Consider the following 72,089-nt stretch of genomic DNA (forward strand, 5'->3'; position numbering starts at 1 on the left):
AACATTAAAATGTAAAGCTTAAATAATAATTTACCTATTCGTATTATTAAAGATATTTCCACGAATCATCATGTATATTTGTATTCATGTTTGTGTATACAATTTCCAAACACAATACGAGTATGGGCGCTAAACATAATGCTATTTGCGTACATATATAGAACATTTTGAGTAGCTTTGTATTATTATAATTCTATTTATTTTAATACTTTTTTTTTGTGGCCGTGACAATGGCAGACAAAATTTGAATTTTAAACATTGTTGTATTATTGGGTCGGTGGAATGTAAACGAGAAAAAAGTGTAAGGTGGACAAACGCAGTTGAACGAGTGACGAGGTCACATTTGCCGATTTATTTACCTCTCATCAGTTTCTTTCAGCGCAGGACGATTGGGCGTTTTACTTGTTCGGTAATTAAAATCCACACAGTGTTTGAGAACTCATTATGTATAGCAATAAAGGTACATATACCACATTTGGGCATTACAACAAAATAAGTATAGGTATTTTTTAAGAGTGTACATTATAAGCGATATACATATTATACTATATAATAGGTACTACCTAATACTATTTATGATGATTCAAATACATGTAAAACATGTTATATCAAAATGTTTGCAGTAATCAATAAAATAATAATAAAACTAACACTAACTATCATAATAATTAAAATATTCGAGTAACTTGTTTATTCTCCATAGTCGTTATTGCGTTTCCAAATAATTAAAATATTCTCTAAGTATGTAGATTCTTCATGTTTTTTTATAAATCCCGTATTGATGTTTTTAATGATTGTATAAAATGTAATATATTAATTCTTGATGAAATGCTATTTATATTATACATTTTAAACATAAATTGCATCAAATTATCGTGGGCTCAGAATCAAAAATAACAGTCCCATAATATCAAATTTTTCATGAACGCAATTTTAAACTTCAATATGTACCTAATATTTTTTGTTTATAATGAATGATTTTCAACTATTGTCAAATCTAAATAATTTATAACTTGATTTTAAATTAAAAAACTAGTAACGTAAAAAACCATTTGGTTCTGGGTATTTATTATTTTTTGACTTAGTTGGAACTTTTTCGTTATTATACGTACGACGTACCCAACTATGGTTTCCGAGAAACATAATTTGGCCAAACTAAAAAGCATGTGCCATATTGTTGAAAATAATAAATAAAATGATGGAACTCATATTTTTTATAGAATTATACATTCTTTTTAATACACGTATTTACAATAATTCATAATATCATACTATCTTCTGATTATTATGTAATTGACACATTGAATATAAATATCTAGTACATTTTGGTTATGAGTAATAAATTATCACTAATTAATATTATCTACCGTGTGAATAGAACCTAATGGTGTTAACATTATTGTTGAGAACTAAAAGCTTTTATTTAGAATTTAGATCACTACTGATTATTATTCTTCATTTTAAAGGTTCATTAGATGTTCCTGGCGAAGTATGGCAGTCTCAACCACCGCATCAGATATTTCAAATCAAAAAGTAGATATTCAAAAAAAAAATTCAGTTCTAGAATTTTTTTCTAAAATTCAAGTTTTATTGAGTAGATATTTTATAATAACCTACCATTCATATTACCGACCAAATTACTGAACTTAACTGAATTTGACTTATACGTAATACGATTTATTTTTTTTAACATCCACTTAATTATATTGAACCATTTTAAAAATAATTCAATATCTATCACATTAACTCCAAGGTATATTATACTATTCAACTCATAACTATACTTATAAAACTTCAGTTATTACTTATTAACTATTAAAAGGTTTTAAAAATATCGAAAAAGGCTTTTATTAAAGAAAAAAATCATTTTGAAAAAGCTAAAACAAGTAAAAATTATTCAGTCGAAACAATTCCCTTAAAAATTAAAATAAACAATATTAGCTTTGTAAGTACAATAATTATGTTAGTTCCTGGTATACCTATATTTATTATAATATAAAAACAACAGCTTCACTTAAAAGCTATATTTTTAACATTTTTTTAGTATAATTCTTTAGATACATAATACATGTGTTTCCAAGCAATGTACCACCAACAAACAAATATAATACAAAACTGATATAGATATACAAAATAATTTAAAATAATACAATAATGTTTTTTGTTCTTTGTAAATATATCTTAATAAAGAGTAAAAGAAATTATTTATGCACTTATTTGTTGTAGTGTTTAAGTCTTAAACTCAAAAATATCCTAGTTCCAAAATGGATGCAAAATGAACACAATAAACATCTCACTAAAATACAAATAAGTCCCTTTTCCTGCTACCGACCAGTCTGTTATTATAAATCTCACAAAGGTTTCCATTGAGGATTTGTTCGAAATACAAAATAAGTTGAAAACAACTCAAAAAGTAGATATGTACTTACTCGTACATACAGAAAATGAATTACAAAAAGAAAAAATAAGACGATCAATTGAACTATTATTAAGAATTTCATACTTTTTACCAGAGAACTAACTAGATAACATTTTTTACCAGAAACAGGCCCAAATGTTGAACATTGAAGCACTGTTCGTGGTCCAAAATGTAATGAAAACTTTACTGACAAACACACACACACATACACGCATAACATAGTACATCGCTCCGCTCTGCAGGATTTGATTTGTAATAATTAGTAAAAATAAAACAATTTTAAATAGGTAGTTATAAATTATAATAACTAAAAATATAGCAGCAGTTGAAGCTTATACGATAATATAAAAAAAACAAATATTTTATCGAGTTATATACGTTTTTATTTAAACCCACGAGTAAGATAACTTCCACCTCACAAAATTAGTTTTCTTTTTTAATTTATTGCTTATACTTAAAAATAAAAAACAACTTTGGGTTCGTTTTAGAAAGTATTTTATAATGTTGTTTATGTGTACAGGACACACAGAGAGAATTTTTAACCTTTCCAAACATTTTTAAGCCCCTTAATCCATAATAATTTAGATCAGGTATTCGTATGAACGTATTGCGTATTGCGTTGAACATGCGTTGGTTCACATTTTTTTCAATTTAATAAAAATTAATATTATCAAATACTGAAAAGTAAAATAATACGTTATTATTTCAGCATGATATTTTATAAGTAATTAGGCAATATCGTAATAGTATTAAAACTGTATACATTTTAATGGTTGACAACAATAATGATGGATTCCAATACACAGTGTTTGGGCATGTGTTATTACAAATTATACGAAATAACCTAAAAAACCACATTAAGTGGGTACAGTGAAATGTACACTAACTAATACTATAGTTTAATACATAAAATATATTTCGTACATAATAAAAATAATAATTCTAATCATTATACATTATTTAAATTTAATATATAATTTCTCACTAGTATCTGATACAACTAAAGTTATACTAATTTATTCAAAAATCGAAACACAACGTTTTAATAAATAAATAGTAAGAAATTATTTAATTCATTACAACAAATATTAACATAATATAATTAAGCAACTTAGTGTTAGTTTTCTCAAGATATCAATATTAATCAGTATTAAATCAATATTAATTTGATATTATTGTTATTATAGTGTTGATTTATATAATAATAATATATTGATTTATTTTTGTATCTATTTAATGTTTGAATTGTTTTCAAATAACAACAATATTAATACAACAGTTAAAACATTCACTATCTTTCAACTATTTTCTAAGTTCTTACCAGGTATTTGTATAGTAAAAGATTTAATAATATCTCAATATTGTTCTACCAAATGTGTCTTCTATTGTAATATTGTCAATTGTACTTAAGACATTTATTTTAAGAACGTCATACCATTAAACTTATAAATGAATATTGACTGCATCTAGCTAATATCCACACATTTTGATTATAAAAACTATTGATCACAAGTTTAAATATAATTTTTGTTCGTGTGTAACATTTAGCTAGTGTGCAATTATTTTTCGTTTATCAGTGTTTATGTTTTATATTTAATTCTCTGTAATAAGTAACCTGTATTAGAAAAATTGATTGATCGTGCTAAATTATTGGTGACTGTAATCTATAATCTATACATAATCGATGTGTCAAGATAAATTTTAACAAATTATAATTTGTCTGTGTTACATTGAATAAGAAGGGAAACAAACTAGATACTTTTTATAAAGTTCTTTATTTACTAAAGCAGTAAATACATCTGAACAACAATAAGTGACAAACAAAGCTGTCATATATAGTAATAATACATTTTATAGTAGATGTACCATATAAAAAATAAAATTAAAAAATGTAATTAGTTTAATGCAAATAAAACAATACCTTGAAGGCTTGAACACAAGGATATACATGTACATATACATCTGTGTATTATAGAAGTGTAGAACAAAAAGTGTATAGCTTACCTACATAAAATCAACCATGGTTGGTACAGTCGTTTCGTTTACATGAAAACAGTAGTCGGAACGGACAAACAGGCACAATATATTAGTAAAATATAGTACATTGATACCTATTGGATATTTAATAGAAAATATAATATGGATACTTAAAACTGACTAATTCAGATCACCATAATACCAAAATATAAACCTTTGATCTGACATTTAACTAATTCAGTAATGCCATCAAACAACGTGTTGATAAATATTTTCAATTCATCCCAAGTTTCAAGAATAATAATTAATCAAACCAAATATGTTCATAGTATTTATAGTAAAAATAAGGTAAATTCTATTAAAATTGTTTAGTATGTAAAAATATAGTCAACATTGTTTGATGTATTAGTGTTATTGTTAAAAACAATAACGGCTACATACTTGAACAATATTGATTAACGTATTATCACAGAATTACGTGAAATAACATTATTTTAACAAAATGTGGGCAATACAAAAGGTCATATAGTAATAATAATTATAAAGTATTATATACTATTGCAGATATTTAAGTAATATATGAAATCGTATTGCATAAAATTAAATAGGGTTATACATAGGGTATTTATCCCTTTCTTTGCTACAACTTTTTTCCTAATTATGTAATATATATTATATATAGTGTGTCTAAGTACATTATACATCGTACTTAGCTATACACTTTTTTTCATTTAAGAATGGAAGGTAAAAGTGAAATTTAAAAAGCATGTACCAAGTTTGTATTTCATGAAAATAAAATAAAACTGAAAATATTACCAATCATGAAGCTAAATATTTTAACTGACAAAGTTTGGACACAAATCTTACAATATAAATGCCTGTCATAAGTTGTACTGTCAATTAATAACACTCATTCATACTTGAAATAAGTGTTTTATTTGTTATTGATTTGTAAAAAGTCCTTTGAAAATACATGGGCAACTAACAATACAATTTATCATATTTAACAATACATGCAATAGGTACCTTCACTTCATGTAGGTACTACATTCGAATAGATGTCCAATACTTAGAGAAATTAATAAGGACACTCCCACTGCGAGTAAATTAAACGGTTGCTGTAGTACAGCCTGTTATAGGTAATACAATATTAATCATATCAAATAAACTATCAAGAAAGTTGTAATTTGACCACGTTAAAAATTGAAACAATGAAGATATAATTCACCTACAGTTTGATATATTACGTTTACAGTTAGTTAGTTTGGTCCTAGAGCTGCAATAGTTTTGTTAGAATCCAGTTATTGACTGAACAACAAAACCTTATACAACTTTACTTAGAATGACATTTTTTTGTGTCGTTAATAAACAGAAGAATTTTAAATAAGATTGGTATACAATTTATCCTAACATTCACTTAGCTTATTAGAAAAATTAATTGGTTAACATCTTGTAAAATGAAAATTATCTTGCAAGACCTGGAATATTACAATAGAAATAATGAAACTGACCATTAAATGTACACATGGTACACCCCCCCCCCCTTCCCTCACTCTTCTACACAATTTTGATGAATTAAAAAATCTGAAAATAATTGCAAATTTCTTTTTAGAATTTAAAAATATGTCATTTAATTATTATTATCTAAAACCATTTAGAAGAATAACTTCAAGCAGCCATCTGATTATGTCCGATCAAATCGAAAAATGTGAAAATATTTTTTCAATTAGTCATAAATTAGACAATGGAATGGTTTTTAATTCTTATCTAGAACTCATGGTAGGTATGTATTTTATTTTATAATCTATGAAAGTAGCTAATATTAATATTATAGCATTTAACATACTCAGTCATAGGTTCATAACAAAAATTATGGTATGTTATGAATATTTATATTAAAATATGAAACTAAATTCTGCATGAAGAACTGAACAGACCATTTAATTTAGTAAGTAACCAAACATTAATTGATTAATTCAATAAACTACTTTGCTCATTAACTATAGAATAGGTACCAATAAATTAAATAATTAACTAGGTGTTACAAGTACAACGATGAAAATTATAATTTTTTTCTTGAAATAACAATATATTACGTGATACGTCATAAGTTTTTAGATTCTGAGTATAGCGAATGAATGTATTGGAATTGTAATGTGTGATTTTTTCTGTCATCAACTTGGGATTTGTAAAAATAATTGGACTTTTTTGTGCTATTTATAAATTATAGCGATAAGAAATTTTTTTAGTTTTGTAAATTATTTTTTAGTAAGAAATTCATAAAAGTTTTTTTTTTCATAGCTAACATTATAAATTTTAATATAGAATTCCTAACAAGTTAGTTATTCTATCTTTATCAAAAAAAAAAGTTCACCGGCAAATTATGCTATTATTATAGCCATGTGATATTTTCGATTTTTATTATTTTTTTTAAAGTCAAGTTAGCTTTTTAAAACTACCTGAGTAGCTTAAAGATCAAACCATTCAAACCTAAATACAATACCAAAAACTTGTACATGTGATCTAGATTCTGAATGGAGATAATACATAACATGTGTTTTCTGGTATCTTAACTCTGAGATTAAAATACAAAAAACCATACCAATTGCTAATTTATATTTTATCAAAACACGGACATTTGATGTAATGGTCTACTAATTGGTCAGTTACAAAAAAAAAAAATAGAATAAATCTTGTTACTGTGTAGTTATTATAACATTAGATTAAATATCGAATGTTTGTTAAGTTAGGTTAGGTTTTCGTGTGAATTCGTTCACCTCGTCCTCTGCTCAACCCAGTATCATATTCCTTTTCCTTTTAAGGTATAATAATTTAACAATTTAATATAGTTTACACATAATTGATTGGCTTAGTATTAAACAAATATTATGTTTTGCAAAATATTATGATTAATATTACATTGAGTAGGTTAATACAAATATTAAAAATTATTTGTTTACATGTTTTGTGAACCTGTGATAAAGTATTAATTAAAAATACATATTAAATTTTGTATTTAAATAATTAAAAGTCTTAAGATATCACTGACTAAACTGGAATAGATTTGGTTAAAGAAGGATATTATTAACATTTTCTCAAAGTTCTTCATTATTTTCTGTATATTTAAGAAAGTAACTTATACATTTTATATAATATAGGTACAATACTTTAACACATTTGCTTAAAAATCTTAAACACATAATCTATGTTATTAAAATATTGTTGCATGCATAATTATTGATTGAATCAGATATAATTATAAGTTTAAAAAATAATAATATTTTACGTTTTTCTAAATAAGATAAATAATATTGTAATGTAGCTGGTAGATATAAAATGTATTCATTCAGCTGCACTTTAATATTATACATAATAATGTTTATAGATAGGTATTCCATAATATATTATTATTATTTAATTATTCACCGTACTATAACTGTTTGGCGAATGCTTCAATCTTGATTATATTATTTATATTCTACACGTGCCTCGTTCACTACAACATAATTTCCAATTCAATTGTTTATTCGACGTAAAATAATAAATTATCAAATAATTTTTCTATTTAATAATTTTACTTCGTGAGGTATGTTTATCTTATTTGTGTGGGCTACGGTATATTAAATGCAATACTAATTCTCGTAAAAATCTTGCATTAAATCAACGATACGTGCACCGGGTATCTATCAAAAAAATTAAATTAAAATACTATTATTAATGCTTAGAGCAGTCACATAACTTTGTGTAAGCAACATCAACTTTAATGGCTATATTATTTTAGTACCTAATGAAATATTTTCAAAATCTGTTGTTTTATAATAGCAGCTATTAAAGTATATACCTACCTAACACCTAAGTACTACCTATTATTTTAACATAATACGTTATTGCACAGACATAATATTATATTAAGTACCTATTGGTTAATTATTTACAGCATATTTACGGTATGATGATCAGAAACCACAACAAATACAGTTGTAAGTACCCTAAAACTATTTATATGGTAATCGTCACAGACATAGCAATATTAGATCGTGTCATTAACCTGTTTGAAAAATAAAACTAAAAGTGTTGCTGGAATTAAATTGCTCACACGTACTAACTTGCGCATACCTACGTCTACGTATGCAGATGCGCGTGCTGGCTTGCTTATCGAGTTACACCCAAGTATATTAATATTGTAAGAGTGTGTTTACTAAAAAATTCCATTTCGGGGGCCAACGTTGGACGAGTGCAATGACTGCTGACCAAAAACATTATTAAAATATGTCGTAACTACGCGCAGTCCGATAATTTTGACTGGACCCGGTGACGACAATATTTATGGGAGTAAAAAAATGAATCTACAGTATGGGTAGTATTATTCGAACATTAACCAATACACCAATAACATTTCAAGTCAAAATTTTGACATTTACCATAAATCATCTATATTTAAACATTATACATGGTAAAAACAAGCGTTCAATTCTAAATATATTATGACTTATCTACATATTTAGCTTACCTATGAGAATTTATAAAAATTCAAAAAAAACTCAAAAAAATTATATTTTTATTTCCATTGGTTATAACTTATAGCTTATAAGTTACATAACTAGTGGCCAAATATAAAAAAATATTGAAAAATAAAACTTTGGGTTTTTAGCATTATTAACACTCTATCTTAAGTAAGCAAAGAATAATACAAAAACTAAAGACCAAACTTACAACAATAAATTATCAATATAATGGAAATAAATCAGATAGTTATGTATCTTTAACTGGCTTTAAACTGAATTAGTTGTTGTTTCATATATGTTTGAGTCCCGATAAAACACCACATCCGATATTCGTTGAAGATAGATAAAAATTTTATCGCTCTCATAATATACATAACGACAGACATTTAGTACGCATTAAAAATACCTAAGACATATTAATGCAAATATTATGAATATAATAATATAATATTATGGTAGGTACATGTGATATTATAATTCTAGATCTAATATTTTAAATTTCCTGATTTACACTAAAATCGCTTACATGTGTTAATACATTATATGCACTAAACATTAATAAAACTAACAGAAAATTAGAAGAAAAAAAATGTTCGAAAATTAGAAAAACATCGGAAAATGAAAGTTCCCCCTTTGAAGCATTTGTAACTACTTTTATAGTTTCGTGAACTCACAAGAACCGATAAGTGGCGTCAAGGTTTCCGTCCTAGACCTCGACACTTGCTGGTGATCGTGGTCCGGAGATGGCTGACAAGATGTACGCCGACGATGTTCATAATAATACCAAAATCTCCGGAACGTTATAACATATTATAAGTGTTATTATACGCCAGTTTAGACGGTTACGTTCACAGTAATGTTATTAAGTACAACATTATTATAATATTAAGTTATGCATGATATTATTTTATTCGGGTTTTAAATAATCAAGTCGATTCGTCTAATCCTACCGACCGTGGTTAGTCACGTTTAGGCGAAATACATAGGTACACACGTCCAGGCAAAGAGGTATAATATATTATTACGCATGTATGCTGTATAATGTTAATGTGTGTCGGTGAACGCCGCCTGCCCACCCGCCAGTTCCGGCGGCACGCCGCGCAAAGGACGCGCGCACAGGTGGTGGCCATCGGAAATAAAGATAAATACTCGTCGTCGCCACTGAGGTCAGACGTGAACGCTACTGCTGCCGTGAACTTGCCACCGCCGTCGTGCCCGCGGCTATTTTAATAGGACGACTACGACGACGAAGAGGGCGGCGACGGAAACAGCAAAATTATAGCAATATAATAGTATTTTATCATTAGGTGGGTAATGGGTATGTATAATATTGTTATTATTATTGTAAGAAACGCGGTTGGCGCTAGACGGAACAAGCGCGTACTTAGATTTAATAGAATGTATAACTATATTTTACCGTTTTCGTACATCATTCAAACACCAGTTTATATATTTACAATATTTTATTGCCGATTGTAGTTAAGTGATAGTCGCTGCAGCAAGTCGATATCGAAGTCGCTGTCGTGGTCCGAAAATACAAAAATCACACGTGCCGTTCAAAACGAAACGAACGCGATGAGACGATTTTTTGAAAAAGGTGAGTGCTTTTATTATTACATATTTATTATTTTTTTACTTTCTCATACGTTTTATTAATAGTGGTTTATTACAAAAAAAAATTCCATGAGCCTTACACGATTTTTACAGTTTTTTTTTATCAACATTCATAATGTGGTATTATTGGCGATCACAATATTATAGCTATATATAGTAGCAACGGTTATCAAAATTTCAAATTAAAAAATGGTATTCACGTGTTTAACGGATATCAGTAATAACTTGCAATGCTATTATAATAGTATCATTTCGTTTTTATCATTATGTATTCTGTCGTTGTAAAAACCGGTGCTTATTTTTATGATTTATTTTAAAGTAATTATTACTTTTACAATCAATGTTTGATTTTAATACAAATATTCAACTATCAGCTGCGAGTTTTTACTATAATTTTTTATATCTATAATAATATCTTTTTTCCACAAGTTTAGTGTAATATATTTGAAATTAATAAAAAAAATATTTAATATAATATATTTGAAAACATTATATTTTTTATGTATATTAAATTTTTATTTTTATTGGTATTGTCCGACATTTACATACGAGTACTTACTTTATTTTAAATTAATTTAGAAGCTCGTGATGAATTTTTAACATTGATAGTAATCAGTAACGAGTGATTGTAAAAAAAAATATCTTAAAACAAGAGGCAACAATTAAAAAAATCATTTCGGAGCTCTATTTTATAAGATAAGTGTACCTCCTCGATAGGCTGTCAGACAACATGTTTATAAAATAATTCACAGTTTTGACGAATTTCTTCAATGTTTTTAAATTGTTTACTAATTTCGCTAAAAAAACAAATATTGTAAAAATACAAATACAAATATTTGGTGAAATTTTTAAGTCTCTACAGTAATAGTTATCAATTTTTGATTTACAAAACAAAAACAAAATTTTAAATTCAAACCTTAGGTAGGTATAACAATAAAAATTGTACAGAATTTTAATTACAAAATAAGTATTGAATCTTGGATATTTTGACGAGTTTCCTCAACATTTTGAATTCAAACAGTTTTTAACCCTGTAATAATTTACAATTTAATTTTTTTTGTCACACGTTATTCTATAGTTTGTTACGAGCATCATATTTTTTTTTAATGAACCTTTAAAGAAACCAAACACAGTATGTACAAAGTTACCAATATGTTTGGATTTACGGTAGTTTCAATTGAATAGACACGTATTACGAACAATTTAACATAAAATAATAATAAAGTGGCTTTAATATTATATCACAATGACTTCAATTAATTGTGACTTGTGAATATGTATGTATTTTCGATATTTTTCAATTGATATACCAAAAACTTGTGAAGAACAAATGAACCATGTTACAAATTGTCAAGATATCTTAATCTCAAACAAAAATTGTACTAAACATACGTAACTAAGTTGAATAAAATCTAAAAAATGCCAAACAATTTTCTATTAATAGCTCAGATGATCTAAAATATATATTTTTATTTTATCATACCCATCTTGAAAATGTCAAGTTTACGGTTATTCATTTTTAAGTTACAACAAGAAACAAAATTATTTACTTGGAGACTGATTTTTCGTAAAAATGCCAGCTTTTTCTTTAATTTTGTTTTCATTTTGTAAAATACTAGGGAGTTTCTAATTTTTAACACTCGGCTCAGAATCTAAAAAAATATTCTGAAATTATTTATTGAAAACTGTTTAAAATTGTAATAAAATTATTTTTCTTTGAACTTGTTTGTATATGTAAATGTTTAAAGTATGAACACTGTATAAACACTGTATAAGAGTCAACTAAGAAAACATATTGAGGATTTAAATAATTAATTTTTAAAAAAAAAACAGCTGATTTATTCTATGAAAATTAAGTTTTAAATAATTTACTTTACAATCAGATATAATAGCAATTAGCGTGTGCTTTTTGTGGTGTTGTACCGTCACATTAACATGGAGACCAAACTTTCAATCAACGAAATGGATGCATCAGATATCTAATGATAATTTAACGGATATACCAAAATCTGTTATACAGCTTCAAGACAAATATTTGTATCCTGCAAGGCTTTTTTTGCAAAACATGTTCAGCTCACAGCATCATATAGACAAATCTCGGATGCTACAGGTTCGGATAAAGTTAATTTCATTCGGGATACGAACACATCACCCATGGTGTATTCAGGCTTAACTTAACCTTGTTTTGTTTTTCAGAAAACTCAAAAGAGAGTACTGAAGTCATCCAAGTTTTTTTGTAACACCAATGGAACTAGATCTGAAACAAGGCCAACGTCTGTACATGAACTAAGACCAGGTGACTTAGATGTAATCGGCAGTGTTGGAGATTCTTTGACAGTCGGGACGGGAAGCTTTTCGTATTTTTTACCACAATTAGTCGTCGATCATCGTGGGTCATCATGGACAGCTGGTATTATTTTTAATTAAGTTTATAGAGACATAATATATGGGACAATTAAATATGGATTTATCTTGCAAAATTATTTAACTTCTTTTTATAATTATTATTATTAGGTGGAAAAGGTACATGGAGAGAATTTTTAACTTTACCAAATATTTTGAAAGTCTTTAATCCTAAATTGATTGGCTATGCGTATGACGATGCATTGGCTGAACAGCGTTTTTCTCAATTTAACGTAGCTGAAGTCGGTGCTCTCAGTAGAGACTTACCATTTATGACAAGAGAACTGGTGAAAAGAATCAAAATGGATAAGAGGGTTAATATAACAGAAGACTGGAAGGTAAGACTGAAATATATATTTTTTTTTTTCATGATTTAATACGAAAAATAATAACATAATAACAGAGATTTCTTTCAACAGTTAGTTACAATGATGATGAGTTCGAATACATTTTGCTTAGAACTGTGTTACGAAGATTATACTACGTATGCTGAAAAACATAGACAAGAAGTTTTAGAGGCATTACTATATATAAAAAAACATTTGCCACGAACTATAGTCAACTTCATTCTAAGTCCAAGTAAATTAAATTGAATATTAAAGAAAAAAAAATTATTAAAACAAATCACATAGATACAAAAAAGTACTAACCATTCATAGAAGATTTTCTATAAAATATAAATATGGGTATAAAAAAATATTTTATTGAAATGTTGTACATTCATTTTATCAAAAACAGTGTTAACTTTTATATCACATTACAATATTAACTAATTATTTAAATAACCATCAAACTAACAACAAAAATAATGTCTCAAATTACCAATATTTCTATCGTGGTTGTAAAAAATATTAAAATGGGTAAAGATTTTATTGATTTCGTAATAGATTAATTTTAATTATAATTATAATATTTCATGAAATGGACCTAAAATAAATTTTAAAATGTTTAAGTAATGTACAGAGTTTCTGGATAGATAGATTAGACCTATGAGGTTAGAATGGATGACATTTTAAAGATGACAAATTTCCATAAAGAATTGTACAAGTATTTTTTAAAAATATTTTAGCCTCCGGGTATATCATTAGATTAATCTTAATTGAAAAACCATACACTAAACTTTAGTGACTAAAAGATAAATTATTATAATTTCAATTTTCAACTTTCTCGTTTCTACTATAGCTATGCACTCTAGTGGTGGAAAATAAAAACTGATGTATAAAATATATACACCTACCATGCGCATACAGTAATTCTTAACAAATAATAACACTTAAAAATATATAGTAATATATATTATGTTTAGTATCATATTATTACGTAGGTGACTGGTGGATTACTATATTTTATTTAAACTTTTGAGATTTTGAATCGAAAATCCATCAAACATTAACAAACACTTTGTGTTAACGAGTGGGTAACACAATATGAGTTGACATTTGAAATTCTGTATGAAAGTATTTAGACCAAAATACCCGGGAAATGATTAAGCCGAATTTAAATCATGCAATTATCAGAACGATCAATATCGTAAACCTGTGATTTCCATAAAATTAAACGTACCTATGTAATTATTATTTTATAGCCTTGATATAAATTGTTTTTTAAATATATTTATTAATATACGTCTTTTTGTATGTTATTCTAATTTCTAACTAGTACGATTCTAATGCCGGAAAAATGTATTCACTTAATGGTTTTATAAAATTTAATGGACCAATCATGGGCCAATAAATCATATTTAAAGGACCATTAGAGCTCAATATTGATTCGTTTAAATATTAAGTGATTATTCATGCAACCTGGCATAAGTATATCTAATGACAATAAGTTATAATAAATGTATAATTCTTCAAATCGATAACAGATATCTATCGACAATCGACCGTGGTTGATAACTTGATTATCGATGCCAAAATATATTCACATAATAAGGCGCAAATAATTTTACTACCAAACAAATATTTTATAACTACGAACTGTAAGAATTTAAGTTTTAAATAAGGATGAATGGGTATTTTATAACTCTAGTATAACTGTATCATTATTCCTCAATAAAGAAATAATGTTATATGAAAAAAGTATTAATTTAAATATTGTTTGTGTTATATAGATTTAGAAATTTTACTTAGTTTTACAAATCTGCCATGGATTTGCTTTTTCACTCATATCCTAGAGTGCCCATGTTTGTATTCGACACAACACCAAGATAAATTGTCAGATTATATAAAAGTGATGAAACAGTTTCAAGAAGTTGAGAAAGAAATAGTAAGTTTATTTTTATATAGTAACGTGTATGAATCCTAAATGTGTTAAATAAATAGCTGAAAAATATAGAAAATGTCTTAGTTTTTTTAGTCTTTATTTAATTTAAAAAAATGAATACATAATATCACAATTAAAACTAAATTGATCTTATTCTTCGCCTTTTGGCTAAACCGATCTTTTTAATTTTAAAACACTCTTTATTTAGTTTGTTATAGGTATAAAAACCAGTAGGTAGGTACTAAGTATAGACAAAATTCAACTTCCAAATTACATTTTTAAGGTTAAGTTAACAGTCTACAATAGAAGTCTGCAATCTGCAGAATAATATTTTTGCTTCAAAATTAAATATTAATACATGTGTTTTTATAATTTTGAAGTTACAGAAATGTTGGTATAATTTTTTTAATATATCGCATCATTAAAAAACCGTTTATTTCAATTTAAAGTATGTGCAGTTGTATAACTGAGGGTGTGCCAAATATTTTTATATTTTTTCAACCCCCTTTCTTTGTTTTCCATTTCAAACATTGCACGTCTAGACTGAACCTAGGTAACATAAGACAGTATTGTGCATAATTAGAGACAGAAACAGTGAAATAGGTGATGACTCACTGAATCATTAAAAAATAATCATATTATAATTTATAACTGACTAATACGTTTTACATATACATCCGTATTAATTTTGTTGTAGTATTAACCCCTTTAGACACTAAGGTATCTTTTGTATTACCTAGCTAGTAGATAGTTGTTTTTTTAAATATTGTTTTTCTCTATTCTACCTACCCGCGTAATCCGTCTTCAATTTTGAAAAGTAATAGAGATACTCTTGTATCTCGATCTCATAACAAAATGGTTGATGGTGGAAAGCGGACTGGTGTTCGAAGTTTGTTAATGATTGCACGGTGTATTGAGACATGTCTCTATAGTAGCCTTAGTATTTATTAGCTTTGTAAAATAGGTGTCTTATTATATATTTTTCAAAAATCAATAATCAAACAAATATTTGGAACAAGCCGTTAAACTTTGAATAAAAAGTTTCACCACCCCAACAAGTGTTCCAAATACTTTATCATAATAATATAATAATACTAAGTTTTTGGATCACTATTTGTTTTTAAAATCGTAACGGTTACAGAGCCTCGAGATTAACTGAACGAGAGAATACATTAGTATAGTTCGCATAGTAGTCGTTATTACTAAAAAGATAACTATAGTAGTATAGATGTGATTGATTTTAAATACATCTTAAAAATATAAATATAATCGGTCTGAGTTTGGAAATATTGAAAAAAACCCGGGGCTGAAATTAGGATTGGACCGTTTTTGTAGTTTTCTTTAAAACTCGACTAGCAAAACAAAATATGAGGGTTTTAGTATCTCTTTTTCTATTGAAATTGATCTTGAGAGTACATTGTCATTGGCTGGAAAAAAAGATAAACATTCTAGTAAAACATGATTCTTTTAGCAATATTTTCCTATATTATTTGACGACATTTATTTAACAATTACATCCTTTCTCAATTATTATATTCGCCTTCATATATATAAGCTAATTGTATGAATACACTAATTTTTAGATGGAAAATGAAGAACTGAAGAATAAAGAAGATTTTGCAGTTGTTCTCCAAACATTTCCAGAACATCTGAAATTCCCATTAAATCGGTTTAATACTACAGATACAACGTATTTGGCGAGTGATTGTTTTCATTTCAGTCAAAAAGGTTATGCCAGAGGTAAGAATAATTTTAAAATGTTGATTGGATGTTGAAAAAAATATTCAAAATTATTCAAAAATATTTTAAAATTTATGATTAAATATTGAATTATTTTTTTATAGTACAAGCTAGGTATTGATTAAAACATAAAAAATACACAGTTCAAAATATTATAAGCAGTTATTCAATATCTCAGATACTGAGAGGCGTTGGGTTAATTTTACAATAATATCTTGTATTGGTGTGTTTAGAGACAATTTTTATAGCAGAAAACAATGATTTAACTTGCAATGAGGTGAAAGTGGTCTGTAATAATCAAATTTTATCTGGTTTGTATTTTGGGTGTCAAAACATTTCTGATTCTTTTCAAAATTATCGAAAAAACCTAACGAAAAATTACGAAATAGTTACTTCAATAGTTTTTTTTTGTTATACATTTTTAAATTTTGAATGAACATTTAAAATAGTCTATTTAAGTACTTTTTAAATCATATTTTTTCTAAGTCTTGATAAAAATTGTAAATAGACAAAAAAAGTAAAGAGTAAGGACCAATCAAACGCAAAATTCTAAAATAATCAAGGTCAATTCTTAATACTATTATTACATACACTATAGTTTGAAACGTGACTACGGCCGAATTCTACTTCTACCGGTATTCATGTAACTAACTCTTGCACAAAAAAAAAAAAAAAACAATTTAAAAATTGAATTTACATGGACAATTTCAGTGTTGAACATATTCAATGGAAAAAAAATATCATATTACAATTTTCTTACGTATTACACTTATAAAATAAATTAAACATGTATTTTATATTTAAACATCTTGAAACCTTGTTTAATGGCCATACAATTTCAAAGAAGGAGTTTTATGAGTTACCTATAATAGTTACAAACAATTAAAATTAACTAAATAGTTAAATACATACATATTTGTTTTGTTGTAAAATTTGCCGTCAAATCCTGATCTAAGAATGTCAAAATGAAACAACACCAATGTACCTATTATATTTTAACATGATTATATTTCAGCTGCAAATGCTTTATGGAACAACATGATGGAACCAGTTGGCCGTAAATCGACAGACTGGTCTAAAGAATTCGATCGATTTATTTGTCCATCAACAGAGTCCCCATACATTAGTACGTGGAAAAACAGCATATGATTGTGATTGCAGGTTCTAACTTCTAAGTACGTTTTTTACACTTGAATATCTTTGATATGTTTTACAGTAGCTATTTGTTTATTCTCACCAATATATTATGTATATAATATGTGTATGATAGTGCTTATACGTTATAGTATTAGTTCACATTGTCTCATTTCGTTACCTATTATTTCTATTGATTTTGATCATATTGATAATATTCTAAATCTCATAGTTATGTATATAGTTTATCGATATAAACAATTAACTTTATATCGTTTTAATTGTATTTTATCTTGTATAATATCCAAAGTAGGTACTCTTAACAATATTCTTATTAAGTAAATTTTTTTTATTATTTGAAATTACGAGCATTCATATTTTTAATTTTACGTGAATAGATAATATCATGCAGTTATATTTTAATAACTGAACAATTTTATGGAGATCCGTAAAACTATTTATCGTTTAAATCGTATTACACAGTACCTACATATAATAGTTAATCTATGTTAACATAGGTGCTAGTACTTGCTAAAAGCCTAAAAGTCTTTACGACTTACCGCGTAGTATAAAATACTGTTAAAAGTTTATGGCCATCATAATAAATTGTAGTTGTCACTATATACGCTTTCAATTTTTTTAGTTTTTAATACAACGTATTGTAGAGAAAAAAATATAAATTAATAATTAATGAACATATATTATAGGTACCTATTTAAAAATATATTTTGTTTTATTATTTATATGCATTATGCATTGACTGATGCTACAGTTAAAACAACAGTATGTTTAAAATTTACTAAATATATGTAGGTAGATACATATAGGTATCAAATTTAGATTCTCGACAATTTTAAAAATTATTCATGTTAGGTTTTTGTCTATTTAAGATTAAGTTTTTAGTTCTCAATGTTTACCTAATTTTTATTTTAATATTGTATAAATCATTAATCAAAAGTTATTAATTATTTAAGAAATACTATAAGTTAGATTTAGTCATTTCAACTAAATTAATTTAAGGTTATTAATAGTTACAACCGATTCTAGTATTTTTTTTTATCAAGTAATTTGTATTGTACATAGTATTTTTATAATGTATTAGTTTTTAAAATATTTTTTCCTGTCATTTCGTAAAAGAAATTGTATCTAAAAATAAATGTATTAATTGAACCGATGTAATAATATTTTTAAATTTTTAAATTTTTTTTTAATTGAGCCCGAAAACTATGGCCATTAGCTGTTTGTAGAAAGGAACGGTTTGATTGGAACACGTATGTATGTTTGACAAGGATTTTGTTGCTAAAAATCCCGGGTGGTCACCCATCTAGGAGCTAACAATAATGACTGCCGGTACTAACGCTCATAGTGTTTCAGCAAATTGACCGCTCCTCACCAAGCCACATAATAATATTTATTGAACTAGTAAAATGAAGTTAGAACATTTTATGGATTGTAGTATACGAATAATATTGTAATAGTGTTTGACAATTTGAATGCCTAATAATATAACTTTGATGTAGGTACTTATGTAGTTATGCCTTATACCTACATTTAAATATTTGATCATAACTATAGTCTATATTAAGTAGTGCTGGGCACCGAATCCGGATTGAAACTACTGATACAATCCATTTATCCGTATTAATATTATCAATCCGGATTACATTTACCAATCCGGATTTATGTTATTAATTCTAAAAATTAAACTCAAACAAGAAACCCAAAAATTCAAGTATTCTAGTTCTTATCACATCGTATATGCTTACTATACTCCATAGTGCAGTACGACTGCTGTCTTCAGTTTTCACTGTTTTCAGTTCGTTAAAATATTTTATTTTCTGGCTTACCAGGTTTACGGATTCAATCAGTTTATCCGGATTGACGGATTAGATCGGTGAATCCGGATAAACCGCATTTCGGATTCAATCCTTCATAAAAAATTCAATCTGGATGACGGATTGATGAAAAATTTGCCCAGCACTAATATTAAGTGTGAACTTTTAAGTATTCAAACTTAATGATTACCACCTAATGAGTTTGTACTAGAAAAGTTATTACATAATATAATATGTTATTACTTATAAGTTCTAAAAACAAGAGAGCATTATAAATTTATACTACATGTATATAGCATACACAATAAGTGAATACATAGGACTCAACTAAACATACTGTACATATAAACACCTATACAATATATATACACAAATAATGTATATATAAATATTATAGACTGATACAATTCGCTTGCAACTATTGCATCTCATAAAAAGGAATTTAACTACCTAATAACCAGATACCATTTAAATAGGACAAATAAAAGTGATAAAATAATCAATTTTCAAGAAAACTTAAATGCTGCTTGTAAAATAATTAACATCAATTAATTTCGTAACAATTTATCAGTTATCACGGCAATGGATAACACACATCAAATGTACCTAATATTATACCATGTTCTACAACATAGTAGCTAATATTTTCAAAAACCTTTCTAGTTAAAATTAATTTGAGTCTTTTTCTAAAACGAACATTACAAGACATTTTGAAATTATTTAGGTGCTACACCTAATTTCACTAACTAAAAAGAAAAATTACAATAGATATTTAGATGAATAAATAGTATGTACCTATTGTACCTATAGCGATGTAACTGGATATTGTTACAATAAAAAACTCGTAGATGGCAAAATTAAATCCAGTATTGCAATAAAAATAAAAATAATTTATTTTATTTTTATATAGGTAATAAATGATAAATAATGGTAATAGATAATCAAAAAAGTTTCTTATTTTACAATAATTAACTCGTTCATAATGATATAATTTTAAACCAAAAAAACTGGAATTTATTTTATTTTATGTCTGCCAGGCGCTAGAGTATGATTATTGTGTTATTTACAATTTACTAATGTATAAAAATTGTTGAATTTAATAAAATATACCATGTACTAGTAAGTTATAACTAGTATACAATATACATAGATATTTAAAATGTTTAAAACATTATACATTTTGAAAAATAATAAAATTGTTGTTATAATTTATAGTATTTATGTGAATATTTAAGTATTATTATTTGAAAAATCAACAAAATTTTGTTCAAGTTGATAAGAAAATAACAATTGCTTTAAACAATTTTAGTTTTAACTTGTACTTGCAAGCAACGATATTAACAGCAAATTAAAAAAATAGCAACAAATTTGAAAAAATAAAAAAAATAAACAGTTTTAATCACAATTATTAGTATAAGCTCTATATAGCATGGGCTATAGAAGAGTGTTCAAAGTCAAAATCTACATCTACTTAATTACTTATATAATATAAATAATAACAAAATTGAAATATAATGGTGAATAATTTAGATTTAGAATAAATACTCTATTAAAATTATTCACCATCACAACATAGTATTAACAAGTTTTGTATTAACTAAAATATTCACACGGTTCAAATAAAATGGACATACAAATTATATTTATAACAGAAGGTTATATATTATATAACCTCATAATATATTCTTTAATTAGTATGCATTAACTAGATAAGTACAGTTTTGTAGGTGGGTAATTATTTGCAAAAGTAGTTATCAATATTAATAACATTTTAGATCCTGAGTGGAGCAATTGATTTTACAAATATGATGTATGTTTTTATTTTTATTATTTTTTTTTTTTTTTGTGTGTCAGTCATCACGGTTTGGGGCATTAAAGGTGCTTCGATTTTCTTCAACAGCAACTTTTCTTGTAGGAAAGTGAATCTAGTTGGTGCATTCAGGACTTCAAAATTTAAAATTTCCAATAGTTTTAAAAAGCGACAGGAAACAAACAAAAAATTAAGGAAAAACGTTAATTTTTACCCAAAACCAGTTTAAGACCAAATCTATTTTGGTTTTTGATGTAACCTAACTCAAATGACCGCAGATACATACAATTTTCACTGAATATGTTTGTATTAGAATTTTCTAAATTTTCAAAATATTTTGACTAATGTTGAGCTATAAATAGGCAAATGAAATTTTCGATGATAATTAGTTTTTTTCAATTAACGTCGATAAAATGTTTTATTTAATTTAAAACGAGGTTTCACGTAAGTAGTAAATACTGTAACCAAAAAATCTAAAAATAAACGTAAACAAAGTTTTTTTTATAGTTATTTTAAGTTCAAATTTAGACGAAATTACATATTAACACAATAATGAATAACGATTCTTAGGCGCTTTGTTGTAATTTGGTTCACAAAAAAAACCGATTTTACATAACTATATATAATAATTTTACAGCGTCATTGATAATTTAAGAATGATATTATGAAAAATACTAATTCAACTCATCGGCTATCAAATTAATACAATACACAAAGTAATAACAATAAAAATATCCTAGACTGACATATACCATCTCCGCTGAGAATCGTTTTTCGTATACAATGATATTATATCATTGAATTCAAACTTAATACCATCCATTACATCGCCCTTCTAGACACCTAATGTACAACAGAACGACATCCAAATACTCGCTTTTTTAATATAAAAACTACATAGAAATTATACTGCCATTATAATAAGTATCTCTGTGATAATATTTTTTTCTGTACGACATGATTACAAAAAAAAGTATTTTATATTAAATTTGTTATATTATTATTGAGTATAGGTAACCTAACCTACTGATTGAGATTTGAATTAAGAAAAAATTAGTTATCATTCCCACTTAATATATTGTTTTGATGATTAGTAAATAGATTATGTGAACTCGATGCATTTAGTACTGATTTTCAATCACAGAGAACGATGAGTAACTACCTAAATTTATCTGTATTTGTTTTATTGTTTTAGCCTTCTATCAGCAAACGTGGTCTACCACTTATCTGCAGCCGTTATTAGTACAAGTGTTTTACAGGGAAAACACAAGCTTTACAAATATTAGTGTCTTGACTACCTTGATTCATATAGAACATGTGGTTTATTTCATGTCATTTATTTCATAATTGTTTAACTTATGACTTTCGACAATAATACTTTGTAATGCACTTCTTGTTTGTGCATAATGCATCATGTTGTTTAGCAATCTTATTATTTTTAGGAAACAACAAACCTTTTTTACCGATAAAAGTTTTTATAAGACAACAAGAATTTAGGGTGTAAATATGGAAGTGAAATGAATTATTATAGATTCGTAAGAACAAATAAGGATAAGAAAGAAGTGTTTTACGAATTTACAAATTTAAATTATGGCAAGTAACTTCAAACTTAATGACTTAAGTGTTTAACTTAATTTTTGAAACCCATCGATTTTTTGATAGTTATTTTATTATAATATAATAAGTATATTATACCCATTTTACTCACTTTTTTATTGGAAAATAAAGTCATTTTACATGTATATGCTAAATGCTTACAATTTTAGTAAACCATCGATTTTGAAGTGGAAACAAAGAAATTCTTCACTAACACATACATAACTACATCAGCCCAGTGTATGGATATCACCCACAAGTAGATACACCGGATCTCTTGGAGTTATAAAATACTACGAATACGTCATCGGCTACTGACTTTGTAGTGGATTCAATATATTGGTCGACTACATCACTATAGACAGCGACCACTTCATAGTAAACCTCATCCCCACATATACTATAGAACTGATAGAACTAAAAAGCGATGAATAAGGTGACGGTTACCTGCTGTGAACATTATATGATGAGTACTGAGGAGTAGGTATCCTCCAGTTACGCGGCATATTGGAAGCTGGATGGTAATCATTCTTTCCCACTTCTAAGTGAATGACAACTGGGGATTCTCCTAGGTATTCCCTTGACTCCAATCAACCATAGAGTGTTACGGCTTTGGGGGTGGGAGCACGGTCGTTTAAATCCTATTTGACTATTCCACATCCCTAGCTCCGTAGTCCTTACTCTAAACCGATCTGAATTAACTATTTCCTGATCTAACTATTACAATCTGACGATAAGTTACCGGTTTGGAGCCGACGACGACTTTGACGAATTCAAATTCCAAAAAGGTGAGTGGGTACAACTCTTCTATACATTAGGTATATAGAAACGGTCACTGTAATGGATGTGTTAAATTTGGATTCAATGGTAAAAAATCATTGCATACGAATAACGATTCTGATCATTGATTAAATATACATTATAAAGTATATTTAATCAATGTTTATATATATAATAATAAATATAATTTATGATATTATTGCTATCAAAGTAATTTATTTTACTTTTAAATATTTTCCGAAAATATTGCACCGATAAGTTTACACTGTACAGTGTACAACACTAATATACAAAAAAAACTGTATTCTCTAAATTTTATTTTACTAAATATGTCAACTGTATTTATTTATAATTGGTTGGTTATAATGATTTCTTAAAAACGAACACTAAGAGAGATTATGGACTCATAAGACATAAAGTCATATCAAATAATAATATTTCTAACATAAATTTCAGTTGTAAAATGCAGAAGGTGCTCTACAATATGACCTTCAACACATAATACAAAAATAAATATAAAATAATATCATGTTTTTAAGCCTTAAAAACGTCTTATATGATTTTGAAGAACCCGTGCTCTACTGCTGTCTGTTTTTAAGTTGGAGTAACCCAATGTTTACACTTATACTTAATTGGAATAAATATTCACTCAACTACAGTAGTTCCATTTTTATCAATTTTACTTTTATTATTACGATGTATCTTTTCAGTTAATAATACGTTCCTAACCTCCATATAATGTGCTTAAATATTCGTATATTATATTTGTAATTGTTTAATTTTTAACCAAGGGAGGAAAGAAGTTCAATTTAAGTTTTAATTACAATGTTTATAGACATGTTTTTCAAATATCAGTACAACAGGACCATATCAATACATTATACATGTCCCAATCGAGAAACACGGCTAGGTCGCATTCAAGTGTATTTATCATGGCTATAATTCTAGAACATTAATAGTTGCTATATATAGGTACGCATATTATACTCAATATAGGTAAGCAATATGTTTTATTAGTTGTATTATCACTCCAAATAGAAAATTATAAAATCTTACACACCTTATAAAAGTAAGCACTAGGCACAATAAATTAGTTTTATTTACCTATTGCTTAATCCATTCTTTTACAACTAGTGAATCTATGAATAATCATTTTTTTCTCAAAATCGGTATCTTTATCTATAATAATTTATTAAAAATAGAAATTTGAAGGAATTTTTAGTGAATTTTAAATAATGTATGCTAGATAATTTATAAGTTGACCTATAGAGGGAATGGACTATGTATTTTTTTTTTACTTTCGAGTTACATTATTGTGTACAACTTCAACTAAGTAGGTATTAAATATATAATTAATTATGGGTTTGTATTACATGGGTATTTTAGAATTGGCAACATTTATCTCAGTAATGGTTATTATAATTTGTTTTTGACTAAATATTACTGATTAACGTAACATTTTATATTAATTTATGTAGGTATCAATTTATATTTTACTACTATTAATAGACCATAATTTAGTACATGAACATTTTAAAAAGCATTATCTGCTTAACGATTTACTGTAAAAAAGGGAGGTTTTTGATTTTAAAAAAAAAAGTTTATACTACAGTACTACTATAGTACCTATTATTATACCGTCACACTCCTTAAATATTCCATTAACAATTTATATACATTTTAAAATATGGTCTTTAAGTATATATACTTAAAAAATTCCAAGAATTCGAATTCGAATAAATGCATAATTAAAGGATACAATAGGATTGATCACGCTTCATGAAACACTGTAATAAATAAACCGTTCCGGCGCAGGAAGCGAATTACTCCCGTCCCCCAAAGTCTCCGTGGATTGAGTGGAGAGAGGATGGGTATATTGTGTATATGTAATTTAGTGTAACATACTAATATAATAATATGGTTACATGTCTCATATTTTATTATTTTATGCTACCCTTAATAGGACTCCACACCCGAGTGTGTTGTCTCCATCTTACAAATGTACAACATTTCAAAAACGGTTTTGCGAGAAATAGAACCACTCAAACTGTAAACCAAGCTAAGCAACCAAATTTTCACACTTTAAACAAGAGGACATTTTTTACTGTGCAACATGGTTTTTATTTTTCGATATCACTAATGCAAACAAATTCTTATTGCTTAAAAATTCATTATTTCAAACTTGAATAACCTTTTTTTGTATTTGTGATATCGAAAAAATAAAAACGATGTTGCACAGTAAATGTCCTTCTCTTAATAATATGAAAATTTGGTTGCTTAGCTCGGACTACAGCTTGAGTGGTCCTCTTAAGAAGCGAAACTCGAGTATTGACAAAAAAACATTCATACAGTAAATTAATGTAATGTATTGTTATATATTACATAGTCGATAGGAATCAATGACTGGTTTTTAAACGCAACTCACCGTGGGGCAATTAAACACAATAATGGGACGTATAACGAGTAGGTATGATCAGTTCGTTAAAAATATTCAGAATCACATAATTAGGTAGGTTAGTTATTTAGAATGTTCAGAATCGCGTTGTTATTACTCGGAGATCGAAGACGATGAAATGCATAATATTATGTACCTATACAATAAAAATTGTATTGTTTTCATCAACGTATGTGAGGTCATCATTATTTTATAGCAATGCATATGAAATACAAATATGTTATTACAAAATATCTTACTACTTAATAAAAAATTAGATAAAATATTTAAAAACAGAAACATAAAGAATGGCTTTTATACTATTGACTAATTAGTGACCATGACACGACATTTAAATCTATAAAATTAGGTAGGTAGGTACATCATAATGACATATTTGCATACATCCGTCAATAATCAGTCTTATACAAATAAGACTTATATATAGACAAAATGTGTTTTGAACAATCATTACCTTGATATACGGTATATCAACAAATAATTTCTTTGCCACTGTTCAAGCTATTTTTAACTTTTTAGTTCTAGCGCTCCCCGGTGGGCCACGTTAGCTTTCAGTGAAGACTGCTTGCAAAATTAGAAGGAAAGTATTGAAAAAAATATGTCCAACTCGATGGGAAGCTAGACACGAATCAGTCTCAGCTCTAAAACAACGATATATTGATGTACTTAAATCATTGACCAACATAAGTTTACTTAGTATGAAGTCTGACGAACGAAGTGAAGCTCAATCTTTATAAAAAAAAAAATGGAATCTTTTCAATTTATGTTGATGTTGTGTGTTTGGGAAAACATATACGACCGCTTCATGGTGTCAAAAATGTTACAACAACAAAATATGAATCTATAGAATGCACGAGACAGATTAAAAGATGTTTATTATTTAATAAATTAATTGAGAAATAATAACGAAGATTTAGTAAATAACGCCAAGTCTTTGTGTTTAAGATGGAGCTTACCTGTTACATACACTAAACCTCGACAGAAGTATGCGCAAAAAAAATGTTGATGAAGTCGATGTAGATAGACGGTTAACCATAACAACAGAAAACTGTAAAATTAAAGTATTCTTTCCCATTATAGATACTGTTTTAATGCTACTTGATATTCGCTTTAAAGCAATGGAAAATGTGTGCACTATATTTGATTTGCTTAATCCTAACAATCTCTTATGCTTACTAGAAGAAAATATTGTAAAGGAGTCATATGATTTTATTTAAACATATAAAGATAACATTAGTTCAGATTTTACCGGTCAAATTTTATCATTAAAAGAATTAATAAAAAATAAAAATAAAAAAACTATAAATGAAATGATCACTTTTTTACTTACCAATGATATAGCAACAAGTTACTCCGAAATTTTAGTAGCTTGTACAATATTTTTAACAGTGCCAGTTACAGTGGCAACGGCTGAAAGATCATTCTCAAAATTAAAAATCATAAAAAATTGTTTAAGAAATTCATGTGGCCAAAATCGACTTACAAACATTGCTATACTCAATATAGAACAAAAACGGACTTCAGAATTAAAAACAGACAAATTAATTAAATATTTTTCTAATTTGAAAGCAAGAAAGATGAAATTTGTTTAAAATATCAACATCATATTTTTTTTATAAAATGTATTACTTTATTCTAATATATTATAATGAACTTATTCTTGCATGTGTTTTTATTCATAGTAAATTAATAATCTATTTATTAAAAAGTGTTGTTTTTTACTAAAATGTATATTGTATATGTATGAAATACTTTTTGATAAAAATTATGTTTGTTTGTTGAATTTTATCTAACTGACACCAATAAATTTGTTGACTAATTTAAACCCAGGTGCAGTGGTGCTAAATAGTGGCCCCTAAATAATCTTTTGTCCTAGGAATCAAAAATTCTAGTTGCGGCACTGGATATACCTAACTAAGACGTTTATAAAAAACGAAGTATTAATTGTCCCATAAACTATAGATTCTTATGAAATTTATAAAATAATGAATTTAATTTTTAAAAAACATTTAAAAATATGAAATAAAATAAACCAATTTAATTTATTTCACAACAAAAATAATTATATATTATCATCAATCAATAGGTATTTTAAAATAATACTGGTTGAACCCCAAAATGGCTTGACCGATTTGGCTGATTTTTTTTGTGGTTGTTGTACGTATTCGTAATTTTCAGGACAGAGTTCCTATGAGAGACAATTTTAGAAAAATTCACTGGAAAAAAAGGAAATCAGCATCGAAATTCAATAGTGGTGCTATCTGTCAGTAAAAAAATAAACTAAATAATAATATATTTTTGTTTATTATAAGGTTGCTATTAATTGGTTACAAAAATTCAAAAGTTATTAATTTGATGATTGAATAAAATTTTAGACCTGTATTTTATACTTGGTCAAAATCATAGAACTTAGTAAAAATATTATTCTTAACATTCATTTTTCGACTATTGTACCTATACATGATTAATAGTTAAACATACGACATATTCAGACATAAGATTATTTATATTTGAAATTTTTCATTGAATAAAGAGGTAAAAAAAAACTTTATTATTGATTGAGTATCCGCATATAAAATTGCCAATATTAGCTGTAATAATTTATGAATTAACAATTCCTGATTAGGAGTATAGTACATGTGTTCACATTTATATTTAATTTTTTTTCTGTAGACTTTTTTTTCGCCTACCAATATAATATGATGAAAGGTGTCCTGACTGACTGACTATGACTGATCAACGTGAATCCTTAAAAAGGATACCATATGAGACTTGCAATTTCCACAGTACCTTCGTACCAGCTAGCATGCAAGTGTGAGCTAAGAAAGCATATTTTAAAATAATCGATGTAATTTTTTTAATTTTTAACATCATTACTCTGAATATTAAACAACGAATAGTACAAAGCTTAAATCACAATATATAGTTGACATTATAAGAGGTGACAGATACTTGGCAAGGGCAACACAGGAAGGGGGGAGCTAGTACTTTATATAGAATTAAAAAAAAATTATACTCAATAAATTTAAGTTATAATTATTGTTATACTTAAAATAAAATATTATGCTTGATATTTTAATACCAGTTACAGATGTTTTGGTAATTTAATTTAATTTACATGTGCCTACTGCCTATTATATTTTAATTAAAAAAATTATTATATTATTATTATAAGCAAATAATACATATTTTTTTTAGTTCCCGGTATCACGTAAATTTTGAAAATAATTAAGTACAAATACTTTATGCTGATTAAGAATTAATGAATTTAAATTAAATTGTTGTGTTTAAATAAAATTATTATTTAATTTACAAACGTAACTTAGGTGCTCGCAAATAAGTAATTGTATATCATATCTGGTCATCCTTGACCAGAATTCACTCGTTTTTAAAATAATTTTTCTATTATCATGTATGCATAATGTATAGTTATTATAATGTTCTCGAGGTCGTCGTACAAAATATAACTGCACATTCCACAACTTTAGTATATTGTTATATTATACTTCCTATTTGCTGTAATAGGTACATCACTTTACCATAATTAATAGTATAATACTAAATACTTTTTGTAATATACAGTAATTTGTTCCCTGTTATTGAATAGATACTTAAATATTTATAACTGTGTGTTAGGCACCAACTGCAGTCATTTAAACTTGATATTTTTCGCTCTTGTTCGAAGCATTTAATGAAGTGTAATAGGTAGGTATATTAAACTGATACGCAAGGATACCCAGCGTTCTTTCAGAGGCAAACAACTATTGTCCACAAAATGCGCAGTGTTAGTTAAAACACAAATAATGTAACCTCAAAAATGTCTTCACATATTTCACCAATTCAGGAATTTATTCCGTTCAATCGTGATTAAAATATTATATAGATTACAAGAACGGCATAACATATAAATTGTATGATGTAGGTAAATTTTAAACGACGCCATACCGACCCGCTTACACTATAATATGTACTATATTTATATAGGTGCTTTTACGGATGTAGTATTCAAAACTAGTTTTGTTAAAAAATGATTAAAATTAATGAAATATTATACTTAAACAATAGTACATTAGAGAGATTATTTTTGACTTTCTTAGTATATTGTATACCTATAAGGCTATAACCAATGTAAACAATTTCCTTAAATCTAAGAAAAAAGTCACTTATGATGAAAATTGCAAAAAATATTATAGAGATCTCGGCAAATGTGGTTTTAATGTGTCAATATTAATCAATACATTTTGATCAAAATATTCATACATCTTAATCTAAAATATGGCTTTCCCCTGTCTAAAAAATCTAGGAGATGGTCGGCCATCAACAATGGTTGAAGAAGTTTTGCTGTAGAGTGTAGACCAACCAAAATTTTTTTTAAAAAATCTAAAATTTAAATATACTATTATGTAGGTACATAAGCACATATTTGATACTGCACATATCTACAGTATGTATAATAAATTATTTTTATGTTATGACATGATCACTATTGTAATAAAAACATAAATGTATTTTTAAATTATTTTATTTTAAATAGTGCACCTAATAAAATAAATAGAATTTATCAAAATTACACTCATAAAATACAATGCACGTCTTACAGAAATGTATATATGACAAAAATTATTAATTATCGATCAATTATAAGCTATTACCTATCTATATAATATGTCACATAGCCATATTATGCCTACATAGGTACAATGTGTAATATTGTGTAACATTATGATGATTTATTATAAGCATGACTATGCTTGAAATCTAATGATAATATATGAGACATAAAACGAGTAAATTATAGATACCGATTGCTGGGACAGTGCAGTCACTATGATAACTACATAAGGCATTAATTTTCTTACTTAAGTGTGTTATAATATTTCATCAAATAGGAATTATGGAAACTAATAATTAAACTTCTCCAACAAAGTATGAATAATCGTGCGATAAGTACGTAATATTTCTTACGCTGTAGCATATAGGTAAAAAGAATAAAACGGAAAAACAAATGTAATATAAAATTACTAAATGCGATTCTTTATATATTAAATTATAGGATGTACTTAAAATATAATAAATAATGGCACGTTCAAAGACTGCAGAAACCGATATTCCTCAAATAAGTACACGCCATTAACGAAACTCGAAAGGTACAAATACACTGGCTATCATTATTTTGTCACGTCATGGTAAAGTGGCACGTATTTTATGGTTTTGTACGGTCAGTTGATCACTTAATAGTAAATGCTTGTCGTATTATACCTTGCCACTGAAGATCACAGATGGCCGAAAAAGTAACTTGCAACTAAAGAGATGGATAAGTATTTCATGTATCGCAAAATCCCTTCAATAATGCCCTTTGGTCAGAAAGACAATGTGTCATCCATTAACGTGGGTGAGTACAAAATTGGGTGCAGATACCGTACACCCATCTTTAGGGTAAGTATAGATTATGAGTTTCTAAGTCCAAGTACGTAGGCGAGTGTGAATGAACCATTATACTGAGTACTTGCGCACCTATATTCTGCTGTGAAACTATTAGTATAATATTATATTACTAAAACATAACATTCACAAGTCATAACTCATTGTTCATGAGCAATTGTTTTCACTTTAAAATAGATCGACATCGGTTTATTTATGTTTAGTGAATTAGCTTCAATGACATAATATTACAATTAAACTAAACACAATATTTGTTTGGTACCTATTTTAATGAAATATAATTTAGTGGATAACAACTATTATATTTATTTACAATCATTGCATTTTGAAAAATAAGTTAAATAATAATTTAAGAGTAGGTATTAAAAAAAAAACACATGCACGAAAGCATTTTAGAGATGTATGCACAAATTACAAAGGTAAATAAGGTATAAGGTATATTGTGCTATAATTTTGCTTCGGATAATTTATGCAAATTTTCGGTGTGAATGAAAAAAAAAACATACACCCTATATTATAATAGAAGAGAAGATTTTAGATGGTACACGTTGTCAACATTGCATAAAGAACGCTCGTGAAAACAACTTATGTATTGTAAGGGTTCTTGCACGTTATATGGAATACCATATTACCATAAGAATTGAATTTTCTCTATATAGGTATACAGAAGAATTTGGATTGAGATTGGGTGATTCTGTAACTGACGTTCGGGAAACATAATATAATAATAATGGTATAGGTTATTGAACGTATTCAACGTACCTATCGTTGTTAAAATTATTGTAATTGCCAAAGTTAATAGAAAATGTATAGAATGCAACTTACTTATCATGTAAGTTAATATAATAGTGCAAACAAAAATAATTGATAAATTTAACAATAAATAAATCATCTTCTTGATGTTTTCAGATTTCTACAAAAAATATTTCGTCAGTTATTAGAATAATATATTACTAATTTTCTTTTTCAGAATTTGTTACTAGGCGTATTGTATAGGCAAAATAGGGGCATTACTGTGCAGAAGAATGTATTAAAATTGTCAATATTGACATTATAGGACTAATAATTATTAGGACATATATAATAATTATTTTGTATAATGATTCTTAGTCTTACTTACTATTAATGTTTTATTTTAAATGTTTATTTATAAACAATAATAATATTATATTAAATTGAATGTCTTATTTGAAAAACCAAAAAAAAAATTTGAAATGTATGTTTAGGTAAAATAATATTGTACAGTATGTCTTGACTATGTCAGTACCTCTGTGAACATTATGCCACAAGTTACAACATGACAGCATACTATTAATTGTGTTTTTAGTTTTATAGTGCTTTTAAAATAATAGTAATCATGTACAATAATTTCAAAAAAATAAAAATGGTAGTGGTAATTAAAAATGTATTTAATAAGTAAATGGTAATTTTCAATATATTTATAATATAAAACATACATTTGGATAGGGCTTATAGTGTTATAAACTGAAACAATTAGTTCCACATTTTGCATACTTCATATTTCTTGAAATTTAGGGAATATTTACAGCTTTGTTTTTCAACCCATATAGGTTGTTACTTGTTACGCAGAATGCCACACACGGGAATTTCATATTAGCGCATGAAAGTCAAATATTTTTTTGCTTATTCAATACTATCTTTTGAAAAGGCGTTTGTGGAGCTAAAGATTTGTTTTTTAATCTGTTTTCATGATTTGGGTCACTATTTAAATGAGCTAATTGAAATATCCCCATTTTTGTTTGTTTATTTATTATTGAGATATGCCAAATTGCAATATGATTTCATTGATGTTACAACATACCCCATTGTCAAAATTGTATGTGCTCTCAAATACATTTAAAGATTTATAGCATAAAACATTTAAATGAATAATAATTATTAATATAAAAGTTTGGTATAGGTGTGCACTGTGAACTGTGTAGTGTGCTATATAACAATTTATTCAACGTTGATATTTTCTATTAGATATATCATATATGGGTGATTGGATTTTGGTTGGATAACATATCTATCCATCATTGGACATTCCAGTCAATTTGTTTTCTTTTTTATTCCCCATTGTGCTTTTTTGTTCTAGTTACCTTTGCTCTCAGCTGATGAAGGGTTTCCCACGCCTATATTTCATGTTGTGTCTTAGTGATATCCTTTCCACCTATTGTTCTTGTTCATATTGGTTTACACTGAGTAATTTAGTTAATTTCGGGTTTTTTCTTTTTAATTTAATATAAGAATAAAGATACTACTATCCATACTATAAAGTAGCAGGGGTGGTCCCGTCTAACTTGAGGCTCACGTCTTATTTACAAAAATCAAAATATACTTACTTATTACTATGAGTTTTAATTTTATGGTTGGTATACATGTATTCAAATATGTAATAAATTATTTTATTACATAGATAAATGAACAAAATATGTATAGTTAAATATAAATAAATAAGAGTACATAAATTATATATTTCTGAATACGTTTAAAAAAATGTTCGTTGAAGTATATCTTTGTGTCTATTTTTTTTTCTGAGAATCTTAAGATCTAGTTGCATTAGTGTAGGAACAATTCTACGTACTTTGGGAGAATGTAAGATTATATCAGTTAAATGTAAACGATTTTTGGAATTCCATAGTTTCGTTGTATAACGCAATTTACGTGAATATGTCATTCAAGAATTTTATATTAAATAATAATTTTACCTCAGTTCCTAATATGTGGGTGTTTAACATAGAAACATGCTTCCAAAATTCCGAAAAAGAGTGACAGTTGTTTTTAAACTTTGAAGAACTACTTCTTCTAATAGGTAACTCTGAGAGATCTATTTCGAGATTCACCTCATTTGTTACAATATGATGTGAAATAGGACATTTAATAAGTATGTAACATTCAGTAGGTCTTCATTTAATTCAATGTCATTGACAAACAATGGATTTTCTAAAAATCCGAAGAGTACTTTAAAATGTCTATTAAGAAGTCCCGAAGTCGTTCTTCGAAGTCAGCAAATAGTGTTAAATAATAGGGTGATAATAATTAAGAAGCTTACAGCAGCACTTTTCAGTACAAGTGACGGACAATTCTAAGATAATATAATGTATTGGAATTCGTTGGATAATTTGTAATATAAACAAAACAAAATAATATTGAACGTAATTTTATATGTTAATCGGCTGTTGGCTATCTTTACCTTTACATTTTATATAATTTGATCTAATCTGTAATAATGATCGAAATTATTATAATAATATAATGTACTTAATGCTGAGTGCTCAGTTGGTCAAAAACTATCCAAACAATAATTTGTACTTGTAAATTTAAAATAAATTTATTGAAATAAATACAATTTCAAAAATCATGCAAAGTAACGTAAAAATAATTCTAAGATGTAAAATTATACAGTTTACCGAAGTGGAAATGTATCGGGCACCCTTATTTGGTTTATTTTATACCCCTATCTTCGGGCATGCACTTCTACACCTTTGATTCCTGTTCAGTAATTATGTGTATAACATCATAGATGACATAAATTAACATTAGAAACTCGCTTTTTGTATCTATTCATTTCATAGTGTATTATTGCAGCAATATATTTTGATTTGCTGCATTAACGATTAATATAACGTAGTAAGTACGTACAATTATTATAATTATATTATGTTTTATTTATCACAACATATTAGGTATTATTTATCATAATAATCGTTATAAAATCAATAGGATAATGATTAATTTACCCAAATTTAGCGCATTTCCATCAGTAGGTACCTACCTATTGTGAAATAATCTATGTAGGTACCGGCTATGACTTATAGATGCATTAACTGCCTACTAAGGTATAAAAAAAAAACATCATATTATTTATATTATTGGTAGGTACTAGGTACGCAACTAGCAAGAATAATAAAATATCTATGAATAGCACGATGGGCTCAAAACTACGATCAACAAGTTTCACCTCAACGGTTTAGAGGTTAAAATAATTCAATGAATCGTTCGACATGGGAAGCGTCAACACGCGTAGGTACATCAACTATTATAATTTATTTGAAAAGTGTTCGATCTACAATATAATATTACTATTAATCATTATAATTTATAAACATTAAGCGTAATATAATGTTAATAAATGGGTAATTATAATATTATTATCGCGTTCGGTGCCGTTCAGCGCTGTTCTGCGCTTAGTTATGAAGCCGTTATAAGAACCATTGGCGGCCGACGCGCGACGAGTCACGCGCTAACCGTTCACTGCTCAGGTGTTGGGCTTGGGACTGTTGGTCGTCTGGCCGTAGACCGTTTAGTAGTCGTCACTCGTCACCGTCGAAACAGTGATATTACGTAGCCAGGTAGGTAGATTATGTCTGGAGCTGCAGTGTCCGAGCGTCAGCGACCCAAGGCCGTGTACGTGTTCAGCGGCAAGCGGAAATGCGGAAAGGATTACATAACGGACGCCATCCACAAAAGGTGACGCACGATTATATAGTATTACTAGTCGATGAGTGATGACATTAACAGCCTACCTCAACTGATTACTCGTCGTCAAATGTGTGATACTGGGACGTACCTTATCGCGTTCGATTTGACGACGTAAAATGTAATAAAATAAAAACCTGTAAGATCACGTCTCGATGTCTCACCGTTCGAGAAAAATATTTAATGAACATTAGGTTAATTAAGCGATTTCAATGTTATGACAAATTTGGATTTTGTACATAAATTCATCAGAAAACATTGAATATTCGAATAGGTATTATTGTTGAGATGTTGTTATTACTTATTATAATGATTGATCATATCGGTCCCTCCCGCAGTCCTGCAGCAACAACTCACCACGACAACATGTCGACAGTTTAGCCACCACAATGTCCACTTATGTACTGTTATTGAATTGTATTTCTTATAAATTAATATAACAATATTAAAATTACTCTTTGAACTCCACGCCCTTACTTAACATAATATTTTATTCGTGTTTACCAATAAGATTTTTAAATTTATTTTTCAAATAATACATAATAATAATATTCTTATCGTCTTGATAATACGATAATACATTCTCGATTTGTGAGGTTATGTTGAAATTTGTAAATTTAAGTTCCCAATATTTAAACCTTAGTCTTGATTGTCTTCAAACACAATTATTATTTCATAAAAATGAGCTATAGTATTATGTCTAGTTTGATATTATAGTATTTATTATACATGTAATTAATTACTCTGTTAGTCTTATCTGTTACTAAATTTACTTGTGTCTAAACATCTTGGACAGCTACCTATAATGTTGTGCAATAAATTACTGAATCTTGCGAGCAAAACCGTTCAAACCGTGTCCACTAACCGAATAGCTGTTGCTGCTGCATCGAGTCAAAACGTACGGTCGTTTTCAGTACCAATCAGTCAGGAATATGTTGTGGACAATACGATTGCACACAAAACGTTTTCCGACAGTGTAATACAAACCGTCAACGAAGCTGTAAAAAACAATAACCGATTGTTTGCTGTTGTACATATATGTGGTAAGCAGTTCAAAGTCACCGACAACGACCTGGTGCTAATAGACGGTTACTGGCCTCCAAATGTCGGAGATCGCATCAAGTTGCAAAAAGTGCTGTTGGTTGGTGGCAAAGACTTTACGCTGATCGGCAGGCCCGTTTTGGACCCTGACACTGTGCAAGTCACCGCTACGGTGGTCGATAAAGACCTGTCTCACACTAGAACTAACTTCGAACGTATCAAACGTAAGCAATACATGAGGATCAACTTTATACGAAAAGAAATTACAATGCTTCGGATCAACTCTGTATTTATAACACAAAATATTGATAATAGAAAAGAAGTTCAGGAAATGGGAAGACGTGTAATGTAATCGCAACCTAGATATTATACTGTACGAATTGAAAGTAGTTACGATATACCTTTGTATAATAAAATATAATGCACTTAGACTGTTTTATTACTAATTATAATAATTGTTTAAATATATTAAATTTAAATGTAGTCATTGTTTAAGGCCCAATCTGTACTCCTATCATATTAAATACCTAATCTTAAACTTCTACAACCAATGGGAAACAAATTGAACTTTACTTTTGATTTCATAATAAAGTTTCATCAGAGTGTATATATTATATTATTTGTGTAGTATATACTACCTATAATTATAGTATGAAGTTTGTGAAAAGTTGAAAAAGTAAGATAGTAGATACCATTATCATAATATTGTTCTTATCACATTTATTTATTCATTCCTTGAACAACTGGATGTATAAATTACTGATAGGTGATGAAGTAGGTATTAACTATTAACAATTTATTTGTGAAGTGCATCTACTATATAGCTGGTCAAAGTACTAATAGTTCATTTTATTGTGTACTCTACTGTTGTATGTTTATATATTACCTAAAATCACTAAGGTTATTTCATTGTTAAAAAATTGTATTATTCTACAAATCACATTTGTTATTGTTAAATAATTATTGTATTTCCACATGTCTTCTGCAACTTTTGGCCAAAAAAGTTTTCAACCTACACCTCCTGAAAAGGGCAGTTTTCCGTTAGATCACCAAGGCCAGTGTAAAAAAACTGCTTACAAATATATGTTTTGTTTGAGTGTGAACAGCGGAGACAACTCACAGTGTCGTCAAGAGGCCAAAGATTATTTGGATTGCCGTATGCAAAACGATTTGATGGCTAAAGAAGAATGGACTAAACTTGGATTGGCTGACGTCAAAAATACCAACGACAGTACCTAATACAACTCAATAATCATGCCACATGTTCTGATTGCTTGCAGTGCAAGTGTTGCTGCAATCAAAATACCAGATATTATTTCTCAACTTGTTCAAAAGAACATTAGCACAACATTAGTCGTCACAGAACCTAGTAAACATTTTTTAGATGTTGATAAAATTAGAAAGGATTTCAAAATTGATATTTACACTGATCAAAATGAATGGGATGCCTGGACAACTCGTGGAGATCCTGTTTTGCATATAGAACTTTCAAAAAAAGCAGACTTATTAGTGCTTGCTCCTTTGAGTGCTAATACCATGGCTAAAGTGAGTACAGGAATATGTGACAACTTATTAACATGCGTTGTTAGAGCTTGGAATGTTTCAAAGCCAGTATTGTTTTGTCCATCAATGAATACTCAAATGTGGAATCATCCAGTAACTAAAGATCAAGTGGATAAGTTGGTGTCATGGGGATATTGTCTAATTCCCCCAATTGTTAAGACATTAATGTGTGGTGATCATGGTATTGGTGCAATGGCGGAAGTAGAAACTATTGTTAATCAAATTTTAGAAAAACTTAATTATTTGTAAAATAATCATAAGAACTTTAAACAATTTTTTATTTATAAATAGGTAATTTATAACTTAACAAAATAATAAAAGTTCCATACAAAATGTTGTTAAATGTTGTTTATAGAATAAAATTATACTATTCATTTTATGTTTATGGTAATCAATTTATAAACTTAACAATTATAGAATTGGATCAGAAAAATGTGTGATAATTCGTCTTTCGGGTCCCATAAAAAAGCACTGGGCCCAAACTAAATCACTTAAATTGGATGAACTTCTCAGTGATGGTGAAATGAAGGAACAACACAGAAAGTCAATGATTGAATGGAGTGAAAATGTACGTTCAAATGATAATGGTTATTTTTGTCGTATGGCAATAGATATGTATGATCAAAGTTAGTATATTTACATAACATAAATCGTCTATAATATAGATAATAGTATTTTCTTAAAATAATATGTACCTATAATATTTTAGACCATTCTAAAGATATATGGATTGTGAGTGATGCTAGAAGAAAGACTGATATCGCATGGTTCAAATCAAATTATGATAATTTAAAACTGATTAGAATCACTGCAGATGAATGTACAAGAAAAGAAAGAGGATGGAACTTTATACAGGGTACTTACACAGTAGTTGTCTTTAGAAAAATCTCCAGTTTAAATTCTTTCCGAATGATAATTAATAGTTGTAATGATATGTTGGTATAATAGTACTATTATTACAGTAAAACGCTGATTACCTGGACAAAAAAATTGAGCTATAAATATTTGAATAAAAATGTTATAACTCACGGCCGTGGCCAATCCGTAACTATACAGTATACATATTTCTCAACTTTTTAAAAAATATATTATATTTACGCAAATAAAGAATTCAAAGAACTCAATTTTTGTTTTACTTACAGGGTGTAACAGGAAGACCTGACAAATAAAATAACTTGTTTTCATCAATAATTTAAAATTTTTTTTTTATCATTTACGGCTTGCATTACATGTTTAATATAAAATTTTTTATTTTAATTTTTTAATACTAAAAATAAAAAAGGCTGGTCAGTGGGTAACACACTGCTGTTCATTAGGTGTCTAGGGAGTCACTGTAATGGATTTATTAAATTTGAATACAATGATATAAAATCATTGTATACGAAAAACAATTCTGAGCAAAGACAATCTGTCAACCAATAATTTTACTAAGTATATTCTATGATATTATTGTGGTTTAAGTAATTTATTATACTATTATGCATTGTACTACAGTAGTTAAATTAATTTTGCCAAAAAAAATTGCATTTTAAATTACTATTGTGTGTAGAAAATATAATAAATTATTTATACATGAAGCGCACAAATAAATAAATTGTAAAAAAAAATTTTTTTATATTGTTTAGATAGAACAAGTTATTTCATTTGTCAGGTCTTCCTGTTACACTCTGTATGCATTGTTTCGTTACAATTTTGTTTGTACCTTGACAACCTCTGACATAAATCAGCTTTCTACTGCAAAATTCATTAATTATATATAAAAATATCATTAAATTATTACACATCCAAAAATGAGTGTTATTATTTTAACACTGCTAAATTCTTAGAACACTTATTTGATTTATTTTTATACTTTAGATTTGTTTGATATGATTTACATACAACATACATTAAGTGAATACACGTATGTATGTATTAGGGTTTGCTATTATGTACTTTTATGTACATGTATTGTGTATGATAGTGTAATCAAACATTTAAACTGCTAAATCCACTAAAATGGTAGATACTATAGTTAATACTATAACCCCCCTATAATTCTTTGGTAAATATTAAATAGGAATAATGATTTTATTAAGTATTTTAAAATATCAACCTATGCAGGTAATATAATAAAGTATTGTGATATCCATTTATAGTATGGTACAATTGTTGGTTTCATCATTGTTGTTTAAAAATGTTTAATTTATAATAAATTATTTGGGTAAAATAAATTAAATTCATGATTTCGTACACCTAATTAAATGCACATTAAGTAATGTAGGTGCCACTTCATAATATTATATTACCTACATATTAATAATAGTTGAAAAGGAATACTTGGATCAAATATTAATATTTAATAGTACATGCAACCAAAACAGTTGTGATAGCATTTGAAAAGCAAATATGCAATCTATAACAAATGTGTTGGTACCAAAATGATTAATTTCTATTTGGGACTTGGATTATAGCTTAATCATGTATTTCTATAAATAAATAGAGTAAACTAAAAACAGTAAACACTGTGGTTCTTTATTTTACATTTTGAACTGATTAAAAACTCCATTTTGGCACCTACCTATGGTTCTTATTTTTATTAAACTTTTTATAATAATTAATGATAATAGTTATTACTATTTATAATAAGTTAAGTAAAATTATAAAATCTTAGAGATTTTATTTGAGTAAAACTATTATATCTATGCCTGTATAATTAATAATTAGGTACTTAGGTACATAGCCACATAGGCTAAATATAAAATAGATATCTAAGTATCTATTTTGTTAAAAGAAAATAAATAATTATTTTTGTAATTTTTATAATTGATTTTTAGGAGTAGACAATGCAACATCGGAATGTGATTTGGATGACCATTTAGAATGGGACTGGGTTGTTGAAAACAACAAATTTAATGATTGCAATGATTTTATAAATGAAATTGTAAACCATGTACTTACAGTTTGTTGATATTTATTTTACAAACTTATTTAGCTTCAATATGTTATAAATTATACTATATAATACGTACATTCTATACACTGATTTATACATCTATCAAGCTCACTCATATAAAATAAATTTACTTTAATTAATATATTTTTATAATGCATTGTTATACAAATTTACTATAATTGTTTAATTAATATAGAACTGTACTTTATACAAATTGTATTTAAATAAAAGGGTACCTACTGCTCAATACTATATTTTGTATAAATACTCAATATAATACTATAAAGAGCGATTCGCCAAGCAATGCTGCTCTACCTCCATTTTTTCCTTTAATGAATGTATTCAAATTCTAACTTTGAATTTTTAAATATACTCAAATACCATATTTTCAAATTCTTGAATTTTTTATACTACTCATTGTAGGAAGTGTCCTATGATGATACAAACTTCTGTTTTTTTTTTCAAATGAGAACCCCTCTCTTATACTGTAAATTAATTAGTGGATCATTTTTTTGAAAATTTGATGTACCTATCACATTCAAAATTCAAATGAGTAGTTTCTTAGTTATTAAAATGTTTGTATTATGGACAATAGTCCTTAAAACTGGTTCTACATAAATATAATATAGACATAAAATTGGATCTAGTATTTATTATACTTGAGCCATTTTTATAAATTATTAATATTGATGACTACACTTTGAAAATCACATATCTTATAGAAAGGTAATGAAGTTACTCTCAGTAAACATATCATTTATTTAAAATTAATTTTGAATAAAAAAAAAAATTATTAGTGATTGATTTTTAAAATATTTTAATTATTATAATAGTAAGTAATAAGTTTGAAAATTAAACTATTGTATCTTATTGTATTTCATTCTAAAATCACTTAATCCCGGCTATACCTACATATATAAATATAAATGAAAATATATAGTTATGTTTGTACATAAATAGTATGATGTAATTTATGAAATTATGACATATTATGCAGTTTTATATCCAAGAATTTAAAATTTAAATGCATAGTTTGTACTGTGTTGTGAAAATTATCCAAACAAATTCAATACGTAGTTCTTTTAGTAACGTTGAAATTGCTATTAAGTTACTAATTTGATGTTTAGCAATTGTTCAACTAAGCAAATTCATCAATAATAACAAAATAAAACGTTTACATACTATCCTATTTATATTTATTAGTTATAATATTAAAATCTCAAGGACTCATTATTTTTTTTTAATTTCTACGAGTATAGTTAAATACTTAAATAATAGGCACAATGCAACTACATTCATAATGCATTTAGATTAAGTCAGATTATAATAATGAGGTCTAAGGAAGACTAGGATAATAAGAAAAATACATTTTACTTTGCTTAGACTGAAGTTTAAGTTTTTTAAAACTTAAAATTGGTGGGTTTCATACATGAATTGCGAAGAATTTGAATAACACTTTATCCCAATCTATTGTGGCTACACTGTTCAATGGTTCTTCAATCAGTATACTTTGATAACGGGGTTATCGCAATAATACTCGATGTCGCTATCTAATTCTGTATTTTGATAATGATCATTTGTTCTAATTTTCGACTTACTGTTAATAAATAATTTCAAATTTATTATAAATTTGTTACATACGCTTTACTGGCATTAGTCCATGACCAAATATTTGTTTATTTAATTATGACATTAATCGTTACTTTCAATTTAGTTCTTTTTTCTTGCTACTGAATTTCTAAAATACCATAAAAAGTTGCTACATTTATATAAGGACGTTAAAAACGGCCCTAGATCAGTTTGAAAGAAGGTTATCCGTGGATGTAAAACTGTTTTAATATCACCATATAAAATTAAAAATTTGTGGTATACAACCAAGTGCAACACACAATGATTTACCTATTGGTTTTCTAAATATTAACTTTAATCCATACAACCTTGCTACAGAAGTTTAATAAAGAAAACACTAAGTAGAATTATAAGAATAACACTAAAGGTAATCTTAAATTATGATTTATCCATTATCTATATAGGAAATTGATATTTTATTTATAAGATTGTTTAAGGAATATTAATGTTAACTAATTCGCCATAAAGTCGTATAATTGCACAAGTTCCATTAATATATGACATTTTTCCTGTATTTGTGAAATGTAAAAATGATCTTTTGATTTTTATGTACACAAATAAGGATATAAGGTCTAATATATGCTATTATGCAATCGTATGGTTCAAAATGGAAGCTGTATTATACCAAGAAATGTAAAAACAATGAAGAAGGAAATAATGAAATCTATTTTGATAATGTTACAGATTACCACTGAAGGTATCGGCAAATAGTTATTGTAATATTGAATTTAAGTGTTTATTTATCATGAATTAAAATTTTTAGGTACCTAATTGAACAACCACTGGGTTGCTGAAGGATTTTGATGTTTACCAATCCTTGTCATTATGCATTAGTTGGACCTCACAATTATTATCCAAAAGATATGACTATTCTGTTGGCTGTCCTTTTTTGGGCAAAACTGTGAAGTAAAAAAATATACTTAGTAAGTGTCATAGTTAGTTCTATATAATATTATTTTATTTTTAAGTCTTTATTATATTATACATAATATTTTATTTTTTTAAATTTTAGATTAGATGACAAGGTAAATCTTGTGTACAAAATATACACAACTTGTATGTACACAGTTAAAGAAATTTGACATAATATACTAGCATATTCAGAAGTATTACAATTTAACAGATTTCCACGCCACCTTAGCAATTGTATTTAACAAAATTGGAGGTACTGTTTTTTGGCGCGTTTTTATTTATAGTGGTTTCCCAACATAGGCCTACTCCACTCTCATTTCTTTAATTATGGGGTACAAAACAACTAATATGTACAAACAAATAACACTCATGAAATCAACTTTTTTTAACAAAAGATCTTTTCAACACTTACTTCTCTATTTACCATTGGGCTGAAATCTTGATTGAATTTAACGTTTTCAATCTTATTTTTCATCATACACTGCATAGTACAACAAAAACTCCGCTGTTATATCCAACTGTTTGTTTAGGATAATCAGTAAACATATGAAAATTAATCTCTTGGTCATACTTTTCATATCTTTCCATACACATGTTTTATTTTTGGTTCACTAAGAATAGTCACAAAATTATGTCTACTTTTAATATTATATTCCGTAGTTTCAAATGGATGAAATAAATAGAATTTGATTTCCAAACTCTACAAATGTAATAACGCAGTGGTTTTCATTTACATTTAATAGCATTACAAGTAAATTTTCTTTTGGAACAATTATAGTTTCCAAATTTGAAAATCTTTTCGAAGGATCATTATTTAAATGACCCGATACATATCAGCTTAATATTTTTAATTTATTTTTAAACTCACAATATGTCTGTCTTATTACACCCAGTGCTATATCAATAACAAAGTTACTCAACTACATTTTTTTATACTTTCAGGTGTATACATTGAAAGTGTGTCAAAGCCACCAAATAATAACTCATGGCATTGAGTTATGTCTTTTAACACGATTATAAATGCCAACTACATAATCCAATTGGTTTTGGTTTTCCTTCAAAATTGAGCCATAATAATTTGTATCCTTTGGTAATTTATTTTCATATAGGTACATCTATTTTGCACTGTAGACCATCTACTGGAGATTTATAACTTATTATAGAAAGAAAATATTCTGATGATGTCTTATTTGGAGTTACAATTTTGTCATCAGATTTTATGGAATCAAATGAGAAAATGTTCACATTTGGTGCATTTGGTGTCACACAATTAACATAATCTTTTACCTTTTTAATTGGTAACAAATGGTTCATAACCATCCATGCCTTTAGTTGCTTTGAAGCTGCTTTTTAATCACCCTGGAAATAGAATCCTGTTTTTTTCTTTTTTGGTCCCTGCATTATTTTTCTTCATTGTCGTCAGATGATCAAATAAATTTTCCACATTTCATATGCATTGTTTGTTTGTCTTTTAATCTCCAAATCAACTCACTGCTGGAGCATTGCTTCCTCTGTCTGTTGACCCAAATACTCTGAATCACATGACACCTGTCCACATTAGAATCACCGGAATGATAGACCTCATGATATCATTGTGAAATTCAACGCTAATACAATGGATTTTGTTCAAAGCTAGAACACATTTTTAATGTTTCTTTTACCCGAACGACTATATTTTCTAACCAAGACAAGAACTTGGAATTTTTATATTGGTAAAACATTTTAACATCTCTTATTTGTTCATCTAATATTCTAATGTAACATTTTTTTTGTTCCGTGATTAGATCATCAACTAGACTACTTGGATTTTCATGGCTGAGCAGCTCAAGGTCTTCATGGCATCATCCACATCTAGTCTTGCAGGGTGAAAACAATTCCATTGCAACTGCAGTGAACCATTTGCCCAGACATTCTGTGGCGGTTATGTTGAAAGCTGCCAATATACACACAGTTGCCTAGCACTCTAAAGACCCATTGGTTATCTTCTTTTCATTTCCTTTGTAGATGTTTTTGGTTAAATGACAACAACAAAGACTTATTAGTGTGTTGAAATTAAACATTTTCCCCTCATGCATGAACTCTTAACATTTATTCAAATATTCCATGATCTCGTTACATTCGTTAAATGCTCTCACAAACCCTTTTAATATTGCTGTTGAAATGTCACTGACAACGTGTGTCATGAACTTTGTACCACACTGTAGTTCATATCATTTTCGATACTCCAACAGCCAATTTGTTATCGCACTAGCAGTTTGTAGCAGATATTCTGCCATTGAAAATTATCCTCTTATTGCACATGGTGACGGCCGCTTAATACAATAGTAATTTTTATTTTATTTTTCCTGTTTTTAATAGCCTTGAATCTCTTATAGCTTCTCTCATCACCTCGCAAGTCGCATTGATATAAATTGTAACAAATTTTATTTTTCTTAAAACGTTAACTTGATCTTGACTTACAAATAAGTTTCAAAATTGTTCTCCTTTGGATTATCGGATACGTACTGATTAAACTTTGAACATTTATCTTTCAATAAATGAATATTGAACCTATCGTCACTAGTCAGCCTCTCAATCATCACGACTCTTTTCCTCATGAGACACCTTATAGCATGCGTGATCAAACCTGATGTTCTACAAGTTACCATTCTTAAGTTTACTAGGAGATGCTTTTAAACTCATCGGTGGACAATAGTTTGACATTTGTTTTTGTATTTGTCGATTTTTTCCTTTCATTAATGTAGTCAGTTTACCATAGTGGCTGTAATTGTGGCTGTTATTCAGAACTGTTATTTGTGCCAAACCATCAGTCGATTTAGCAATGTGTTCTCCGCCACAAGTGAAAACTGTTAACAAAATTCATGCCGACATAAACCTTTACATGTTAAACTTTCATTGGTAATATTTTTATTTTTGATTGTCAGTACACAAGAGATATTTACAGTTTCAAATTTTTCAAGTAACAAATCATTTATTTCTTTTGAAATAATAAGATTTCTTTGCAATTACTTATTATCAATTTGCTTCAATTCTTCATCCAGTAAACTGGATTTCTTTCCACAAAATTACACTTTTTGTAACATATTACCTAAAAGTCCTTACTTTCAAGGGATATACTTTCTTTGAGTTCTTAGGCAATGCTTTCAGATCTCTTTTGGTATATTATAGGCAGATAAAGATTTAAATCCTTTTTCTGGGGAAAATAAATCTCCAGCAAATAAACATTTAATTTGCGCTTAGGGGTGGCTAACATTTCCTCATCAACATAAGTTCTTTTAATACTAACAATATTCTTATTATAACTAATTTCTTCTATAGCACTATAGTAATCGTTAACTATTTGAAAAGAACTATTAACCTTAGATTTCATAAACATTTCCTGTCAGATAATTTCCAACTCTCCTACGATTGTATCGGATGTATTATGGTTTCCTTTTTGAGGAGAACTGTCGAGAATCAATTTTATTATTTTACACACTACCATACTCTCATTTAGTCTATTGCTTCATCTGATATAACAATTTCTTTTTGAGATATTTCATTAGGACTAATAGAAATTTAGTTTTATTTTACCTCTTGACAATGCTGAAATAGTTGGTGGTGATTTTTATATTTTTTACAATACATTTTTAAAATTTTACAACTTGGGCATTGTCTTGGAGAATTTTATGAAGGTGTAACTTACTATCTGAATAACCATCTAATAATTTTCTCAAAGCTAAATTGGAATTATACAATTCCATAACTTAATTATTTTTAGATTTTTTGCAATTACCTTTTTTGAATATTACATTACAAATGTCACTTATTGCTTCACTAGAAATACTGATGTTGCCAAATTCCAATGTAAGATATTTTTGTTGAATGAAATTGGTGTTAGCTGCACCGGTGGCAACAGTGGAGCGGGTAGCTCGACCGTACTCGGCCATGGTCTCGCTCTGTTCTGCGGAAACCGCAGTGTGCAATGTTATGGCACCCGACGTTTGGTCACTAACGACTGCTGATTATGGATTTTGTGTAATAATCTTAATGAATATTTGAATGTATAATACAACCAGACCAGTGAATAATTCTTCATTTGTTTATCGAGATCCTGACCCTTTTAAATTTAAAGTGTACCTATCACTGGCTATAACTATCACTTTTTTCAAAATGAAATTAATATTATAACTAAAGTAAAAAACTTTCTCAACTACTGTCAATAGTAAAGTAAATTCTTAAATGATATCAGTCATATTACTATTTACTATAGTAGGAACCTTCCTCGACTACTATCAATTGTAAAACACCCCTTTCACCTTAGCTATAAAATGTTCACACATCGGTGACAAAATGCATAGCGCGATCCGGCACGTTTTGATAAATTATTGTAAATCACTTCATCACCATAAAAGCCTGGGCAAAATATATTATGCGCACAATAAATAATAAAGGTGATAGTAATAATAATAACTAATTCTAAAAACAAAACATGTGTTTTTTACATTAAGTTTATAATATATTTCGAACAATATGACCTGACCTCGGGAAGACGGACCGGCTCCACTCTGCAACGGTGACAGTGGTCTGATGTCGGTACTTTATATTTCGCACTACAGCGGCGAAACGCGTCAGGCCTCAACTATCTCGGGGCTTGTGACCATCGTCAAATTAAGTCTTAAATTGTGGACCCTATGGAACGACGACTTATCTCAAATCGTTGTGCACCGTCCGTACACGCGGTTTCTGCTCACAGAACACACGGCGGCGGCAAGAGAACGCGACGCTGCGTCAAACTCGACAGTTGGAAAAAGACAAAAAAAAATAAAAAATAAAATTTCGGCACTGTGACTTGCTGCACGCCCTCCGCCTATTCTCTACTGGTCATGGTACTTTGACCTTAGAAGAGGGGGTAGGATGCCTCGCGATTAAGATGACGACCATTTTTATCTACGTAATTATTACAAATATGGGGTAGGAAGGTATGTTTTTCTTGATAAACGGGTCGAGTTCGCAGAGATAGTTTAGAGTCTTAGACGTCTATGTGGAAAATAGGTTACTTAAAAAAGAGTAAATTAAGGGACCGACCCGGAGAGGTGCTCAAACTGGGATTTGAGAATTACGAAGGACATTTTTGTTTATAAATGGTTGCTATTAGTCATAGGAGAAATAATTAGTAGAAATTAGTTATTGAGGCAGATGAGTTAAAAGCATGCATCAAATCGAATCTTCGCACATATAATTTACACACCTACCTAACTGCTCATCAGCGCAATCGAAATCAAAATCAAAAAATCAAACATATTATTCATAATTCATATGCATATAGACTTAGTGGTATATTGGTAAATCAATTTATGTGTATATACGCACCTAAAAGTAGTTGAACTTATATATATATATTATATAATACAAGTTTATGTACCAAGTATCAGTATCTAATCCTAATGAATTATTATTTTTTTAATTATCATTTATTTTAAAATTATACATACGCAGGGGCGTGCCTAGAAATTTTTTTAGGGGGAGGTGGGGTTCTATCTCCAGAAGTCCAGCCCTAACCTGATCAAGCTTCATATATATATTGTATTACTGTCAACGTTTATTAATAATTATTTTTATTTTTCGGGGGGTTGAACACGCTTCCTAGGCACGCCCCTGTACATACGTATATAATATATTATCAATAATCGTACACGATTTTTTGACTATGGATCTATTTTTAACTATTAGATTAACCATACACGGCACACCGCGACCGATTCAGTGTAGGTAATAGGTATACACGATAAAGCAGTGGTTTACAATATATTTTTGAAACTTAGTAGGTACACAGTTTGGGAACCGCTGCTATAAATTAATTGCATACACGCTCGACAGTTCCCGATCGTCTTCCAATAGAACCCGAAGTCGTGTAAAATCAGAGATTGTTGTTGTTTAAAATCTCTGTGTAAAATTTAATGAACTTCATAAGGGTACGAGGCTATTTTTGGACAGGGTACGCAATGTCATAATAAAATATTATTGTACTAATTTGTATATTATTATTATCAACTTTTGTTTGGTGATATGACTGAATTGGCCGGTGTCGCTGATGATGAATTGGAAGCGTGCGTATATACTCATAAAAGACTAATTGTCTTCAGGGTATACTCGTAAATCCAAAAATGGGGATCCGGGTATACGGCGTATACCCTCCAATACCCTCCAATACACTGCTGTAACCAAAATAGTATAATATGCACGTTGCGGGGTCCGCGACCCACCGCTGGTGGATTGCCTACCTGATAATAAATACAAGGCATGAATTCGTTTACTCGCATGTTTACAATTTTAGAACGATAAAGATTGCAAACGTTTCTCTCGCTGTTTATGATTTGGTACACGCAATGCACACCGCGCATTTGATTCGATTTTTCATTGCGTTTTCACAATTTGCAACCGGCTATTATATTACGATTTAATGCATAGGTATCACTGTTAGAGCAACTAGCAGATGTGCCTTTCTAGTAATGAATAGTACCTGTTCTGTATATAAAATATTCGTAAATTTGAATAGGTACAGATTGTATATACGTATTACATAATAATTATACCTGCCTACTTACCTGCTCGTTCATAATATTGTTAAGTCAAATGTATAGATGGAAACATATAATCTTTTTGATCCGTCTTCGATAATTTGTTTTCAAGGGAATCGCATGAACCTATTTTTATGTATAAGATTCAAAATATTTTTGATTCAAAAGAGTAACATGACATTATAATATTAAAATAAAATAACTTAATCTAATTAGTAATTTCTAATAACATGTAAATTACAAAGTGTATTTTAACTTGTGTAATATACCCTCGGGGCCTCAGTTATTAAATATAAAGTACTACCTAGGTATAGGTAGTTTCATACAATTTTGATCCCTACGTTGTGCAAGTAAGATAAACGTATCTGACATTACATAAATGTAACGTAGAATATTCTCTTAAGTTGTGTGGCTTACCACCCAATTTTTAACTTGTATCATACTTCTAAATATTTCATCTCAATGTCTTTTTTTGTATTTATATTATACTATATGCATACAAATCTCCTAAATCCATTCTCTTTTATCTGTGTACAGCCACTACAGCGTACCTACCTATGTCAATTAATTGGAAAGTTAGTAGCTCTAATTCGAAATATAATGCTGATATTGTTCCTAGTGTACTTTTTTTAATGTAATATATGACTTATAGCCTCATATCTTCTGTGGGCTTAATAAAAAAATTAAAAAAAATTTAAAATCTGTACTTTTGAAAATATGAGTTTCTTTTATTCATTAAAAATTCAAACGATCTCAAAATTATTCTTTTTTCTATCCTATAAATAAATAGGTAATTATTAATAGCTCTACAAATCGCTATTTTCGAATTTTTTACATCGTAACTAGGTATAGTAATAGGGAGGTTTTTAGTCATATATCACTTTCGAAAACTGCGCACCAATAACAAGAATATCCAGGTTAGAGCTACTGACATTCCAATTAATTAACATATTATACTGTATAGTAGGTATTCTCATTTCTTGCAGCAATTACTTGTATTGTGCGTTTTTAATTCATGTTATCACATCTTAATTACCCAGAGCCCAGTACAATTTGTCAACAAAATGTTGTTCCTCCCAGCCTCAGAAGTAACTAAAAAAAACATATTATTGAAAAGCACGGTGAATATACACTGCAGACTGCGGTGTTTTAAAAATTATCCTTCAAAAATTAAAAAAACTAACCATCCATTTTACTATTTGTGCTCCATCACTGCAGTATATACCTATATGCACAGGGCTCTGAACTTAATCCATTTAAAAAATAGGTACTTAATATCAACATGCATGCATTTATGCGCTTAAATAAGTACCTGCAAGTATTTTTTAATAATAGGTATGCATTTATTTTTTGTTTTTACTCACAATTTTCATAAGTACAAATGTTCTATATTTTATTATTTTTACTTAATTTTACTAATTTCTAATAATATTAATATCAAATATGTTCTAAAAATGGTAAAATTAAGAAATATGCTCTTGAGACTACGAAACACTAAGTACGTAAAAATATACACTGTAAAATATAAACTTTTAATACTTTTTTCATAGTGTTGTGTAAATAATTTCAAGCTTGCTTAGCAATACATTTAAGAGACCCCTCAGAAAAATGCATCTATATGCAACAACTTGAACAACTTCCGAGCATTTTGATGAGCATTTTGCATAAAAATACCTGTTGACATTGGTACCTAATTATCTGATCAAACTCAAGTCACTACTTAAACTTATAGCTAAAATAAAATATAAAATATTTTGTTATAAATATTATAATTGTATACCTAATAACCTATGCATGAAACAACGCAGGTATAAGTATAATACAATATATTCGCAAGTTATAATATTTGTCCTCCATAATAATCCTCCGTATCAGGTCAACTACCCAATTTCATAAATCTTCTCGTCTTGTAATATAGGTAGCTATAGGTAATAGCAGTCTGCACAGGATATAAACCATATATTTTAACAGATGGCCGATCGGATCGGAATATTTCTATAATATTTATTGTGTTCCGACGTCTCAGATCACATCATCAAAATTATGCTGTACCACGGGCAACACACATTATTATTATAATATAACTTTATTATGTATGACCCCGTGAGCATGCAGCTTAATCCAAACTAATCGAATAAGTTGCACCACTGAAGAAATGTATACGTCATAGTATTATCCGCGTATAGGTAATAATATATATAAGCACACACACGCACACACATGGGGACCTACACAATAATAATGCGCGATAACGACTAACGACAATGATCGTAAAATTACTTTACTATAATATGTATACGTTCGTCGACGACACGTAGTTGGACCGAAGGAATTGTAATTTTTTTCCGCGTTTTTAGTGTATACCTACTCGAGAGTCGTTGTAGGTAGTACCTACAGACACAATAATAGCTGATACCAATATAATTGTATTTATTTATTCGTGACCGAACTAGCAAACCGCATTACATCACGTAATATTATATACTTACACTGTGCTACATGTACGCGTATTCAAAAATACGCCAAGTACGACATTTTGTATTTTATTGATTTTCAAGAGCTAACGCGAGAGATCCTATAAAATATTATTTGCACTAGGTATATACTTCAATAGTTACGAGTTCGGCCCGAGCGATCCGCGATCGATAAATACTAACGAAATGTGTCGTTTTCGACTTTAATGCGTCATCTCGCCTCTATAATATTAATTCAGTGGCAGCTCGAAATCGTGGAGGCTTCGAAGCATATTGCATATTTTAAATGTTTTTATCGCCGCCTCTTCATTAAACCAATATAAGCAGCGGTGGCCATTAATAATATTACTGATTACCTATAGTGTTTGTCGTGATGTTTGTGCTGAGGTCTTACGATTATACACATACCCGGACCCGGCCACCCATCCCGCCGATTTCAGACATGAAGCAATTGCTTCAAACAATCCTACATACCGCCGCCCCTGATTATTATATTATGCATTTCAAGAGTGTATAATAATAAAAAATAATACAAGGCAAAAGTACACGCACGTATGTGGTTTTCTTTAACTCTGACGGCGTACCTAATTAAAGGTGAATCGATAGGTTAGATTAATAATAATAATATACGTAAGTAATATTATATTGGCTTCGGGCTACTATTACAAATACTTTAAATAATACATGAAAAACGGAAACCATTTTGTTAATTCACAGATGGATTAATCTATCATTTCCAAAATAAGAATATTGTTCAAAATATTTGTGTGTAACTACATAATATTAAATACGAAATAAATTAAAATTACAAATTAGTGTAATTAAATATCACAGCCAGTGCTCCCTGAAACGTGAAAAACGATTCTTACCAGAGATGGTCTACCAAAAAAGTAACTATGGTTACCAAACAATTATCTTAATAATAATATAAACTTTTTAACAAATGTTCATATTTTTTTTTCTGATCCCTGATTTTTAAAAAATGTTCTTACAGTATAATAATTACTTTTCCAATTTTAAGTTTTGACACAATAAATTACAAACTATAGATTCAATTTTTCACCAGATAAAGAGAATTAAATATAAATTAATATAAAACATTATCTGTTCGTTTTAATAGTTCTACATTTTAAAATTAAATGTCTAATAATATTTTTTTATATTTTTATGCATTTAAAAAAAATCGTTGACTAACATATTTGGATTTACTTTTTTATAAAACTATACATGGTTACAACATAAATATTAATTAAGACCAAAAACTAACTTGATATGATATCATAATAAATCATCTACAAAACTGTAGTAATATTTTTCTTACTTTCTTAGAACAACAAATACATGCTCACGCAATTTCTATATATTTTGCTGTTGAGTTTAGACACAAAAACCTAAAATATTATACCGCCAACATCTCTATATGTATAATTTTGGTAAGGAATTAGTATTTTGTATTATTACCTATTTCATTCTCACTCAAGTATTGAAGTATTAAACGATTTCATGACCGAACAAGTAAATCTGGAAATGTATAATATTGTTGTATGTTATTTATCTGTAAACTAATAAGATACAATTATACATTCATTCAGATGTCACATAATGATTATTGTAAATAGGTAATTATTATTAGATTTTAATGCAGGATAAAAACAATTGATTGTAATATTGTGAAAATAAATTTATTTTTGTTGAATAATATTCAATTAATAAAATAACAGGCTTAATTATTTCGGCTTGTATATACTAAATATTCAATCATTGTATTTATTTTATCAGATCTATGCGGTCTTTCACAGAGTTTATCAAAATCATACGAAGTGCGAGTTTTCTTATAATCCTTAGTTTTTCGCTGAACGATATTGCTGATGAAAAGTATTTAAAACGCATTTATAACAAAAAAATTAAAGTATTACACACTAACACACTGAAATACACAATCGTAGAATTCACCCCACTTGCATGTATATGCATACAATCATTGATTATAAATACTAGTATTATAAAATCAATGATACAATGTATAGAAATGATCTGCGAAAATGACCAACTAGTACCTACCTATATGCATATTATAGTGATGAGCCGAAGGTTATCGACCGATAATAATATTTATGTGATTTCTAAAAATAGTTTTGTGACCGTAATATTCATAACAATATGATAGGTTGTCATACCAAGCAAACTATCCGTATAAAGTATACTCTTTACTCTTTAGTCTATTCAGTCTTCATAAATTGTATAGTTTATTGTTTCGGTACATGGACATCCAAATGACGGAATAAGTTCCGTTTGTGCTGAAGGTTGATAGGTATCCATTTCGCGAAATGTTATCCATATTCAATATTGTATAACTGACTCGAAGTGCAGGCAAAACCACCGTTGAGTGGTTCCATTTTGCAAAATCCATTTTCTATGGATGCAAACGTCGTCCATTTCACGAAAAAAATATAATGGAACGATATAATATATGGGCAATAGACAATGGACAAACAATATGAAAATAATAAACATGTTTGGTACATAACGTGGTTCAGATATATGCTTAAAGTGTTAATGACATTAAATCGTATTCATCACGAACTACTGCAGATAATTTTTCCCTGCCTCTTTCCCAGTTCTTATATAATATAGTTAACTATCGATCTACCTACCTATACAATATAATATATACAAATAACTTGTCCAGACTGACTTATTTATTCTCTCCTAGATGGAACCATCGAAGGTATGCAATTTGACCATTAGTGTCGTTTTATAATGTATAGAGTATAGACCCACTAAGAAAGGATTTACTGAAATTTGCATTTTAATGAGGTCCTTAAACATTGATTTTGAGTATCACGGTGGAAATTGAAATGTTTTAAACATGGTTGCTACTGGTTGCTTGGGGAAATTAGGAAAAATCATGCATCAAATTGCCACTACATGGCCTCGATGAAAGAAACTAAATGCGTTCAAACCAAATGTATGTTTGTAGCATACTATATACTCAAAAACTGCTTGATTGATTCTGACAAAAATCTCACAAGATTGTTTTTGGAGAATATATCAGAAAAATTTGAAGAGTAAGGTACAACATATATCGAGTGCTAAATCTAATTAAAAAATGTCGGTGCAAATTGACAACAGCCATTAAGATAAGTAACATAAATATTTGGTTAAAAAGTATACAATGTAGTTAAATATTTATTCTAAGTTACAAGTCAGCAAGTATTTATTATTTTTATTATTTACCATTAGATTATGTTCTAATTTAGTTTATTTATGAACCTTTACGAATAACTTGAGAGTTCAGAGTTGTGGCCTGTTATTTTAAAAAGAATGAAATCTAGAAATAATATATTTTAATTTTGGATGTTTGTGTTTTATTTATGCAAGTAAAATATAAAAGTCGTTTTTCTCGAATAAAATTAATTTCGTATTTATGAAAATGGTTATCCATGTGACGTAAATGCATTGCCATGATTTTCCGTTGTTTATTTTTGATTAACGTACATAATATAATTATAAATTATAATGGTCGTCGCTGTTCTATTCGTATACATAATATTATCCCAATTATATGCATCTTATGAATTCTTTTTACTTCGCTTCTTGTTTTTATGATAAAAGAAATTTCGCATAAACGATTTTTTTTGTTTTGTGAAATATATTAGAAAACTATGTAAATATACGTTACAGCAATTGGCTCTTTGTAGTCTGTTTGAAATTAAATCTGAACAAACAATTACCTATCATAAAAGAAACGTCTTCTTTCTTCTGTTAGGATTTTCAGCCAAAATTAAAATTCCCCAGAGGTATACGCCGATAATATGGTGTAGAGTACACGCCATGTATTATAAAATAATTGTTACATTTTTTTCTGTTTCAGGACGTACCGGCAGCTATCTGTAGCCTGTAGGTATGGATATTTTATTATGTGAATATTTCTGTCCAGGAAAGTCATTAATTTAGACTGCAGGGATGATCACATTTTTTTTGATTATGTTCTACTGAGAATATATCTTTCCTTCGACAATCACCAATTATGACATTATAAAAGTTGTTAAAAATAGTATAATTCGTTGCTCGTGTATTCAAAACAATGTACTATTCATATTTAATAGAATATTAATACGTTATAGCATATTATAACATATTCTTGCGTTCACTCGTGTTTTTAGTTTGTGACAACAACAATATTTTACCTATATAGCCTATGGGTATTGCCTATGTAGGAGTATATATTTTTATTGTGCCTTATATTATATACGTACCTATTGCTTTAAAATAGTTATACTTTAAAATTGTACTGTATAAGATACTTGGATTGTGCAATCAAATATTATAAATTATAAATATTTAGTTTCCCTAAAAACTGTTAGTAAACAACTGTTAACTGCAGGGAACTACATTAAAAAATATCCTAATCAATTTCAGCCATCAAACGACAGAAAAAAAAACAAGAAATACGATATCGTAGCGTGGAATAAGAAAAGTAGTTTATTAATAAACGTAATTGTGTATGCGACAAAAGTCAATAAAATATTTTATGAATAAAAAAACAATATTGTTAGGTTTGTGTTTCGTATTGTTTAATAAAAAAAAAAATATAAATTGACACAATATATGCTTTTTACAAAGTTTTTAACTATATTATAACTATATTTTGTTTTAAAGTTAAATTTCATTTCGACGAAGTACAGTTTTATTGTATTGTACCTACCGCAGTCCGCAGGTGATATTTAATATAGCAAAAATAAAGCGGAGCAGCTCATTCGGTATTTTTATACTTTACTTCTTTTAAACTTTAAATGTTTGAATCATATTTTAAGTATGATTCGACGTCGGTATAATATTACAACTTGTTATAGGTAGGTAGGTAGGTAGGTAGGTAGTTGACATGATGGAATGTCGTTCAATCGCATAGACCAGTGTCATGATCAAGAATTGTTCCCTATAATATTTAGAGAGTACCTATGGTTTTATCCATAAAAATCCCAATTTGAGCCATCTGAATGCTTTAATTATTTGCGTCATATATATATACAACCGTAGAAAAGTTTCAAGAAAACATTAAAACGAATACGAATTTTCATTAAAATTTAAAACTAAAAAAACCAGACTAAATGAATTACGCCCTACCGAAATTCACTTTCTGTCTACTATTCCAGTAAAACCTACTAAACAAAATTTTAGTTTACACCAATCGAAATATATTATGCTAACGTTACGACGGGTCATTAATTATCGTTAAACGCTATAACAATTTTTAAGAAGATAAATAAATATTTGCCAGTAAAGGTTAATAACGATGTTTACGTTTTTAAAAAAAAAAAAAACAAACTTGTGTCAACATTAGATCATTGGAACTGTAATATTTACTATACATTTTATCTATGGTTTAATTATCTCGATTGCATATTATATAACTACCTACAAAACTGTTTTTATTTCGAACATAACCTATTAATTGTCAAACTATAATTTATTGTTTGTTGCAGAAAGCTCTAAAATGAAAATAAACTTCGATTTAATCACATAATGCCATAAATATGTAAGAAAATATGTTATGTAGGAAAATGACCATTTGCACAGAGTGATTCACATGCTCACTTCTATTTTATCCTTGAAACATTAGGTTGGTTCTCATTCGAAAAAAAGCAATTTCGTAGTGCCACAGAATGCTAATTAAATAGTATAGAAAAATCAAAATAATTGAAAATATGATACTTGAGTATTCTTGAAAGTTTCTCAAAATCATAATTTGAATAAATCCATTATACAAATAACCAATGGGGATGAGCATCCTCGGTAATTCTCCTTGTGTAATATTATTTATAAATTAAGAAGTTAAGAGTATATCCAATTGCTAAAACGTCTGAATATAATAATAACAGAGTTATTTAATATAACCGGGTGAGTGAATAAGCTTGGACTACATTTCTAGTTAGAAAACTAAGGCTTCAAAATTAAAATTTCCAATTTTAACAGTTTCAACGTTTTATCAAAAGTTCAAAATGTATGCGTTTAAGGTGTGTTGTAAAAATGTTATGCCTTCAAAGATATGTCTATATAAGGCATACAGTAAGTTGTACTAGACATCAATAAATGGTTATATATAGCTTCGAATTTCTTGAAATCTTGACGACGATTGATGACTCCGTGCATTGCTCATTGCAGTAGTGTATACGCGTTAAGGCACACCGATTATTTCATATTGTGCTATACTGCTATGGTGGTGCAAGTGATAGATGGTGGAGTCGTTCACCTTTCAAATTCGGACACCGTCTCATTTCCGAACCTCAAATATAATCAAGAATATCGATCTATGAAATTCGTCAAGGATCCAATCCATTACTTTTATCATTTATATTTGATTTCTGAATGCAATTAGGTATTGTTTTGAAAGTATTGAAATTTATATAATTCTTTATTCGTTTTATCGTTACTTAAATATTTAGGAGACCCTGCAGTTTGTAAAATTGACTTTTCTACAACATGAGATTCATAAAATGAATTTATTGATTCATATTATAACCATTCATACGATTATAATATTATCTAACATTTGAAAAAAATTTCTATTTTGAGTTTAAATAAATAAAAATAAGTTATATTAAATAATTTACACATGGACATTTACTCTTAACTTAAGGGCAGAACATAAATCATTTCGAATAAAACGTTATCGAATCTAACCTATCTCAGTAGGTACTGTTAATACTTAATAGGGTTCACATTAAATTTGGTCGTTGTGCTCTACACAGACTATACACAATATTTTACTTTTTTATCTACCCATATATTATTATTAAAAGGTATCAATACTGCGGACATAAAAATAATATACATTTTTATAGATGCCTAATGGTAATTATAATATGTTATTTTATCACTTGTTTTATTATCCATTAACTGGGTAGGTACATAAAAACACGACGACGTGTCAAATAAAAACAATAGCCTCCCGTTCTAATAATATATTACTATTGACTGCAGTGTATAATAGTATGTATATAGAATATAGATAGTATACTATTATATATTATCTGTTCTCAGTGATATTATGTGTATTTCTTGGCATGTTAATTACCTATATAATATATATATATATATTATAATACATTAAAACCTGTGTTTGTACTTTATTTCGAATGAAATATAATCGAAACAAGGATAATGTTTAATACGAATATTATACCCAGTAACCTTAACCTATCCTTTCGATACGACTATAATCATGAGCATTTATATATTTTATAGAGATTATTGCACGAATGTTCGACTTTCGTGATTAGCGTTGAGCGTATTTCGAGTACAGTGTACCCGGTGGCTATAGGTAATAGTCAGAGTAGAGTATGTTCGTTCTAAACTCTGATACCAAACAGGGACGGATCCAGTGGGGGGGGGGGGGGCTAGGGGTTCAAGCCCCCCCCCCCTGACATATTATTTCTCAAATTTTTTTTATAATTCTACAATGCTTATATAACTCTATTTAAAATCGGACGTATATCTGATAATATAATATATTATTATAAGTACCATTCTGGTGTGCACAAACTAAGATAATAGGTACTATCTTAGTTTATGGTGGACAGTGATTCCAAGATTTAAATTTTACATAAACAAAAAATTGTTGCCCCCCCTTCAGATATTTGCTCTGTATCCGTGCCTGATACCAAATCACGTGTGCGCGCATTCATTGGTTGGATTTTTTTCACATGTGCAATTATGTAGAGCTGTAGCCCACTCGTATCCTCTAGGAGTTTCACGGGTTGAACGAATTAAGTCTGAATTGCACTGCACCGTTTGACGAAATCTCTGTGGTTGTTTTTACATTTTTGAGTGTCACTGTGTACAAAAAACGCATAACGTGTTTTGTATGCGTAAGTCCCACATCATGTCAAATACAATACGGTTAACATATGGTCAACGAAGTCCAACTCGAAGCAGTGGTAGGTATTGTATGACGGTGAAACGACGACCATCAAAAAGTCGACGACAAGCCACCAATAAGTTCTAATGAAAATGTATATTATTTTCCTGTCTACAGTACCGCCCCTAACTTAACCGAGTGAATTATTTTGATGTTGTTCCTAAAACTTACTCCCGTTTTTCTAATGGTTTATTGTTTATAGCTGTGGCTCTTTGTATTAGTTGTTTTGGATTTATAACTTATCCAATTTTATAACAGACACCAAGGTTCAATATATAATATTGAATCATTTTTTCTATTACCCGTAACGTGCCATTAGAGTTCATACACTCAAAACAAAGCTACTCATCAGTCATCACTATAAGGCCACTTAGATGGATTCATTGGTCCACTTATTTATTGCAAAATTTGTCAAAATTCGTCAAAATTATTTTGTAGTTAAAAATAAATACATTATTCATTATAAAGTATTATATGGTGAGTGTTTAATTTGTTTGGCCTCGAAGTCAAATAAGTCTATCGCCGTCTATTTATATTGAAATCAAAAAAATATATACCATAACCATATGACATGATATATGATACCACTGTACAAGAAAAAGTCAGGTCAAAATCGGACACTCAGGAAATACAAGTCAGTGGTTATCAATATAAACGTTTTCTCATGGAAAATTTATAAATTCGGATAGCCCACATAAACTGTAGCTGACGAAAGACGCGTGCAACCCACGGAGTTCACATGCATACGCAGGTATTATACGTAACATTACCACATAATAATATTATTAAAATTTATATTGGAGTGTGAGTACCTGCGTATGTATATATTCCGTATATTATTATACATTTGTGTTTACTCCGAACTCGGTTTAAGTTTGTAACCATAACAGATCTGATAACATTAAACGCATACTTTATACTTGTATTTTATGCATTGTAATATTATTATTATTCATTATATCGTAACGTTTGTAGACGAACCGCTGCTGATCTTCATTAGCCCCGAGCTGAACATTTTCAAAAAACATTCTGGTTTGGTGATGGCTGATGTGGGCCACAGGTATCCTTAATCTGATTTATATGTACGAATAATAAATGAACAACTTACTATTTTTCTCACTCGTAGGTATTATACATACATTAAGCTGAATTAATAATTAAAGGTTACCTGGGTTAGGTACTACTCGATTGCGGATGGGGGATTTCGTTGACATAATATTGTAATTCGTTGGTCTCCCTTTCTCACGTCTCTACTGTTTATTATTCACCGTATGGCGTATGAGTGTATGGCCGCATGACGTATCATTGCTATGCAGGGTCTACCACCGTACTTTACCCTCGTCTCTGACGATAACTTTGTTGACGGTCAATATTTTTGAAAATGTACTTACCAACTGTGTAGTCGCGTTTGGAATACAATGTTTTGGATTGCCCGCAGCCAAGAGAAACAAGTACACCGACATTTTGTTACTTAAAAATCTAATCTCAACACAGAATGATATGTAGTTTGAATAAATATTTTAATAGTCTACTTGTAAATTTGTCTTCAGTGCTCAGCTAGTTGTCTGGTTATAGTGTATATTAGTGTATAGTCTAGACGGTAAGTCTAGTTGCGTAAGTTATAAAGTTTGGTCATGAGCCATGTTAAGTATGTAAGGTGTATGTAATATGTGCGGGTTAAGACGTAATCAGATGATAGGAATGTGTGAGAACAAACATGGCTAAACTGTACACTAAATATAGTACGCATTTCGTATATAAGCCTTAGGCGTCCCACTAACCGAAACAGAGTATAAGCGTAAAGTAGGTGCCTACAGTGGAAATTGGTTAAGTAATATACTTATTATACCTAGGTACATAATGTAACAATGAATTTTAATAAGAACTGCCACACGTATTTGATCTATTAACCCGGTCGTGTTGTTACGTGTTATTAATAGACAATTATTATGCATAAAATATAATGACTATATTATAATGACCAGGGCTCGGGACTTAAAGCATTTGCTTATTTTTATGGATTGACTAAAAATAAATGTAGCCGGGTGCTATGAAAGTGTATGTCATGGCACAACAGATTTAATTGTGAATTTTGAAAGTGCTTTTTTGTGCTCTGTTCAGCGATTTTTCAAAATAATGTTTATTTCCAGTTTTTCTACTTTTTTTTATGGTTTTCTTGCAATTGTAATGCAAAGAGGTTTTCGATAAAATTAATTTTTATTTTATTTACATTGTCGCGTATTTAATTGATTGATTAGTTAATTTTCAACCATTTGTAATTATCGTTCACATTTCATTTTTCAGAAAATCACCGGGAAAATCTATACAATTCTTAATAATCAAATGTCAAATATACAATATATATTTAACACAATATAATATAATTATCATTTATCATTAGGTATTATTTTGTGACATGTACTGTGTGACGCACAGTAGTCCAAGCGTTAAGTGGTTAAGCACTAGTATGCTTATTAAATATGGGACTAGGAGGTATATTGGTATACACAAGTACATTATATTCTTTAGTTTCTGTATATAATCATGACTTGCAGTTTTGGACATTAGACTTTCGTTGTTATTTCGGCTGTACCTACATGACTTCCAAACTAGGTACAGAAACATATTGTTATTTAAAAAAAAAATATATTGATTTTTTCGAATAATAAAATTATAAATGTGCCCATTCTTAAATAGTAGTATATGCGCGATCAGTATTTCTTGGAACTTCTGTTCTGTGAAACTGATTATTAATATTATAATAATACACAACCAGCATACAAGGTATTTCACTTCTGCTCAGTAATTTAATATTTTTACTACTACTATTATTATTAATTAGGTATTATTATCATCATCACGTGACCTTTGACACCGATATTACAAAAAAAAATTATATGATAGATATTAGAACTACAATATTTTAGTAAAAAAACCCCATTACCCCTTGAATTCTAAATATCTTACACAGTTACATTATAATAATGTAATATAAATTATAATATATTGTTCTACAGACTTACAGTCTTATTTTAAATTGTGCGTACCTCGGGTATCCTACTAAATGACCCACTAATCACTGTCTATTTTATATGTGTCTGGTAGTAGATTCTTCGTTCTATGCAAAGTAAAGAAAAATATTTAAATTAATGTCGTACTAATGTATGTTGGATGCCTTTAAGATTGTATTCTTTGTAGACAATCAAAAATTGAATTTTGGGTAAAATTTGAATGAAGCATTTGATTATGGTTACCAGACACCGTGATTACTGTTTAGGTACTGATTACTTACTAAAATTATATGAAATATTATGAACCTAGAATATTTTTAGTTTTGCTTTCTTCTATGAACAATGAACATGCAATTATTTTAATTTTTAGATATCATTCTGCATATTTGTTTTATTATTTTTTTTTTTTAAATTAAATGTTCATATTTTTTTTTGTTACTATTACAATATTTTTATTTGTATGGCTTTTATACAAATCTGAGTCAAATACCATTCCTCGAAATTTTGGTTCTATTCGACTTTGTATTACTATACTGTTATATCGCATATGACTTTATAAAATCAAAACTCAAGCAATTTACCCAGTATAGTATTTAGCAGATTTTCACAGTAGGCTATTTTCAAAATTTAATTACCCTAGTCCGTAGGTACCTAGATACACTCATATGCATATTTCATCTATGACATTTGTTAGTAGAACACTTAAGGTTCAGCTCACTTGTTGCATTTGATGTTATACATACGTGTCATATTACAATATTATCAACATTTAACGATTTCAACTCGAATCCTCGAACATTTTAAATGTTATCTCGAACACTGTGTATTGTGCTCGTATATGAAGTAAAAATCTAATAATTGTTTTATATATTATGGTAATATATTGTGAACCGAAATAACGGAAATACAATTATAGAGTTTGTTTATATGTTAAATACGAATATAACGTTTTGTTCGGATGGATACAACTCCTTTGTTTGTTATTATAATCTGTGAGAAAATTACAAATTACTTACTTAAGTATATTATAATTTATAGTCTGGAAATGCAAATAATAATATATATTAAAGCAATTCATAGGAGCCGTTTTAATATTAATTACATCATTTAAATCGAATTTCGTTTAGAATAGTAATTTTCAGTAAGTGCACTTTTTCGAAAAGGGATATCTGAAAAAGATATGTTTGGATTATTGAATTAAAAATATCTGTTCGAAAAATAAAATGTAATTTCCATTAGTAATACAATTCAACTTCTGAACGGGAAGTGAGCGTTTATGATGATTATAAATCAATAGTGTAATTAATTTCTGAAAAATCGTAAAATAACATCAGTCATCGACATTAATATATTTGTCAATAATATGTTTTGAATATTTATGAAAACAAGACCTAACCGAGACCAGATGCATCAAGCACGTCACGGAAATGTTGTCTCCTGCAAAGGAATTGCGGTTTATGCCCAAGTTCGTCGACATTAGATTTTTCGACTAAAAAACATGTTTTTAATGGTTTTTTAAAAATACCTCATTCACTTCATAAATCCGGACATAAAGTAAACAATAAATTATAATATTCACAGAAAAAAAATAATACGCGGAGACAACAATTATTCTCTATAAAGTATAAATGCGTGTGGATAATTGTAGCGGTCGTACAATATTGACAAATTGAAGCACAGACATGTCCTAACCACATAATCATATTGTACTTATTTTTATTATAAAAGTTATTTCTTATAAGTACCTATAAATAAATAATTTTATTAAAACTACATGTATACTGATTGTCAGCAAACTGGTTGTTGGAAAACTGGGAAATCACAGTAATTACAACGGTTTAATTAAAAAAAAAATTAAGTCTCCTCTTTTCTATAGTTAGATTAAATTTCCGTCTATGATTGATTCTATCGAAAATTAACACTCGTACTCATATACAGTGAAACTTAAATATAACGAACTTAATTTAATTTAACGAAATTCTCTATTTAACGAATTATTTTTGAGAACCATGACCTTCATTGTTAATTACACGAAAATTTATCTCCTAATAACGAATCTGATGTTTCTATATAACGAAATAATTATTCAATAAAAACTGGTTTTTGTAAATGTTGTCACTATCAAATTTTAAACGTAGTTCTAAAATTGTACATGAACAATGTATCCGATAAAGATAAGACACCAGAGGTAGGCAAACTGATTAATTTTATTGCAGTATTTTAAAACTTAATGATATAGAAACTTTTTACGAAAAAAGTACAATTTATAAAAATCATAAGCAAACAAAACTCACTAATTATTTCTTTTGAATTATAAAATTAAAAACTAAATTAAACTGTAATATTATATTTGATGTTATTTTTTACGTATCATATTATACAACATAGAAGTATATACATACATACAATAACATTTTTAAAAAAGTTTAAAAAAAAACGTAATTCTATTCAACGAATTCTTCCATATTACGATTTTTTTTTTTTTTTTTGCTGCTTATTCGACTTCGTTGTATAGAAGTTTCACTGTAATAGTATTATGATCGACACATTTATGAGTACTCGCATGGCGTCCAACCTAAACGCAATCGTTGCTTTTACAAATTTAAATATATTAGGTATGATAATATTATTGTACCTGTATCATAAAAAAAATAATTTTGGCCAAAATCTTCCGAAAATTATCTATGCGTGTATTAGGTGGAAAAAGGTGGCCAAGCAAATCATGCAATATGGTCGTGAAATCGTGAAAACGAATAATGACTAATAGTGAAAAAAAAATAGAAATCCCGAGAAGATAGTAGGTACATAGTGCTGTTAATTATGACGACGCACGTTATTGTCTTGTGTTGATTGCCCAAACTTATGTAATAACAACAAAAATTAATATTTTCCAACGTTTCGAACGGATAACAGCGAAATTTCGTTATTACTTTTCTTCGAACTGTTCTATGCCGGTACTGATATAATAGGTACTACACTAATAAAATAATAAATAACACACAGCTTTGACGTATAATGTTATTTTGTACAAACCATTGAACTTTTATAGTGTATTGGATTTCCTCCTACCGCCCAATAAAGATTAAAGAGAATATTTTCAATAGTATTTTTAAACTAAATTATTTTTAGTTTTTAAAATTATAATTTTTAACATTGCAATCGTATTAACATCCCATTACAATGCCTATTTATCAAGTCAAGATATAACAGGTATAGGCATAGATCAGTGTAACCTGTTAATGATAGATAATGATCAGATTAATTACAATAATAATAATATACGAGTATTAAGAACTATTAAGAATTTAGTTGTATTTTTCTATTTGAATAGTTATAGGTAATCAGAAAATGTTTGCATTGATATAAAAATTAAATTGAATACAATTTACATGGTTGCCATAAATTATAAATAAGCGATTAAAAACTTTAATATTAATATTATCAAGTGCCTTAATATTTATTAATTTTACATTATTTCAAACGACTTCATTACATCAAATTTGTGTCTGAAGGATTTTTTTCAAAATGCAGGATTTAATTTATGATTGGTCCTTAACTTAATTTACTATTGTAAGTTTAAGTTTTAATTGATGAATGATGAGTCATCGCTGTTCAAGTATTTTTTTCATTAATTTAAGGCTTCAACGTCTGAAGATATTAACCTGAAGGTTATCAAGCGGTTTTTACTGAGGGAGGGAGGGTACGGTTGGTTTGGAACACGTGAATATGAGGCGAGGATTTGTCACTAAAAACCCGAGTGATGGTTACCCATAGAGGAGCTTGGAACGTCGGCAGATGCTTGACCTCAGAGTCAGAACACTTTAGCGAGTATCATCAGGTTTAACACATTTGGTTTAATTTATCCATTATGAAAATATAATTAGTGTTGAGATTTCAAAACCAATTATTTTTTAACGCTACTTTTGAACTTTGCAGGTGTATATTGAAATTCCATTTTATCATAAGATATTTCTATTTTGGTTGAAATTTCTATTGATTACTTCTTATTTATTGAAACCATTATAAATGCACCAAAATTGGCTCTTTTTGATTCACGATTTTGAGTTTTAAAAATATTAATTAACCACTTTGCAGGCGTTTTTATCGAATTTCCAGCCTATTAGACTGACATTTTATCGGGCTTAACAGGTGGCAGTGGATCGGCCCCAATCGGTTAAATCCAACTCACTCTTGAAGTTAAAAAGGAAGCCAGTTTGTCCAGGTGCAGCGAAAGCATTACCGATGATGCACCCGTGCAACGCGCATGCCCATGAATATTCAAATATATTTTATTATTATATATTATGCTAATATACATTGCGTCTATAAATCTGATCTATGGTGAAAAAAAGTGACTTTGAGGTATTGCAATTTGTAATTAAATGTTCGTAATAATTAGAAAGCAAATCCAGCAATGGTATAAATTATGTTTTTTTTCGCGCATAACATGCGGCTGGCGCAGGCGTCGGCGTAAACACTATATCTGTATAACGTTAATAAATTTCGACTGACACAGTGACACGTGAAGATTTGTAGTAAACACGGTCCAAGTGGAAGTGTCAGAGGTCAAACGTTTGTCTTTTTCTGCTTTCTCGTAAATTCTTGCAGGACGTCAATAGTTCGCAGTATATAACGAAATATTATAATGTTATGGCTCTATGCCTAAGGTTTTTTTTTTTGTTGCTGCTCTTAAATAATAACCGTACGAGTTATAACATGTCCATATAAAACTGTAAGTCTTAAAATGTTATGTCATTCCGAATGGATCTACAAATTATTATGCGTTTCGAAAAAAAAATAATCGTTCAAGGTTGCGGGCGACGTCAGCTATTATTAAAATATAAAATATACTTATACGTGTACCACGACTCTGACCGCGTATAAAACCAATTATTTTTGTTTCTAAAATGTATTTCTAAACGGATTTTTATAGGCAAAGTACGTGCACCTACATAAACCTACTAAAGTGCAGTGTCAATGCATATACAAGTATAATAAAAAATTACATAATAATATAATATATTATATTAGTAGTGCATTTTAATTTTATAACTATGAATAATGGTTTTAGTTTGTATCCATATTCAATAATAAAGTCGCAATATATAAATAGTACATTTTTTAATTGTCGTGAATCCATGATATGATATTTATCATAGTTTTGGGTTGCCTTCATATAAATGCATTCCATCGTAGAATGCGTATCCCGATAGATTTTTAATTGATATCTACTATTTTAATATATGAAGATGTTTTTTATACCACACGTAGGGGTACGAGAAATTTCAACACATAATAATAACGACATAACTTTATTACCTCGTTTCCCTTGTACATCCAAAAGGCGTACCTTCGGATGATTCGTTTTCTTATTTTTATTTTTTATAACGACCTGTTGAATAATAACCGTAACAAATCATTGTGTGGTGGAAAACGCTGCTCAAACCAATTTAAAATAAAAAGTAAGTACGCACACATAAATCATTACAATATATTATTATGTAGGTCTGATGTTTTTTTTTTTGTTTATATATGCATATACTTGAAAACTAACAATCTATTATGTCAGTATACTAATTACTTTTAAACGGCACAACTGTCGTATCTTTCAAAATATTCGTGATTCAAATTTGAACATTTACAATCCTTTCGCAAAACAGGCACTATGTCCAGTGCACCTTACCTGCACATATAACGATAATCATCCAATTAAGATATAGCAACTTTTAGCAGGTGTTTCCCTCAGAATTTTATTAGGATTTATTTTCTGTGGTGAAATTGTTTTTTATATTTTACTATCACGATTTAATATTGTATGGTTCAGACATTATCTAAAATCATGCTTGTATTATAGAATTAAAAATCTCATATTTTGGCGTTTATTACGCTTTCGAACCTTTAACTGGTAATCCATAATATTAAAAAATCATACTTTATACCACGATTTTTCATTACTTAATTGGACTTGGGGAAAAAAATGGGTATTGTGGTATAACTTTAAAATTGTACCGAAACCTATACACAAAGGAAAGCCACATATTATACATTTATATGCTTGTAGGTATTGTAAGTAGGGGAACGTGGGGCAAAACGGTGACGCTGAGGTTGTCAAATTATGGCTAATTTTTTTTTTTTGGTATATTCTTTTAAAAGTTCAAAAATATGATTGTCAAGAATGTATAATTCCGGAAAGTAATATTACAGTAATACTTCGGTGACGGTCTGAGACTGTGGTACGATCTGCATATTTATTTTTCCGGCGAAATACTGCTATCCGGAAGACTATAGAACCATTAGGTCTGTGAAATTTTGGTCTATGTATTTACACTCTAGAATTCTATGGAATTCATAATATGTAAATTAATATTATCGCTAGTCCATTTCAATAACTTTATTTTTGAGTTCCTGTCACAGTGTCACCTATCAATAAATGACAAATGTAAAATAAAGAATAAATTCCTTTATTCATAGTTTTGTTTTTAAAATGTATAAGACATTGTTATTATGCAAACATGTCATGTAAAAACATAACAAAATTATATATTAATAACATGTAAAAACACGTGACACAGTTTCATTAGCATAAACTTATATTTTTTTAAGGATATCTGTAGGTGTTATAAGATTATATATAAACAGGTTAAATTCCTCAAAATTCTTTGCTCTGTAAATACTTAAAAAATAAAATAACTTTTAAGCTTATTTATAGAAAAATTAACGAAAAAAAATCTTGACTGTTATAATGCCGTGATATGAAGATGACAGCTTGAAATCTCAACTAGGTATGTCTTGTCAATCGAGGGATTATTCTAGTCAGCTATTAAAAAATTAAATTTTTTTCTCTATTCAACAAAATGTTATCCATTTTGTTACTCGATGGTATATACGCACATGCCACTTGTGCACCTTATAATAGCGTAGGTATTCAAAGTTTATACTCAAGGTAAAATATTATAATTAAATTATAAATAATATTTAATTTAATATTATATTAAATTGGGAACAAAAAGGTCAAAGGACTTGTTGATTGTTGTTTGTGTATTATTTAGTACAAAATTGCGTTACATATACATATTTAATTTCAATATTGCATAGTCTTATCCATCTGATTGGAAATAAATAATTAAAATAGTAGGTAAATAATTATTCAGTTTGATAATTTATTTACATCTGCTTAGCCAATGACTATTTTTAAAATTACAATTATCTTAATTCAAAAGAACAGCTTTTTAAAAAAACCAACATTTGCATACCACGCTTCAATTCCCAAAAATATGTGATAATTTTTTCTGTACTACTGTGCGCTTATGCTACAGTTTTATTTCGATCGATTAAAATTATACAATTATCTCAATTATTTGAAACTATGTAATGATTGACCATAAATCGACCAATACATGTGTCATAACGCTCATGGCTTAATAAATTATAAGGAGTAGAAATTACTATCATTAGTCGAAAATTAAATACAATTTGATGAAGTGGTCGTTGATGTATGAAATAACTTTTTATGATATATCTTATATATTTTTACAGTACCTACTAATCAACAACAACATCATAGTCGTATTATATAAGGTCGATGA

The 72,089-nt window shown here is 28.3% G+C and overlaps 5 protein-coding genes and 1 long non-coding RNA gene across 10 annotated transcripts; all 6 read left to right on the top strand.

Annotated features, from left to right (window-relative positions):
* The first annotated feature begins 6,218 nt into the window (after positions 1 to 6,218).
* On the top strand, positions 6,219 to 19,236 carry LOC111030982 (phospholipase B1, membrane-associated-like). Of its 3 annotated transcripts, none has more exons than XM_022310736.1 (11): positions 6,219 to 6,344; positions 8,334 to 8,376; positions 9,562 to 10,219; positions 10,381 to 10,498; positions 12,399 to 12,625; positions 12,712 to 12,925; positions 13,030 to 13,256; positions 13,338 to 13,497; positions 15,032 to 15,186; positions 16,767 to 16,923; positions 17,939 to 19,236. In XM_022310736.1, the coding sequence occupies exons 4-11, from the start codon at positions 10,477 to 10,479 to the stop codon at positions 18,070 to 18,072; spliced, it is 1,296 nt and encodes a 431-aa protein (XP_022166428.1). In that variant the 5' UTR covers positions 6,219 to 6,344; positions 8,334 to 8,376; positions 9,562 to 10,219; positions 10,381 to 10,476; the 3' UTR covers positions 18,073 to 19,236. The 3 variants fall into 3 exon arrangements, with proteins under 3 accessions (XP_022166428.1, XP_022166427.1, XP_022166429.1); XM_022310735.1 differs by having other exon boundaries at positions 9,562 to 10,208; XM_022310737.1 differs by lacking the exons at positions 6,219 to 6,344; positions 8,334 to 8,376; positions 9,562 to 10,219 and having other exon boundaries at positions 10,226 to 10,498; positions 12,536 to 12,625.
* A 16,931-nt stretch (positions 19,237 to 36,167) lies between these two features.
* Positions 36,168 to 42,105, top strand: LOC111030972 (phosphomevalonate kinase). The gene is made up of 4 exons (XM_022310726.1): positions 36,168 to 36,448; positions 39,479 to 39,687; positions 39,771 to 39,917; positions 41,878 to 42,105. Exons 1-4 carry the CDS (start codon positions 36,342 to 36,344, stop codon positions 42,009 to 42,011), a joined length of 597 nt encoding a protein of 198 aa, XP_022166418.1. The 5' UTR covers positions 36,168 to 36,341; the 3' UTR covers positions 42,012 to 42,105.
* Positions 37,092 to 37,981, top strand: LOC111030973 (39S ribosomal protein L21, mitochondrial). Its single transcript, XM_022310727.1, has one exon. The coding sequence runs from the start codon at positions 37,263 to 37,265 to the stop codon at positions 37,848 to 37,850; it is 588 nt and encodes a 195-aa protein (XP_022166419.1). The 5' UTR covers positions 37,092 to 37,262; the 3' UTR covers positions 37,851 to 37,981.
* On the top strand, positions 38,275 to 38,747 carry LOC111030975 (cytochrome c oxidase assembly protein COX19). Its single transcript, XM_022310729.1, has one exon. It carries the CDS (start codon positions 38,474 to 38,476, stop codon positions 38,735 to 38,737), a length of 264 nt encoding a protein of 87 aa, XP_022166421.1. The 5' UTR covers positions 38,275 to 38,473; the 3' UTR covers positions 38,738 to 38,747.
* Positions 38,731 to 39,331, top strand: LOC111030974 (phosphopantothenoylcysteine decarboxylase). The gene has a single exon (XM_022310728.1). The coding sequence runs from the start codon at positions 38,753 to 38,755 to the stop codon at positions 39,308 to 39,310; it is 558 nt and encodes a 185-aa protein (XP_022166420.1). The 5' UTR covers positions 38,731 to 38,752; the 3' UTR covers positions 39,311 to 39,331.
* Positions 42,106 to 43,286: 1,181 nt separating the features above from the next.
* LOC111030986 lies at positions 43,287 to 47,545 on the top strand. 3 transcript variants are annotated; one of them, XR_002604155.1, is made up of 6 exons: positions 43,287 to 43,992; positions 44,053 to 44,322; positions 44,389 to 44,548; positions 44,638 to 44,790; positions 45,480 to 46,249; positions 46,322 to 47,545. It is a non-coding gene; the product is annotated as an uncharacterized LOC111030986 (long non-coding RNA). The 3 variants fall into 3 exon arrangements; XR_002604156.1 differs by having other exon boundaries at positions 44,063 to 44,322; XR_002604154.1 differs by having other exon boundaries at positions 43,290 to 43,992; positions 44,188 to 44,322.
* The last annotated feature ends 24,544 nt before the right edge of the window (positions 47,546 to 72,089 follow it).

This window comes from Myzus persicae, unplaced genomic scaffold, assembly GCF_001856785.1.
Source record: "Myzus persicae strain clone G006 unplaced genomic scaffold, MPER_G0061.0, whole genome shotgun sequence".
Taxonomy (NCBI): Eukaryota; Metazoa; Arthropoda; class Insecta; order Hemiptera; family Aphididae; genus Myzus; species Myzus persicae.

Coding starts and splice junctions, on each gene's coding strand:
- LOC111030982 (XM_022310736.1), top strand. CDS start 10,477: ATGAGACGATTTTTTGAAAAAG. Junction 10,499..12,398: donor GAGACGATTTTTTGAAAAAG/GTGAGTGCTTTT, acceptor CTTTACAATCAG/ATATAATAGCAATTAGCGTG. Junction 12,626..12,711: donor ACAAATCTCGGATGCTACAG/GTTCGGATAAAG, acceptor TTTGTTTTTCAG/AAAACTCAAAAGAGAGTACT.
- LOC111030973 (XM_022310727.1), top strand. CDS start 37,263: ATGTTGTGCAATAAATTACTGAATCTTGCGAGCAAAACCGTTCAAACC.
- LOC111030975 (XM_022310729.1), top strand. CDS start 38,474: ATGTCTTCTGCAACTTTTGGCCAAAAAAGTTTTCAACCTACACCTCCT.
- LOC111030974 (XM_022310728.1), top strand. CDS start 38,753: ATGCCACATGTTCTGATTGCTTGCAGTGCAAGTGTTGCTGCAATCAAA.
- LOC111030972 (XM_022310726.1), top strand. CDS start 36,342: ATGTCTGGAGCTGCAGTGTCCGAGCGTCAGCGACCCAAGGCCGTGTAC. Junction 36,449..39,478: donor ACGGACGCCATCCACAAAAG/GTGACGCACGAT, acceptor TAACAATTATAG/AATTGGATCAGAAAAATGTG. Junction 39,918..41,877: donor AGGATGGAACTTTATACAGG/GTACTTACACAG, acceptor ATTGATTTTTAG/GAGTAGACAATGCAACATCG.